This window comes from Malaya genurostris, chromosome 3 (genome assembly GCF_030247185.1).
Source record: "Malaya genurostris strain Urasoe2022 chromosome 3, Malgen_1.1, whole genome shotgun sequence".
Taxonomy (NCBI): domain Eukaryota; kingdom Metazoa; phylum Arthropoda; class Insecta; order Diptera; family Culicidae; genus Malaya; species Malaya genurostris.
Window position 1 is genome coordinate 256,034,941 of NC_080572.1, and position 70,231 is coordinate 256,105,171.

The 70,231-nt window shown below is 34.6% G+C and overlaps 2 protein-coding genes across 5 annotated transcripts; one reads left to right on the forward strand and one right to left on the reverse strand.

Annotated features, from left to right (window-relative positions):
- Positions 1-10,692: 10,692 nt before the first annotated feature.
- LOC131438076 (probable cytochrome P450 301a1, mitochondrial) lies at positions 10,693-52,948 on the forward strand. 4 transcript variants are annotated; one of them, XM_058607873.1, is made up of 7 exons: positions 10,693-10,743; positions 33,138-33,540; positions 39,444-39,594; positions 45,692-45,804; positions 51,508-51,903; positions 51,969-52,383; positions 52,453-52,948. In XM_058607873.1, the coding sequence occupies exons 2-7, from the start codon at positions 33,206-33,208 to the stop codon at positions 52,774-52,776; spliced, it is 1,734 nt and encodes a 577-aa protein (XP_058463856.1). In that variant the 5' UTR covers positions 10,693-10,743; positions 33,138-33,205; the 3' UTR covers positions 52,777-52,948. The 4 variants fall into 4 exon arrangements, with proteins under 4 accessions (XP_058463856.1, XP_058463858.1, XP_058463859.1 ...); XM_058607875.1 differs by lacking the exon at positions 10,693-10,743 and adding an exon at positions 10,769-10,971; XM_058607876.1 differs by lacking the exon at positions 10,693-10,743 and adding an exon at positions 10,996-11,478.
- On the reverse strand, positions 52,909-60,738 carry LOC131438077 (uncharacterized). Its single transcript, XM_058607877.1, has 3 exons — positions 60,627-60,738; positions 60,302-60,556; positions 52,909-53,045 (listed from the first exon to the last, which is right to left on the reverse strand). The coding sequence occupies exons 1-3, from the start codon at positions 60,720-60,722 to the stop codon at positions 52,962-52,964; spliced, it is 435 nt and encodes a 144-aa protein (XP_058463860.1). The 5' UTR covers positions 60,723-60,738; the 3' UTR covers positions 52,909-52,961.
- Between the last annotated feature and the right edge of the window lie 9,493 nt (positions 60,739-70,231).

Here is a 70,231-nt window from a genome sequence, read left to right on the forward strand (position 1 = left end):
TTTCTACAGATAAAAAACCAGACCCCAACGTTTTCCTTTTCGTTGTTTGTTACTTTGGGGAGGTTTAACAGCTACAAAATGTAGGATTTTTTCGTGAAAAATCGTAGTTTTCACTTTAAACAACCACCAAAAATTTAAAATTAAATAAAAATCAAACAGAAACGTTGGGGTCCAGAGAAACTTCTACTCTAACTATTCTGCGTTCATTTGTTCGCTTCTGATTAGTCTGCGCTCAGATACAGTGGACACCGCAAATCATGATTTTTAAGAAGCGTTCTCAAAAATACCTCTTCACCTCTCATTTCTCATTTTTTTCCACGAAATAATTACAAAATGTTGTTTGAATGATGTTTTTTATCATGCAAAATATTTGAATTTATTTTGTTGAATGATAATTCTGGAAAAAAAATCGCAAAAATGATGATTTTTTTCATCGTTTAGACCCTACCCCCCTCTAAGGGGTTACACCACTGCAGAATTTTTTAAAAAATCATATTTTTTTCGTTGCAAAAGGTCATGTATGATCTTAAAAATAATATTCCAAAAGATGAAAAGCGACAAAAATTTCTAGACGTCTTAATTTCGAGATTTACCGCGAGACCGCCTTTTGTGTTAAGAACCACGTTTTTTGAGATGGCCGGAAACATAAATCAAGTAAATCTTGACCAATCGATTCAAAAATTTTACAGAATATTCTCGATCTCCACAGAGATACGAAGTGGTTTTTGAAAATTATGAATTTTTTTTTATGACCAATTTTGTGATGAAAATATGCGGTTTTATTTTCAAAGGGCTGCCATTTTACAGAAAATCAAGCTGCCATTTTACGGAAAATCAATTTTTTGTGCTTAAATATACATATTAAAATGCGCTTTATACAAAATTCGGATTTACTCCATTACTCCATTTTTTTATCAAAAATAATTTCCCAAAGAAGTCCCTCTCTTTTTTCTACAGAGGTGAAATCCCTTAACTCAAGCAGCTAATGCAAAATACATGGATAAGTCGAAACAGTTCGAAAGCAAGCGAATGAATCACTATAGGAAGGTCGTTAACATTGATAATTTTCTTAGTAACTGGAACACATGTTAACTGACTAAAAGTACAAAAAATAAAAATTTTAGCAGTGTTTTCAAAGGTAATTTAATTCAACATGAAGGTACTGTAAAGGCTATAGCCGAGTAAGTCCGGAACGTTGAAAAATTTTTTAATATTATTTGAAGATGTATTTTTCGCTTCAAAAAGTACTAAAAAAATGAACACTTCTAATTCTGGTACAACTCTCTAGTTTGTTAGTAATAAATAAATGATTTTTGGAAACGTTTAATGCTTGGGTTTTTTTTTTCAATTTTGGAAACAACAATTTTTGAGTTCAAAAAAATAGCATACAACCATGCGCCTCCATTAAAGCTATTGCAAGGAAACGCTCGGTGCATAACTGTTAGAATTAAGTACCATGCGTTTCCTTCGAATAGAGCTTCAATGAAAAGTATGGTTGATTGCATTTTTTTTAAATCAATAATTTTGATAGTCCACATTGAAACCGAAACACCTAAGCATGAAAAAAAACTATTTATCCATTCCCAAAAATTCCAGACGGGTAACAAAATCGGAAGAGCAAAAAAAATACATTCTCAAATTTTCAAGTATTTTCTAAAGCAAGATTTATAGCTGTTGTAAATATTTCCGATATTACCCAAGACTCAAAAGTAAAACTGATGCAAGCCAACGAGAGTTTTCAAATAAAACAGGAACCTTCAAGATCACGAGCATGTTAATACAAACAATTTAAAACAAAGTTTATGAAACACTCCCATATGCTCTTTATAGACAATAATGATTCATCCAATTGCCTTTTCATAGAACTGATTTTAAATATTCTCACAAAAACGACATAACAGCAGTTCTATTTAGTGTATCATTCGTCACGGTCATAAAATACCCACGGTCGGGATATATAAACACAAAGGCAGAATTAAATGGAGATAACGATAGGAGAATCCAAAGATGAACGAACCCAATAATAACTTCCACGATAAAGGTTAATCAACATCAACGTTAAACATTGCTAAAGAGATATGACTATAATCGAATGCCGTGGCGCCAGAGCACAGCGAAGCATGCTCGGTTCTTCTAATCGGTTAGGCTTTTTCTTCATGTGTTCTACATGCAGGGTAGTTTAATTGACAATACGATTTCCCCGAATGTAGGAGCTAGCTACGGGTTCGAGTATCTGCAATAGTTTTTTCGCGGGTTTCTGATCAAATTTGAAGCTAGCTCAAGGTTCTACGTCTAAACAAGACCGGAACAAATCATTGACGAGTAGGAACCTCAGTAATTTAAATTGAAGCTGGAGTAGATATGATTGCGTAGTAATAGACGACCATAGTATGGCAAACAATTTGAAGCAGTGGTAGAAAAGTCGAAGTTGTGCTATGAACAAAGGGTTTTTTTTTAAGACGAGTCTATTGCGATTTTTAAAGTCTCACAATTTTTCGCCGCTGTCTAGACATTCTATAACTACGCTGAAGATGTTTTTTTCTCGTTATGTCACTCCTATATGTAATTATATATCAAAGGAAGGCAATATTGTCTACTATTGTTGATCTAATACTAACGCTAAAAATATAGAAGATCTAGTGTAAAATAAATCAGCAAATAACAAAGCAAATTGTCCAGTGCGCTCGTACATCTCATCCAAGTCAGTCGATATAACAGAACCGCTTACGTTCGGGACAGAAGATACCAAGTACAGCATTGTATAGTGAACAATAGAACGACCTCGAAATGAGTGAACCAAACGAACAAAAGCTACCACCGACACGAAAGAATACAATTGTTGTTGACTTCAGGCAGTGCAAAATTCGACCTTCGATACGAGAACTTGAAGGTTTGCTTAAGGAGCAAATGCATCTTGACATTAAACGTGTGCATTTACTTCAATGTAATAAGACGAATACATCCAGTTTTATAAAGAGATGGATGCAATTCAATTCGCAAAAGACAATAATAATGTGCGCTATGTGGAGCACGAGAACATTAAGTACAACATTCCAGTATATATGGAAGATAGTGCTATAGAAGTGCGTGTGCATGACCTTCCATTAAGCGTCACCGATTCATATATTCGCAAAACTATGTCCCAATACGGAGAGATTCTCTCTATCGAAAAAAAAGTGGAAGAATTTTTTCCCCGGTATTCTAAATGGCGTACGTTTAACAGTTCGGCTGAAAAGTTCATATCGTTTAATAGAAACACACATTTTTTTGCCAAAATTCGTTTTTATTATTCAACATAATTGCCATCAGAGGCGATACAGCGATTATAGCGATCTTCCAACTTTTCGATACCATTTTTGTAGTACGATTTGTCCTTTGCCTCAAAATAGGCCTCAGTTTCAGCTATTACCTCTTCATTGCTTCTAAATTTTTTACCAGCGAGCATTCTCTTGAGTTCTGAGAACAGGAAAAAGTCACTGGGGGCCAAATCTAGAGAATACGGTGGATGAGGGAGCAATTCGAAGCCCAATTCGTTCAATTTCAGCTTGGTTTTCATCGACTTGTGACACGGTGCATTGTCTTGATTGTGAGCTCACGCGGCACCCATTTTGCACAAAGCTTTCTCATATCCAAATATTCGTGAATAATATGTCCAACACGTTCCTTTGATATCTTTAGGGTGTCAGCTATCTCGATCAACTTCACTTTACGGTCATTGAAAATCATTTTGTGGATTTTTTTCACGTTTTCATCGGTAACAGCCTCTTTTGGACGTCCACTGCGTTCATCGTCTTCGGTGCTCATATGACCAGTACGAAATTTTGCAAACCACTTACGAATTGTTGCTTCGCCCGGTGCAGAGTCTGGATAACACTCATCAAGCCATTTTTTGGTATCGGCGGCACTTTTTTTCATCAAAAAGTAGTGTTTCATCAACACACGAAATTCCTTTTTTTCCATTTTTTTCACAATAACAAAAGTAGTTTCACTCAAAATGCAATATCTCACAAACTAATAATCAGACACCTGTCAAATTTATACACGTATCTTTTGAAGGTTGGTACTAACTGAAAATGGTATGGATTTAATTCTAGTGGCGCCTTCTCATAGAAACGATACGAACTTTTCAGCCGATCTGTTATTACGCATACACTTGAAGAGGCCTATACCTTCTTATGTGATTTTCGGTCAAGATACAAGAATTCCATGTTAATCACTTGTTACCTATGACAATCAGATGGCCACTTGTCAATATTGCCAAAAAGCTGTTCACTACGGTAAGCCATGTGATAAACTGGACAAGGAGACAACTACACCAAAGGACAACGGTGCTTCCTTTACACCAACCCCAAGCAACCCCAGTACACCTGTAAGAGCCACCAACAACAATGAAGCATCCCCTTCAACGAAACCATCAGTATCCTTTATAGAACAAAGTACGCCAGCTGCAGTTAACAACTTACCATCCAACCAACCAGCAACTGCAACCAATGTACAATAAGGCGCATCTACAGCAACTCTCAACGAGCCCAAGACTACGATCAACAAGGAAAACGAAAATAAAACGGAAATCACACACAACACCGACGATGAAGCAATGGATGATGGGATAAGTCGCGGACGAAGTGACCCCCGATTCTCGTTGGATGGAAATGGAAACTCATCTCCCCCTAGAAAAAAGGTGACAACGAGATCCAATAGCAAAAAAAAAAATGTAAGTATCAAAAATATAAGCCAATAGACCACGTAAAGCTTTTACGCAAAAAGGCCAGAATAAAAATTTTACTATATAAAAACCTGTTTTAATCCACCTAGTGGTGTAATGATGCCTTTCTCATATCAATCATACTATCATATATAATACTGTGGTATTCTTCAAAATTATTTTTCTTCGATTCTTAAAAGAATAACCGAAATAGATTTGTTTGACCGTCTACTGATAAAAACTATCAATTGGAAAAGATTTGAGGTCGATTTAGAAAACTTTTTACGGTTTTTCGCTCTTTTCAGTGGTGGTATAAAATTTTTAACACACTTTACCCTATATTTCCGGATCCGGAAGTCGGATCCTGATGAAATTCAGGAACTACGTATGGGCCACAGGACCTTTCATTTGAATCTAAGTTTGTGAAAATCGGTCGCGCCATCTATGAGAAAAGTTAGAACACATATTTTCATTTTTTTGCACATTTTACCCCACAGCTCCGGAACCGGAAGTCCAAATAATATGTAGGAATTTTGTATGGGACCACAAGACCTTTCATTTGAAAGTTTGTGAAAATCGGTTCAGCCATCTCCGAGAAAAGTTAGTGCAAAAAAACGTTACATACATACATACGCACATACACACACAGATATTTTGCGTACTCGACGAACTGAGTCGAATGGTATATGACACTCGGCCCTCCGAGCCTCGGTTCAAAAGTCGGCATAACCTTTCTATATGAGAAAGGCAAAAAAAGCAAATTGTCGGCCCCAACATTGATGGCTCGATTTAAATAATTGATTATAAATTTTCTGTTTATGCTGATATACTAATAAGCGAAATGAAAATTTCTGTCACTAGCATGTATTACATATAACAAATATTATTATTCATGATATTCCGAAAAACGTTGTCGCTATAACAATTCAGTTTTGCCTTTCTCATATAGAAAGGTTATGCAATCGCTGTGAAAACCGACTTTTGAACCGAAGCCGAGAGGGCCGAGTGTCATATACCATTCGACTCAGTTCGTCGAGTACGCAAAATGTATGTGTGTGTTTCAATATATATTGCTATAAAATCTCAGTTCCTTTCCTTGAGAAAGGCATCATTACACCACTAGATTAAGGCGTTGAAATAGATATCAAGGGTTTTCATAACTTTTAAATTTGAGAAAGAATCATTATTGGAAGCGACAACAACGATTTCGTTCGGTACATTACTAAATACCCTAAAAGAGAAGTGCATAAATATCTAACTAATATGTATAAAATAATAGACTAATTATTTTGTTTTTAATGACAACAGTTTTTGTTGTAAATATATTGGTATATTTTAATGTATTTAAAATATATATTATTCGATCATATTAGAGCTCAACTTTGGACGATAACATGTGAAAGGAAAGTCGATTTTTTAAACCAGCCTCGAGGTATGTTCGATATGTTCATCATAATAGGTATTTTTGATTTAAAAAAATCTGTGTTTATCTTGCCATCAATCAATCTACATATGCTCCAAATTCTGTTTCTTTATTGTAAAATGAAGAAAATGAACCATTTTGTCTATGTGCCCCCTTAATAAAGGGCCTTGATCGTTCATTTTTATTTAAAAACTAATTTTTCAAAAAATTTTTCCGTTATCTTCACATCGTTGTGAAACCACTTCGCTTAAGAGAAATATTTATTTCGGGTAACATTTCTTAATCACTTGTACATATTAGCATTTTCTTCATTTTGCAATCAGAATCTAACAACGTTGAACCGATCACCCGAAACCGGTTTATTATTTCGGATGCACTGTTTCCACTATCCGCAAGTTGTCGACACCCACGGTCTAACCGATCAAAACCTCTCTCTCTCTCGCACGGAATATGTTTAGTTTATGGTTTGATTTCTCATCTCTATTGCCAATCATACGACATCGTGGTAGAACAGTATATCTAAGCCGTACACGTTTTCTCTAGGGCAGTATGCCGATGACCCTCCGGTGCCAAATGTCTAATGGGGATATCTAAAGACTGTATTCGAAAAACAATTAAACAAACTTTGGTGCGTGTGTGTGTGAAAATTCTCCGGGAGTCTTGTCAACTTTATTTTACCTTTCCCATATAGAAAAGTTATGCAATCACTGTGATTTTAAGCTGACAACGTTATACACTGAAGTCTTTTTTATGCGAGTTTACGTACCACTTAAACTTCGCATTAAAAACCGCAGAAGGGAAACCGCATAACTCTGAAAATTCGCATAAAAAAACCGCATAACTCTGAAAATTCGCAAAAAATAGGTCGTATAAAAAACCGCTTAAAAACAGATCTCATTGTATTCGATTTTCATCCCAATCGGTCGAGTTTTATAATACAGTGTAACACAATTTGATGTAATGTAATATTATACATGTAATATGTAACATAATACAATGTAATTTAAATTAAGTAATACAAACGTGGTAATTTATGAAAACTATTTATGTCTGACAAATATAACTAATTTATAAATACAAAATGATATTACAAATAAAAACAACATGTCATCATGGAATGTAACTAATTTAGAATGTTGTCTTTTTCAACGACCGATACCGCTTCATTTTCTCAATATAATCATATAATATAATGTCGGAGAAAACGTGCGCAGAATAATTCACGTTCGATTGTTTGACGGGCCTCTTGAAACCTCCAAAATTTTGAAACTGCAAAACGAATCGTAGAAAGAAATTATATGAAACCTTTTTTTTCTATTTAAAAGATATTTTTATACAGGCCTATTTGCGTACAAGCTTTACGTGCCCGATTGAGCCGATTTTTTGAATAATTTTTTTTGAGTTGGATCTCGTTGTCACCCTTTTTCTAGAGGGAGAGGAGCTTCCATTTCCCTCCTGCGAGGATTGAGGGGCACTTCGTTCGTGGTTCGTCTCGTCATCCATTGCCGCATCGATGGTATTGTTGTTGATTTCGTTGCTAGTTGCTGGAGATGTGCTTTGTTGTACATTGTTTGCAGTTGCTGGTTGGTTGGATGGTAAGTTGTTAATTGCAGCCGGTGTACTTTGTTCTATAGAGGATACGTTGGATGGTTTCGTTGAAGGGGATGCTTCACTGTTGTTGGTGACTGTCATAGGTGTACTGGGATTGCTTGGGGTTTGTGTGAAGAAAGCACCGTTGTCTTTTGGTGTAGTTGTCTCCTTGTTCAGTTTATCACATGGCTTACCGTAGTGAACAGCTTTTTGGCAATATTGACATGTGGCCATCTGATTGTCATAGGTAACTAGTGATTTGCACGGAATTCTTGTACCTGTTCTGTTCAATGAAGGGTAGATTGATTGGCAAAATTATAAGAAGTTTCAAGATTAAAGTCCTTTGGGTCAGAAAAACCCACTGACCCTATGTGCGGGACTAAATAGGTGTCTCGGGATCCTACAGAGCTAAAGAAATGGAGGAGTTATATGACCGCTGAAGTTGACGAACACAGTTTCCAAAAATGATTGGTAGTATTCTAAGAACAAATCCGTTATTTCACCGGAACTAAACCGAAGATTATAAAAATATGACTATAAATATTGCGACTATATAAAGGCAGACTGTTGATATTTTTGACTAACTGTGTTCAGCAAAACATTTATTTGATTGCTCAACAGTTTTATTTCACCTAAACTGTTTAAAGGTGCATATGATTTCCTTGGGCAATATCAGTGTTGGGAAAGAATCATAATTTCGAAAATCGCGACAGAAAATTTACACAAATGATTTTCCGTCAAAAGAATTATCAATATGAAAACTCACTGAAGAAAAGTTCTTCCTGCTGATTTTTTTACAGTTCAGTTGTGAAAAGTTCACTAGTGAATATTCTCTTCGATGATATTTAAGAAAAAACTTCACACATTGAATATATCTGTAATAATTCTCGAAGAGAAGTGGCCTCTGCAGAATACATGGTGAATAAATTTGCCGATTATCAGAATCGGAAATTTTTTGAAAATTTTCATGTGCGTAAGATGAATGAAATAAAAAAAATCTGAGTTTTCAGCTCTTGCAATTTGATATCTTGTTAGTTAGTGAATGATTAGCACTTTGAATTTAATAATATGAGATATTTTCAGTCCGAGTTTAGAGCGTAGGGTGGCTCAATATGAAAAAAAGAAACAAAATGTAGTGTTTGATTATAACAAATTAGATGCTCTGTTGATTAGTGAATATATAGCTTTTTAAACCATACATCAATATCAAAAAACTTATGCACTCATGAAGGATTGAAACAACATTCCGAAATACGTATAAGCATTGTCACGTTTAATATACACATTAGCTACATTGTGACAGTGTGTAGTAATTTTTTTATATGATTGCATTCAATGGTGATAAAAACGTTATTCTTGTGAAGTTATTCTAGCAAACCTTCAAGTGCACATTAGTACTAATAATAATAATAATAAAAATAAAAATAAAAAAAAAATAATAATAATAATAATAATAATAATAATAATAATAATAATAATAATAATAATAATAATAATAATAATAATAATAATAATAGTTATATTAATATAAAAATTTGTTGATCGAAATATTGAGCATCCGTTCGATCACCGAAAATTTCAAAAATTATCAATTTCATAGTGCTATAGTTACCAATGAACAAAGCATCGCATTCACAATAATAAAAATGTTCCATTTTTTTATATTGAGCCACCCTACGCTCACTAAATATGTCCAAAATTATCAAATTCAAAGAGCTGGTGATTTACCAATCAAAAGAGTAGCGATTTGATAGCAGCCGAAAATATATATAAATACAAAACATCACTTGTGAACTTTGTGGTTCCGAGTTTGGTGAAATGACAAAGACTGACGTTTCAGAATAAGACTGATTTATCGAGATTAGCTGAAAATGGCGGAGTTATTCAACACTTCAATAGGTCCTGTCTAGATGGCGCACTCTGTATTACATGTGATTCAAGAAACAAGTCACTTAATTGCAAAGAATATATTGTTCTTAATTTTCGACCATAAGAGGAAATCCTGGGATCTACAGTTTTTATTTCAAAACGTTTTTATTGATTCCCTGTTTGGTTTTTCAAATCATGTTTGCATGATCAAGTTGTTAAACATTGATCAAGTTATTGAATGGTATTGAATAGTTACATGCACATAAGCTCTGTTCAGGTTTGTGTTTCACATTCAGAGTACACAGAGGTCTCTTGTTACGCGTGGGCTACGCACCGCAAAAAACCGCACAAAAAAACCGCGTAACTACGGAAATCCGCGAAGCTTCGGAAATTTGCGTAAGAAAACCACGAACCTTCGGAAATCCGCGTAAAAATCCTCCCTTTGAGGCCAAAAAAACCGCGTAACTTCGGAAATCCGCGTAACTTCGGAAATCCACGTAAAAAAGACGTGTAAAAAGAGACCGATTTTCTCGGATAGACGAAGTCACGAATTCCTGGTCAGTCTCTGTGATATTTTTTTTTTCGCAAATTACCATTTCTCAAATTCTCTTCATTAGTCTTTTTCCAGTCTGTGCACGTTTTAGATACTGATAAAATGAAATAAAAATTTTTATTCACATTAACTCAACTTTTATTGACCTGTAATGAAATAATCATTTATTCGGACAATATGATCAATTGGAGAAAGAAAAACACCTTTTTGTATTGACTAATAATTTGACTTAATTCAAGCGAAGATCATTGTTGTCATTAACGACAGAAATTCTTCCGAAACCATTTTTCAAAATCTAATCAACAGTGTCAAGCCAAATTGCAGTAATTCAGATCGAATTTTGCGTGAACATTTTTGTATGTCTCATTTTTTTCGAACACAGTCTTTACCAGCAGCATCTCTTCAGGATTTCCACTTCTCGCACGCCATTCACAAGAGACCTCCAGCAAGCGGAATAAAGTCTTCGTAGAGCGAATCGATGCAAACCTCATGAAACATTAACGCTTGGCACCCGTCCAAGTCGCCATGTTCAGCTCAGCTTCGGCAGTCTTAATTCAGCGGTCGTCTTGTTGATACACGATTTGCTTACAGTTGTCGTCGCCGGTTTGTTATATTATTTACACAAATTGAAGGCCCCTCCGCACCTTCAGACCTTTAGCTTGGCAGTGTAATTCATAAAGCAGGTCTCACGGTGTTGAGCTGGCCGTGGAGCGTTGATTTGCTTTTTTTTGTTTTACATTAGTGGTATCTGCGTGATCGTACTTTCGTGGTGACTTGTTATCGCTTGATTGAAGTTCTCCGAGATCCGGTTAGGTGGACGTGTGGTGTGTGGTGAGAAACTTTTACTGTACTCGATGCCGTGGCAATATGAGTTTCATCTGACCGAGTTAGCCAGTAAGAAGAATCGATTGGCGCGCATTGAAATCTTTGTGTGATTTAACGTTGCCGTGAACAAGAAATAAGTACCACTTGTAAACCCATTCAACCAGTACCAGTGTTTGAAACCAGACAAAAACATCGCTTGGCACAAATGCTTCCTTGTTCAGTGTAGACACACATAATCGTCTAGAAGCAGTCTGTTCAGCGAAAGTGAAACTACTCAATTCTCCTAGAGACGTTAACCAAAACAAAGTGAAAAGAGAAGATGTTGTGCAAGAAAAAAAAACGTAAAATTACCAAACTGTCTAGCGTGCATAAAATACCACTAAAAGGGGCCCCGAGTCGCCCCCGGCGGTCCGTAACCCATTGAGGCAATTTCTCGCTCGTCTGGCCACCATCGACTGATCATTGATAGATCCGTTCGGACATCGGAACCGAATCGTGGAAATTCACACAAACGTAAAGTCACGTTGTCCGCACGGTTACCCGTTCAACGGCCGTGTTTCGTTTCTCGATCATTGACTGTTTCTTTGCGACTTTCGTTCGTGTCTTGTGGTTCCTACCATTCACATTTCAGTAATATCGCAGATTACGTACGCAGTATTCATTTCTGGTCACAGGAGAAATTGAAAATGTGTTATTGACATTCCTTGCAAAATGATGCGTGTTGGTTTCTCGTTTCAATATCGGTGTAGATGATGGCTTCATTTTTTTCTATTAAAGCTGGAATTTTGTACTGGAAAATAATTTTGTTACCACAGGGTAAATGTGTATTCACTAAATATTAAATACAACAAGATTTCTACGAGTTTAAAGATCAACTAGAGATTGTTTGTTACAGTTTCAAGATGCTAGCAAATAACATTATTCTTGAATTGTATTTTTTAACACCAGCAAAACCACACTTTGCTTGAACGATATGAAACCAATGTTTTTATAAGAAAATCCTGTAGCACTTGTGCAACCTAATCGTACATAATTGACAGTTTATTATATTGCAAAGCAGTAAAATTTAGCAAATTATAGTCGAACAGACAAAATGAAATTATTGAACAGTCTGTTGGAAAAGCTTATTTTGAATATAACCAAATCAAATTTTTTAGAAAGGGTTTCGCTAGCAGTAATATCGTTTTATCGTTTATTTATACCCGGCTTTAACCAAGTTGCGGTCGTTCGCCGAGCAGTAATATATGAGCTCCTATGAGATTTGATTTTCTCATAAAGAAAAGCTACGCAATCATTGTGAAAACAATCTTACTATTGATTTTTTTTGGATTCGACATCCGGTTCCGGAATTACATAGTGGTAAGTGTAAAAAACATCAATTTTAGGGGACAAACAAAAGTTTACTTAATCTGTAACAGACCATGATTTCCGATTCCGTGTACATCGAAAGTAGTTTTCGAAAGGCACTGTCATTCAAGTGATGATGCAAAATCCCAAGTAGCACTCGTTGTTACACTTCAAGGACAATAACTTACATGAAACAAACTCATCGTACATGTTGAACTTGCAACGTGCATACGTACAACGGGCAGCCACTTTTTCACATTCAAGCTTGTCGAATAATTGTAGAAAAGTTTATCATAAAAAATAGCACCATTGAAAAACTGGGTTCTTGGGCTACATTCATCAATTGAAATTCTTGGGCTACATCCATCATTGAAATTCGAGATAGTTTGGAAATTATAACTTCTACAACCAGTTTTCGGAGACACGGCATTTCCGGTGAATCGGAAAAATGTGGGGCAAGGCAGCCATCTTTTTAAATAGCCATTTTGCAGTAGAAAACTTTTCAATACATAAAATACTATGATGCTGGAGCTGCAAATTATACAAAAAAATAGAAAAAAGAGCATAAAAAATTTTGAAAAAGCGACTCTTATTTTCAAAAATTGTTCTCGATTGTTGATTAAACTGAGCCGTACCTACTATAGCTAATGCAAACCAAATATAATGTTCGGCGGGATCACAAATAAACACCAGAGTAAATAAACAATGAACTCAAGCGTTTAATCATTCGGAATGCTGTGTTCTCAGTGGATGCCTCTCTTCTCGTATACTATTTTTCGTAAAGAACTCGGGTGGGTAATATCACAGACATAACTGGAGGACGCGAATACGAAATAAAACTGAGAGTTTTTTTTCCTCACCTTCGTATGTCGATAATCGTTACTATCAGTTGATTGATTTTATGATTTTTGTGATTTTTTCTGTATCCTTAATTGTAATCGTGCATCTATACTGAAGTATAACTAATTGACAACTAACATATTTTTCCACACAAAGCTCGTTGTTTTTTTCTTTTGAATTCCTGCTCAGTTCTTAGGGAATATTTTAATTGTTCTTAAAAGAACCGATATGTGAAATTTATTCGATGTTTACCACTTTTGAGCACTTTTTGCCATCATTTATTTATTTATCCCTGGAATTAAATTCTGGACCAGGATTCAGGAATTGAAACTGAATTCAAGAACTAAATTGATAGTGATTCAGAATTCAGTAGCAAAATTCAGGTTCGGAATCAAGATCCAAAATTCAGTTAATGAATTTTGTTCTAGAATCTGGAACCGAACTTATTTTCAGAATACAGTTTCCGAATTTATTTTCAGAATACAATTCCGAATCTGAAACCCAAGTTCCGTATTTAATTTCAGCATGCATGTTCTGAAATCTGAAACTGAATTCAGGAAATTTATTCCGAAACTTAATTTAGCAAGTACATTCTGAAACAGAACCCAGGAAGTAAATTTTGGTTCAAAAGTCAATTCCAAAATTCAGAATTGGAGTTCACATTTAAATTTTTTTCCAGAATTTAGATCTAAAATTCACATCTTAATCCAAAATTCCGAAATATAAACTTTGAATACAAATTCTGGATTCGGATTTCGAACTTGAATTAAGGTATTAAATTCAGTTACAAAAAATAGTGCAGGAATCAGGTCCGAAATTCTAGTTTTAATTTGTTCCAGAGTCATAGTTTCAACTTTTGAACTTGTATTCTTTAACTGAATTCTATACTTTAAACTTGATTTTTCATACTCGTGCAGTTGAATATCGGGACTGACATGTGCCTGATTATCTCGAAACCGTCGTACGAGTGCGAAAAAAGGATGGGTTTTCCACATTGTTTCCATAAGTTCGAGCAAAAATTTAATTTTGGGTATTTATGGTTATCACACACTGTTGAAAATTCAATCATAAATTCCTGATTCTTTTTTCGATTTTAAGGAGATAGAATAATGTTGTTGCGTTTAGTACGACTCGAGACACTCACGATTAAGTTCTACCCGTTATTCCACAGGATGAGTTTTGAAAGTAAGACGTGTTCAATAATAATAAATAATAAAAAGCGAGTCGACCCAATCTAGCTGACGTCATAAATGATTTTCAATTTTATCAAACTCCTTGGATTTAAATACAAAAGGCTGTCCCGTCCCATTCTATTCTAATCCAAAAAGTGTTGAGAGGCGGAGCTTGTGCGACTTACCAAGAATTTCCAAACAAGTTTTTTGAAAAGTTGCACTATTTATTTACCATTTAATTCCACTATTTCACTGTCACGTTATTACACATTCACAAAGTCACTACACTTTAATGAAGCATAACAAACGTTACAATATAGATACGCGTATTTCGGAATGTTATTTACATCCTTCTTCAGTGTATCGGTTTTATAAGTTTTATAACTTATAAAAATAGTGCAACTATTGAATATATTCCGCTAACAGCTCCAGGTAAAAATAGTAAAGTTTTTTCAGTAACGATTATTCGATAGTGCACATCAGTCACATTGAAACAGAAAAATATATGTTAGTTTCAATTTGTTGATGATTTTCACATTTAACAGTAAAGAATAAAGATTGGCATCCTATGATCAAAACTAATATATAGAGATCCAGCTTGATTAAATTCACAAACTGGTTACCGCAACGAAATGAGACAATGAAAAAGTGACACATTACATGACAAAGTTGAGTAATGATCACATACCTTATGATCAAAAAAGAACCGGAATTTTCATTCTAAAATTTCCGCGCTTGTCCAATCGGTAAACTTTTATTCTCTCAAAGTTGGCAACACTTTTATACACATTCTGTCAAATTTTGACGCATTTCGTACGATTAGTTTTTGTTTGGCGTCTATACAAAGAAGTTGAAAAATTTTCGTGTGGCGATTTTTATAATGGATGAAAATTTAGAGCAACTCGCAGGCTCGCTTTCGAAGCGCCATTCGGTCGATTGTTGTGCGGTTTCGACGTCATATTCATAGATCCACACCTCATCAACAGTTATGATGCATTCGATGAATGTGGGGTCACTATCTGCGTTGGAAATCATCTCTTTGGTCACATCAACACGACGCTGTTTTTGAATGAAATTCAGCTTTTTTGGCACCAGCCGAGAAGCGACGCGTTCCAAATCCAAAACATCAGTTGAAATGTGTTCGGCTGATCCATAAGAGATGCCCAACAATACAGCAATCTCTCTAATCGGTACAGAACGATTTTGCAACACGGATTGCTTCGCCGATTCAATGTTTTCTTCAGTAACAGATGTTGTTGGACGGCCAGGGATCTCATCATGATCCAAGCTTGTACGACCACCTTTGAAGCGTTTATACCACTCGTATGCCTGTGTTTTTCCTAGACACGATTCACCAAAGGCCTTTTCTACCATTTTCAACGTTTCGGAACACTTAAATCCATTTGCAACATAAAATTTGATGCATGCACTTTGTTCTAGATTTTCATCCATTATAAAAATCGCCACACGAAAATTTTTCAACTTCTTTGTACAGACGCCAAACAAAAACTAATCGTACGATATGCGTCAAAATTTGACAGAATGTGTATAAAAGTGTTGCCAACTTTGAGAGAATAAAAGTTTACCGATTGGACAAGCGCGGGAAATTTAAAATGAAAATTCCGGTTCTTTTTTGATCATAAGGTATACTGGGGATATTATTGAAATATTCTAACTGATTTCAAATAAATAAAATTTGTAGATCTTGCAATTTGGTCACATCGGTTCTCGGTTTCCTGTTCAGTGAGCACCGGAAGTAGAAATAAAAATTTCCGAAATAGGAATTACAACATTATTTAGTATGGCATCATTACACAATTAGAAGGATTAACACTCAAACGCTCGGGTAGGGATTTTCATCGAATTTATTTTTTCAAAAAATCATAACTGTTGATACTGTTGACCAATTTTCATGCATCCCGTGTAAAAAAACAGATTTTCTTCTAGTCCATGCTGACTCATACGGAACCGCAGCGGTCCAAAAACACCGGAGATATTCCAGATCGCGTTGGGGTATGTCTGTTCTGCCGTTAGAAGTTTTTGATACATAAAATTTTGTATAAGTATGGGATTAATACGGAAATTTTATAAAATAGGAAGGACTTACTAGAGCTCATAAAATACAATGTCCAATTATGGTAAATCCGGATTGTGGTCCCATAGAATTGTGCTTGAAATTTGACATGGAATTTTATCTCAAGACTTTTCAAGTTGTTAAAAGACTTTCAAAACTAATTTGGGAACTCCAGTTTAGTTGATCTGCATATTCTCGAGATTTTGATTCAAAGTACTTTCGACTTAGAGCTGTTTGATGAACTACTTTTTGCCACCTTCATAACATACTTCTAACGGCAGAACAGATATACCCCAATGCGATCTGGAATAACTTCGGTGTTTTTGGACCGCTGCGGTTTCGTATGAGTCAGCATGGACTAGAAGAAAATCTGGTTTTTTGACACTGGACGCATCGAAATTGATCAACGGTATTAAGAATTATGATTTTTTGAAAAAAATAAATTCGTTGAAAATCCCTATCCGAGCGTTTGAGTGTTAATACAGTTTTAGATGATTTTGAGTGACTATAAAATAACTTTACTTGTATTTAAAATCAATTTCGAATCTTCTGCGGAGTATATTCTGATAAGCCAAGAGGGGCCTTTTATATGTCGAAATCATAACATTTCTTGTAGATTTTATTTAAAGTTGTGTGAAAGATTGTGTTTTGTAGTTATTAGAAAAAGGTTTATTGATAAAATGTAATTTATTTTTAAGAGTCGAGCACAAAAAAGAGGAAGGGGACGCGTTTACAAATTGCGGTCGTTTTCATCTTACCCAAAATATGCGCTGAGTACTAATCATTGTGGCATCTACTTTCACGAGTACCTTCACTTTCTGACCGTCTAACACAACATAATTTCAAGTTTTTTTTCTAGCATTGTCCTTTGTAATTGCATTAGAGGGTCTGTCGCTGCGGATTTCTTTGGCAATGATTGTAAAATCGGCCGCCGCAAAGCTCTCGTAACGAATATTTCACGGTTTAATTTGAAGGAGCACTAGCTCCATAATATTTATCCAACTTTTCTTTGAAGGCCTTCGTCGCTTGTTTCTCAAAAGCAATGCTATTTAAAATACACATTAACAAAAATTGGCAACACAACAAATTTGACATGTCTATCTAAATATAGATGGATAATCTCTTTTGCAATAGCAACGCATTTTGACGATCGAAAGAGATCAAGGAGGTTACTTTATCATGAGCACCTGTTTCGAAGATAGCAATTACCATCGTTCTTTGCTCGCCGCTTACGACATACGTGCAGAAACTAAGAGGATTGATTCATGATAAGAATATCATATGACAGTCGCATCTAATATGTCATGGTAATTGAGTTAACAAATTCTTCATGGACAAAAGATTCTGTTCTTATACATACATAGACGAATTAAACGCCAAATCGTATTCGGGGTTGGTTATCAGATTTGAATGAATCTTTCTGAACAAGTAGGCTTTATCACAAATGCTACTTTACATATCTATTTTAATTGGTAAAACTATTTCCCACGAAAAGAGCTAGCTACGAGTTCGAATGCCGTCTCTGCGGTAACATTTTCACGATATTCATTACATAGTTGTATTCACATGTCATTTTGCCAATCTGTTTTTCCCATTAGTTACTGATCAAATTTAATTACCTTGTTTTTCTAGAATTCATCAAGACTGTCCTTTGAAAAGGGAATTGATTTTTACCAATTTTTTTCAAATGGCAAAAAGTTAAAGAATGATTGTTAGAAAAACTTTTTCTCCTTAAAGTGTCCATTGTGCAATGTGTGAACGATTGGTAGGGAACATAATTACCTGTTTGTTGACAAAATTCCATCCAAACGGAAAAATGATGTTATTCATATAAATCGACTTTAGGTTTTTGAAATCGATTTTTTTCAATGTAGGACTCGATAGGAAATTTTTCAAACATTTTGATTAAAAAAATTGACTAATTTTGTAAAAGTTTTTTGTGAAATTGCGACATTCGAAAAATAACATCGTAAAGAGAGTTTGACCTTTTTTTAAAGACTTAGATCAGTTTTTGAAAAACTGACTTTTAATAACAAAAACACAGAAAATGTCAAAAAAGTTTCACTGTAATCTGAGAGAGTTCTGCCAACAATAGCTCAAGTCGGCGAAAATGGCGTCTATAGTTAAACAAAATACATAGGAAAATTTTGGATAACATCACTATTTTCACATGAAAACCACTACTTCATATATGATGAGATCTTTTCTGATAGCTTACAACTCATTTCTGTTGTCTTAGAAGCACTGTAAGTTATTAAAATTTAACTTATGCTAAATTCACCACGATTATGACATCGGGATGCATTACGGTTGAGCTACTCATTACATTTATGCAGAATATAAACAAATAATGATCTCACTGGCACATCAATTCAACCGTGATAAGAGCCGGCATCTGTCGTACCACATCGCGTGTTTATTAATATCATATCCAAACTTTACTGATGCAACTTTCGCTAGAGCTTGGGTGTGTTCACTATTCAAATTTGCCAGAGTTGAGGTATGATGTAGATGAGAAAAATGTTAAATGGTAGAATAGCAAAACAGATGATTTGATGGAGTCATGTACCATCAGTGCAGATTAACGAGTACGGTTTACTGGGCTATTTGTTTTGAAGGCTGACTGGTGATAGCGTGTTTCGTACCCATATATAGCTAAGCCTAATGAGCTGGGGGTATCTCAGTGGTGAAGAGTAATCGATCCAACTGTGTAACTCAATGGCCATGCCATTCCCTAAAAACATGTTTAGTATATCTTCGAAATTGCAAACTAGGTTAGTGGCGCAGTGCGATGATCTTGAAATAATAAGACAATTTAATGTTGCTATCTAAGTGATTATATTCCTTATTCAAAATCTATGCAAATTCAACCTCTAAGTCTATATTCACTAAAAAGCTTGAAAACTCTTTGATAACATTTTTGGATTGTCTTCAGTTTCTTCTAAATTACGCAAAAACGCTTATTTTTGGCCTTTCGACTAGTGAAAATTGGCACGGAGAACCAAGCGTTCGTCAAGCTAAGCCACGTAAGTGTTTGTGTATGTGTATTGCTGTGAAAAATATTTGCCATATACAGGCAAATATTTTTCACAGCAATTTGGCGATTTTTACAATTTTAGGCTCAGATGAAAGGTCTTACGATCCAATATAAATTTCCTTTTTTTTACCCAGGCCCGACTTCCAGTTTCCGAATTACGAAGAATGTTTTTTTATTTATTTTTTTTAAATAACTATTTATTAGAATATGCATTAAAATTAAATTATTAAGATTTAAATTGGGTGTTCAGCCACAAGTGATGACTTTTCAGCCCTATTATATACATGATTTGGTTATTACCATGAGGACATCATTTGCTTCCTCAATTCTGAGATTTTTGTGTAGGGAAAATTCTAAACCTACTTGTATTGTGTAATGGGGAAAAGGAACATTTCATGTTCAAGGCGGTATACTCAATTTTTGCTTATACAACAAAAAAAAAGAATTCAAAAGATTCAAAACATCCAAAAATGTAACAAAATGAGTCTTATAATATATACTTTTTATTTTCTGTGAACAATGTGTTGTTTCATCGCGTTGCTTCTCCGATGAGGACAGATTCTTGATGTGTTGCACAGATTTTGAAAAAAAAAACACATATTTTCATAACACAGACTTCTCAAAGTTCATTTACAAAATTCAACTCAACAGATTTGCACAGATTCATTTTAGAGCGAAGACAGATTTTTTTAAAAATGACCTGACATCCTTGGATGTGTAATTACATTTATTGCTAGCGAAATAGCAGCTTACAGAAAAAATATGTTTGTTCGGGTCGGGTCGGGTACGAGTGCCGATTTTTTCATTTTCAATGGATACGAGTCAGAGCTTAAAATTGTCACGCATTCTCGATGAAAGAGTCCAATCCAACAACCTCATATTCGTTTTTTGCTGTCTCATTCGTAAATGACCGTATCCAAAACTAACGAAGAGAGACGACGCATTTTCGTCTCTCATTGCAAAAAAGAGAGTAAGTTAACTGTTAAGTCAATCGTTCCTCTATGACAAGACGATACCAAACTAACGTCTTCAGGGAGAATCAGTAGAACTTCAATTCAGTATAAAATGTTCAAAACGACGAATGTAACAATGAGAGATTTTGTTTACTTTCTCTTTCGATTATTGCGAAACATTTCTGCTTTTTTCGGTAATTTCTTCAGTGCAGATTCAAAGATGATAGTTTTAGTTATTATTATCGGTAAATGAAGGATTGCTAAGAGTACCGTAATAATCGAAAGAGAAAGCAAACAAAGAGAATCTCTCATTGTTACATTCGTCGTTTTGAACATTTCATACAGAATTCTCATTTTTTCATCGATATATTGAGAATTTGTGACGTTTGGCTATAAAGAGTGCCTAAAATCGAAGTAATTACACCTCATTATTGATTGATGATGTCATTATTGATTCTCAAAGCTTCGGTTAATTATCAACACTGCATACTATGAGATTTTCACTGAAATCCAGAAATGGTTGAGAGGGCAAATGAAAGAAAGAACACAATTTTGAAACAACTGTTCCGTTTATGTCGCTGACTAGACATGGGTCTCATTCTCTAAATTTGCAAGCGCAGCTGAGAGTGACATTTATTTTTCGTCATTTCCGTATATTTTGAGTTCATGAAAATGACCTTTTTTATCTCTAGAACGGGTAAAAATGCTTATACAAGTTTCTGTTTTTTTTCGGGTTTCGGGATTTTTTTCGGGTTAAAATTGAAGACGGTTTACGCAGTTTTAACTTATTGAACTAAACTCTCGCTGCTGCGCTGTGCTTTTTTGTTTTTTGTGAAGTTCTTGAAAATTTGACATCATAAACTGACAAAAAATATGGAAAATGCTAAAGCAGTATTAGTATCAGAACTTTCGATAAAACGCTGCGATTTCTATATTCTCTCGTCGATATGCTTTCAAGAAAGCAATACTATGTCATCAATAAAAACTATTCTTTAAAGTTTTTTTTTACTTATAAGTATCATACTCATCATCATACGCTGAAGTTATTGACTATCGAACATTATAAATAATAAGGTGAAACGAAACAGTTGCTGGTTTCAAACGTTCACCTAGCGTTGGTATTTCTTGTTCTAATGTTTACACATATTTTTAATACGATTGATCTAATTACAACAGCAGTTATGAAGCACTAGCATCGTTTATTAGGACCGTAGGACCGAATTTTTCATTGTGTAATTCGAGCAGAGAAGCAACGTTCTCGTTGATCACGTCCAGTTCCTGTTGTCGACGTGATAGGAATGTAAATAATATTTTTTTACCTCACATCGGTTTTCGTCCATTCGTTTGTTAGTGTGTTATTATGCTTAACAATGAATCCATCAGCGAAGCGCGACTCAATAATATAACATATTCTACATATAGCTTTATTCGTCCGTTAGTAACTGTACACCATTCCGTGGTAATTGCTAAAACCGACGAAAGAACGATTAATTCTCAATGCCACCCAATCAATTAATACACTGCCTATTTTTTATAAATTAACAGAGAGTGTGCATTATGTTCAATGAATTTTTCTAATAATTTATGTCATGTACTTACAGAAGTTTATTTTGAGACATAAACGATACCTTCGTGCGAAAAACTATACATTCTTTCATCCGATATGACCTTTAAGGGGGCACTCTATGAAACGGTGAAAAATGGTTCGTTTGAGGAAAAGAAAAACAATTTTTATGCATCAAAATCATTTAAAAAGACGAACATATCGACTTCTCGCTCACACAATATTGTCCGATTTTGAGATTTTATACAACAAAATTTTACATCAAATTGATCAAGAGACTTGACTCAAGTAAGTGAACCTCAGATATTATATGAATGAGCATACACAGAAAAAAAAAATTAAATTTACACGACATGTAAATTGGAGTAGGCATCAATTGAATAAAAAAATTGATTGAAAATCAGCACCGATGTAGCATGCCTTGATTTTTCAATGAATTATACAACATATTTTAATTTACGCTTAGTTTTGTTCTTAAAGTATTTGGAAAAATACTCATGAAACTACATCAAATAACATGTGAATTGAATTTTGTGTCTATTCCCGGGTAGAAGTGATTGGCAATAGCAAATTTTTTATTAAAACTAAACATCTCGATGGTAGAAATTAAAATTATTAAGTTTGAAATAAAAGGTAAAATCTCAAAAACAATAACAAAGCATTTCTCTTATCTGGTTCTGATCCAGTTTATGCAACTGTATTCTATTTGAAGATAGAACTACGGTATCAACTGTACTTAATTAAATTGGAATATCACATCAATAACTAAATAAGATATAATAACTTATTTTGATGCGTGATTTGATGATATGTGTAATATTGTACTATTTCTTGATTCCTTTGATGAAATATCAAGAAAATATCAAGTATCGCTATGACAGCACAGAAACATCAAGACAAGATATGATGGTAAAATTTGTCAATATTTTGCTATTTACATCTACCTGGGATTGGGGTGACAAATTCAGCTAAAGAAGCTGTGGAGTGAACTACATGACATACTTTACATCTTTGGGCTTGTAAATTTAGGTTCATTGTGACGCATTTGTATAAACTCACACAAATCAGAACGATATAAATCCATCATATCTTTCAACTAGCACTCACATAGCAAAGAATAAACCTTTTAAACTCTATGTAAACCGAAGCCAAGTTACCCCTTCGCATTATAACTAAACAACCAGCTTAAAAATTAGGGTAAAAAATTGATGAAATGCAACAGAGTTTTGATTATTTTAATAATGCTGTTATAAAGCTGAAAACAGTGATTATTAGACTCTTCTAGGATCCGACATGTGAAGCAAGAATTGTGCCTCATTAATGAAGATTTAATTCTAATATCTACTTTTTCGATGGTAACAATTTATACTGTAAATTATAAGTGTCATGATGCAATAAGAGTGCTTGAATAATGCTTTATAAATAAAATTCAAATATTTTGAAAGATAACTAATAATCAAAATAAATACATGAATATCACTATCAGTGTTGATAATTCACAATCGATTCTTTTACTTCAGCACTACCGATAGAACCAATCTACTTTTTATCAACACTAAGGCATAGATTCAATGTAGCAATTTAATTCCATTTCACTTTTATCATCAAAGTTTCGTTGCTTCAAAATTTAGCATCGAATGCCGACATATAGTACAGCAAAAAGTTATTATAATGCACATTGCTTTAAAGTATGTACCATCAAATATAATGCGTATGGTTATTTGAGGAGTTCTACTATTTTTACCTTTTTCATTACCGTCTCTGCAATCACTTTGAAAACTGACTGTGACGGGACAACGAATTTCTAATTCTACAATCTCCGAATCTCAACTGGATAGGAAATTTAGAGAGGGATTATGAAATTCCCACTCATGAGAAAACCAGTACTCGATTTAAGCAATTGTCGCGCATAATTTAAGAAATTTTGCGCCAACTGTCTCTTCACTAAGTTAAAAGATTTGTTTACTTCGGTCTTCGCCGATTGTCGTGTAACTATCCCCATCAAGTACCGAGTTATGACAGTCACGAGTTACTAATCAGTCTCAACACACTACAAGTGCGACCGGAATTATTACGCCCTTTAATAATAACTGATATCTTCAACAATTGGGTTTACTGTTCGGATTGGATCAATAGAGTTGATGTTAAGGTGCAATCCGGAGCTCTCTTTAACAGTGCTTTTTTCGAATTCAAATGAATAAATTATAGTATATTTATATCAAAGAATTGTATTATAGAGTATGTTTACTGACCTTCCGATTCAATGTCATTGCTTCAAATTACACCTTGAAACATCGAAAGGTATCACTCGTGAATCCGAACATTGAAATCCGCTATTCAGTTCCACAATATCTGCCCATATAAGTCAGACCATTTGCTTCGTTGAACCAACATCAGTGAACACTGGAGAGAATGTTGATTTCCCTTCTTGACATACTTATTGCAGCGTGGCGAGAAATAATGCGAAACGCAGTCGTGTTTGAAATGTGACGAGACATACACTTGAGTTTTTACGCTGCACGCATGGAGCCGGTGGCTGTTCATTGACATACCTACGTACACTAGTTTGAAAGAGTGGATGCATAGTCGTACCACCGCAAACCAGTAGGCCTGAATTTTTTGCTTGCAATGCACTTTCCGTACTGCAGCCACCGCATGCTGCGCAAATTGGGGCAAGGCAGGTACATATCATGAAAACTTTATCTCGATACATTGTAGCAGTAGGGTAACAGAGGTATTTTGGCCCACTTTAGGATTGATTTTATTTTGGCCCACTTTATGAAAATATCCATCAAATATTGTAATATCTTTAAAAAACCCTTCCGCAATAGGTAATTTAATGTGATTAGCTTCAAATTGATGCAAAATGAGTTACTTATCATCGATAAAATCCGATGAAATCGATAAAGTTTGTTAGGTGGGCCAAAATATATGAAGTGGCCAAAAACCTCTGTTACCCTAGTAGGCAATCAGCTGTAGTCGTCTTTTTTCACTTGCACATACAATCACTATTAGAGCTATTGGCGTATTGACGTCGGTATCTTATGCAGTGTTCATGAACTGAAAAGTACAACCGTTGATGTTCGAAGAAACAATTCACTTAAACCATTTGTCACTTTTTGTGTTTATCATTTATTTACTGATTAAATGGTTACGATAAACTTTTGTTGAAAGGGACAATAAACTTTAACAAATACATGCGACGTGAACATTTCAATGAATGTTGCAATACTCAGTTCGATCGTTTGCAGTCATTGGTGTTGCCATCTCCTGAAAACATCTTCTTGAATGGGACTGGTCAAGCTCATGCCAAGCATATGGTAAGTGTCATGCAGCTCAAAGCTGTTCGATAGGACGCGTGACCTTGACTTTACAAGTTTAAATACCTGTTCGCGTTCACAGTTATACTGCGTTCCATAGTACAACTCGTTCGGTTAATTGTATGAATTTGAAATGGCACCACTATTTTTTTTGTGCTGGTTGTTCTGGCAAGCAGATCTACCAGCGGTAGACCTTGAAGTAACTCTGTCAAATTGGGCAATTCACGTTCGGAAGTTTCGGAGCACGCCAATAGGGGGGAAACCAGTTTTCGGTAGTGATTCAGCTGTTGTGCTATTGATTGAAAATTTATTGGCCAAACGGTAATTTCATGCAGGTTTGTTCGAAGGCTGCTCTTTCAACATGCTGAAGTTTGCATTGGCCTTGAAGGATACTGCACAGTGACGGGGGTCGATTTGATGCATGTTAAATTGGCAAAATTATCGTCGAACGGTGAATGTGATTGTGTTTTTGCAGCAGATAGTGTCCTGACAGCTTATTCAAATTATTATACTTTCGAAAACTGGATTTGAGCTACGACCATGTTTTGAAATACAAGGCAGAAGGTGACTGACTGCACACTCTTATTTCTTTAGTATCTACATTTTACAGTAAAGTATTACTACACTGTGGGAGAATAAATTTTGATCTGAAGTCTAGTAGCTTAACCCTTATGCACTCGAATGGGTACCCGGGTACCTTTTCGAATTTCAAAATAAGAAATTTCTGAGTTAGGTTTAAACTAAGATTCTGCAATTCGGTCAATTCCAAGAACTAGTTGGACCATAACTTCTCATGCTTTGACTTTTCATTTTACAGTAAGGGGGGTCGAATGGGGGGGCTCAAATTTTTTTTATTACGTAAACACCCGAATGGGTACCCGGGTACCCACAAATAAAAATGCTTGTAACTAAGGCAAATTCCATCCGATTTGAATTTTTTCAGTACGGGTAAATTCAGAAATTTATCCACTTTTCGATGGCCGTGTATATTGCTGTAGTAGGTTCTTCTGGTTCCCGTTAATCCGGATTTCCGTAGAATGTTCCGACACTTGTGTTTTCCACCATAAATGTCATTTACTAATTTGAAACTTTTCCAAACCAGCTATTTGAGAAAGGCCGTACCAAAATGAAACATATGTAGAATACACAACGCTGCCAACTGTTGCAGGACATCTCACTTATACATATTTACATCGCCTGAGGCCGAGGGGCACGCAGACCGAATTGATTACATGTTCAATTTCAAAATTTATTGTTTTTGTTACATTTTCATTACACTCCTTATATTTTTATTACCTGAAATTTACTACTGCTTTCACTAATTTTGATTGCATTTAATTACATTGCATACATAACACAAAATTTGGTATTGCGTGCTCCTCGCAATAGGCCTGAAGTACATAATAATTTTCAAACTGAAGATAAGAAAGTGAAGTATATAAGGGAACATACATAAAGTACGTCACGCGTTTAGGGGGGAGAGGTTTCAAAAATACGTGACAATACATGGTGAAAAGATTGAGAAATGCTCGACAAAGGGGGAAAGGAGTGGTAGAAAAATTCAAAATTTTATGTTACGTACATAACGGATGCCCCCTGAAATATATAAACATAACAACTCAGCATAGCACTTGATTTCATATAGCAATTCTTAGATAAGATTACAAAAATACGTGAAATCCGTGTATAAATGCCTCGATGTCGGAACTCATTTAGGATATCCGGGTTCCTGGGAACCAGGAGCACCATGTCCATCTTTATGGGTACCAATCCCAAAGAGCTTAAGTTCCTGAATCCAACAGTGCTAAAATTACTTCAATCGGTTGAAAAATGCTCAACTTACAGCGATTTAAAAAAATGGGTACCCGGGTACCCATTCGGGTGGTTAAAGGTGTTTTTTTTTTCGAGTGCACAACGGTTAAAAGTAAATTTAATCCAAATAATTAAAAAAAAAACACAATAAAGATAAACTTTCAAGAACTGTTCTTACGACGTATTAAAAAATTAGGCCATAATTGTATTAGGAAATGGCAGTTACATAAGCATTTTTGTTTATTGATTAATTTTCGTGGCTGAAGAAATATATTCGTTGGAGCTTTCTCCTTAGGTGCAAAATACCCGATCTGCATATCATAACTAAAATATTATCTATATTATATCTTGTGTTTCGTTTTTATGTTACTTATGGGAAAATTGTGTTATTTTAACTACTAACAAGACCAGTTTTATTTCAGCTTCTATAACGGAAATTCCTTTGTGTTTCAAACTTCTTGATACTTTCTGATCGGGTACCTTCACAAAAGTTACCTATCAAGAAACAGTTGCTTCACAAATTGCAGCTGCACCTTAGTCGTTGCAGTTCTGTTTTTATTGTCGGATGTGTCGATTTTTTATATTTCTATCGTCTGTTATTAACACTGATTAATTGCCGTTTTTATTTTATTGATGCAATTTTATATGACAGAATAAGTACGTTCGACAACTTTTTAAAGTTTTGGCATAATGTGGAAATTGTTACTAGAAATCCGATGATTGACTGCATTTACATGACAACTTGATCATGTATTACATGTCATTGTATGAAGAACCAAAATAGAAGTAAGGTGGTCGGTAAACAATCAATTCCGCTTACACATACCACGGAAACGATCAAAAATCTCTTTCCAAAGATAATATCAAGATCATGAAAAGTAGAAATCAGAACGTATTGGTTCAATTGGTATTCAGGTTTCCCTGGTAATTGAGAGATTTGTGCCTTTCATGTAAAGAAAGCTTTTACGATATGCAAACAGAAACCCAGCGTATCAATCCTTGACTGAAAACAATCTATAAATCTATATTTTCAGAAAAAATTGCTCCCAAGTTCACAAGTCTGAACAAACATTCGAAAACGATCGAAAGTTGTAACTTTTGAGTAAACGCTAGTTTAAATTCTCTGTATATCAAGAACGGTAGCATTTTGTAAAATGTTGTTTAACATAGTTTCGACTGACAATTTGGCATTCCTTTTCAAAGTAACCCGAATTTTAAAAAAAGTATTTGAACAATTTCAGTTAGAGATGAATAGAGAAACATGAAAAAATTGACAAAATTGATTTAAGGTTATATATTCCAAACAAAATTAAAACACAACCTTTTTTCACAGTGTATACTTTCTCCATAGAGTCCCAATAATAATAATAATAAAATACTAAATCAATCAAACAAACTGGTTCTCAATTATAGCTTTTTGAAAACTCTCACTAGAATTTACTGCTTCTTACAGTCACCTTTGAAATCACACTTTTCAAACTAAAATTATTTCACTTATCATTCTTTGTCTCTTAAATCGGTAATCGAATCCGGATAAAATGTCATATAATTCTATGAAATCCTGAGGCCTTCCATATTGAATCCAGGTTTATGAGAATCGGATAAGCCGTCTATGTGGATATTGAGTACATTTTTATTATTTTTTATTTACACCCGGTTTTAACCTAATTCTGATTGTTTGCCGGACATTGAGTACATATTTTGATCACAGTTTGCTCGAAATACAGAAATCAGAAGTCGGACCCGGTGAAATGAGTATAGTCGAATGGTATTTGATTACGAACCTCGGTTCCAAAATTCAACACATAGCTTTTGTGCATAAGACAGTCAATCTGCATCTACTTGAGAATAAAGTTATTGCTGGAAAATGCAAATGCAGTTTTCTCTGTTGCCTAGATATTCAAAAATGAAAATTTCTGTTAAATTTTCTAGACTATGACATTCTTGGGGTTTTTTCAAGCTACTTTTGGTTCATCGATTAGGTTCAAAGATTATATCGCTAACACTTTCGGTTTCAGAAATATAATCGTATAAGTGACTTAACTGCAATTTCAGCTCAATTTTTTCGACGATGGCTCATTCAATTTCGCAGTACTTGGACATGTTTGAAAGCTGTAACGCGAGGTCAATGACCAAGTTCGTAAGTACGGATGATACTTTCAAGTCCCTGGAATGTTACCGAATAATGTGTCGAGGTACATTTTTGTCCAAGGATGGCTTTTATCGTATCGAAGAACGCTCTCTAGCAACTTTTCACAGGATTCAATCAGTGCTATCAAAGAGAGACGGATATCACCGCAGCAACAGAAAACCGGCATGGTTCATTTAACATAGAATGGATACCAGTACGAGAGCGAATTTCTATCGATGCCCTGTCTGAGCATCACGAGTTAGCACGCTGCTGTGGGGATTTTCTCTGAAGCAACAAACGGTCGCTTATTCTCGCTTCGCGATCCGATTTTATACGGGCAGTTGATAATTGCGATAGAATCATTTTACTATTGCCGCTTGTTCTAACTATGTGCATATAACTTTTGTATAAGTTATGTCTATGAAAATGTATGTGAATGCTCCACACAAGGGTTTTGAAATATTGCAACCTAGTATGAGAATCATCAAGTTGAATCATCGATTCGATTTTCTGCGATAATTGTCAACTTGGGAAATTCTACACAGCCCCGTTCATTATCAGACTGTACATTTTTTAAGGGCCGTGAAATACTTAGAGTATGAAATGGAGTGAAGAAATGTAGAAAAATTCTCTCACATTTCATGCATTGAGAGACACGAGTTCTTGTAGCATCTTCTACTGGATTGAAAATATTGTATACAATATAGAAAAATATCAAACAGCTTCCGTCAAATTATCGCCAATCACCAACACTGCTTTTGTCAATCACCAAAACCAATTTATAAATTATTAGACCTACCCAAATTTGCTTTAAAAATTAGCTCAATGATTTTTTATATTATTTTTCTGACAAGAAAAAGCAATCTCATACCACTAGAGAACACTGCTTTTCCTAAAATTAAATGTTTCATCTCAAGCATTGTCAATTTTTTCAATAAATCATTTGCACAGTATGAATTGTCAAATTACGAACAACACATCGATCATAAAGTTTTCGATGTGACAAAGAAAATAACACTATTCCAGAATTTCTCTTTAATTTATTAATGTTTTCTTCTTGAAGAGCAAACGTTCGAACATTCTACACAACTTTTATACCACGATTTCTCCTTAGCATCAAAAAACGCTTCATTCTCAGATATGATCCCATCATTTGACACAAATCTCTTTCCAGCAAGCTTCTTTTTTAGATCTGTTCGCGAAAATAGTCGCTGGGGACTAAATCTGGCGAATATGGTGCAAGCGGTCGCAATTTGATTTTCAATTTATGAAATTTAGTCATCGTGACGGTGCATTTGGTCAGTTGAGACAAAACTCCTACACCTCCTTTTAAAATCTTTGCGATATCAGCTATTTTCTGCAACTTTATTTTGCGATTTTTTACAATGATGGAATGATATTTTGAGACGATTTCAGAAAAAAGCGATGTTTTCACTATCACGGTAACTTTCCGCATCAATAATAGTTGAATTGCTTGAAGCAAAGCTCGGATAATGCTTATCAATGCATTTCTTCACTTGAACAGTATATTTATCTCTGAAAACAGTGTTTTATCTACTAACGAAATTCTTTTTTTCCTTGTTTCGAATTTTCCAAAAGTAGTGTCACTCTGAAAGCACAATAACTAACACACTAGTGAACCGAATGTAATGAAATTTTGACAGATTACATCCGAAGGATGTCCCTATTGATCGATAGAGGGATTTTTTATTTGTGACGCCATTTGTTTGTCAGACCGTGTAATGAGTTATCAAAGTTTGAATAGTATAGCGATAATGATAAACACTAATCAGATAAAATCCACAAATTATTTCACTAGATTAAACTTAAACTTGTTACCACTTTTACTAAGAATTATTGCCAGCCGTCCGTCAATACTAACTAAATCCAAACATGAAAAAAAAATTCGTTGAAATCATTGGAAAGAAGCTCAAAATTACTCAAAATAGAGTATTGTTAAAGGAAAATATTTCTGAATTCATCAGTAGGGAATGGGTAAAATGTGATGGGTTAATCGATGACTCTCATGCAGCCCATCTGGAATCAATTTCCAAACACGCACAAAGGGTCAGAAAGTTTTTCCGGCACGAAGAGGTTAACGAACTTAGGGCCATTGTCCAAGTACCTTGCGCGCGGGTTTTTGAATAATTTTCCAAAACCAAAACCATTCAGACCTTTGGAAAACTTTTATCTATCTGCAGGGCAAAACTGGCTGAAAAAAATCGGAGGACTTTCCGAGTGTTATCAAAAATAGCTCTGGACAATGAGTGTTATTTTGATCTTTCACAATTATTACACACATTCAAACTGTAGCGGATTTTCTTCAAATTATTGCAAAATTGATCTTATTCTGTTTAAAACTTAGAAAACTTCTCAAAACTCACTTTATTCCGTTTATGAATTGAATTAGAATCATTGCGAAATAATTTGTATTTCATTTGGTACTTTCAAATCGTCAAAATACAACGAAATCGGTTATATGAAATCCGTTGATTTTCCATGACAAGCGTGGAAAACTTTTCCAAAAATGTTTCTGAATGTATTACTTGTAGCCAGAAAAAGGTTCATTCGTGTAAAAATGATCATGTCATCGAGAGATCACAAAAACTCTTTTTTTCAGAGCTGTTTTTGATTACACTCGGAAAATACTCCGAATTTTTTAGCTAGTTTTGCCCTTCAGATAGATAAATTTTTTTCAAGGTCTATATATTTTTTGTTTTAGCAAATTTTCAAAGATTTCCATCGAAAATTTGATAAAACCACCGCGCGCATGGTACTTGGGAGATGGCCTTAAAACCTCTATAATCTAAAAAATTCATCCCAAGTTTTTACCGAAATTAATAATTAATATTGGTTGAAAGCATTCAGTATGTTGTTGATTCAACTAAAATTTAAAAAAAAAATTGGTTGAACGCATTCAGTAAATCGACAAAACCAACTAAAATAAAAAAAAATAAACAGTATTGTAGTAGTATTTAGTAGAATTAAGGACAACAAATAAAAATTAGCAAACGTAAGAATTATTCAGTTGTCCTGAAAAATAGTTAATCAAAATCAGGAAATCATGTTTTCGCCAAAGAGCTGATTTAGGTCTTTCCGTGCAGCAAAGTATAATATCCAAAGCACTTTTGGCTAAATATTCAACTTGCTCGTTTATTTCATATTCGAACTTCGATGAATGAAAAACAAAAATCAGCAATTAGATTTCGGCGGACGTTGCTCCCTGGATAACGATAGTAAATAATTTGTTAGTCATAACAAACACAATTGCTGCCATTTTTTGTTGAGCATTTTATTAAATTATACTTGATTGGGTAAAATTCTACATTCAATCGGTGGATGTGTATTCGAGCCAAATTATTAAGTTATTTGACATGATTTGCCGTTTACATTTCAGACTCGGATTTATCGAAATATCAAAATTTACAATATTAGATCTTCAGTATTAATTTCCTCAATCTTCTTCAATAATGTGCTTCAGTGTGTTGATAACACAAAATTAGAATTTAGAAGTTCTTAAGCAGTGTGTGGAATCTATTTTTGATTTCAAACATTTGCATAAATCAATCGTTTTCAACGAAACGACAATCAATTGTTGTAATTCATATGATGACACATAAAAGTATCGAATAACGAACATTTCAAGTGGTCATCCATGGCGAGCCCTGTCCGTATCAACTCACATACATTGCCGTTCCATATGTTTATTGATCTTAATTAGCGATTAGCTGCAAATTCGCTATTTTCACGCTACACAGTTTCGAAGCTACACACTTCTTACCTTGTTATACATGCGCCATACAAAACGTTACGCCCACCGATTCCCTCCCGCGATCTTCTGTACAGACTGTGATAGCATAGTCAACCAGACGGCGGTGAACCGAAATACCCAAATTGATTCCGTCATACTTCTATTTTGTAGTCCGAAGCATACCGTCGGTTGCTATCATATCATAGCGAGTTACCGAGTGCAAAAGTGATCCGATAAAAATGAACAGCACACGGCACCGGTTGATACGCAGTTTGAATAGATTAGTGTCTACTTCGGCCTCGTCTTCCGTGTCCCCAACGGCTTCGGCCACTGCAGCCACCGGCAACAGCAACTCAGCCGGCAAACCACAGGGCAATAAAATACCTAGCTCCAGCTATGCAACGTCAACGTGTCCCCACATGGTGGAAGTGGCGGAGGCTACAGCGTCCATCAATACTCGGCTGCACGGTTATCCGGTGCAGCAAACCCCTCCGACCATCAAGCTGGAGAATGCCCGACCGTACTCGGAAGTTCCGGGTCCGAAACCACTGCCAATCCTCGGAAATACCTGGCGGTAAGTTATCTGATTACTTTATACTAGTTCTATTATTAGATCAGACGGGATTCAGCAGAGGAATTTTAACATCAACAGAAAGGATTTCAAACTTTGAATTTACGTCACACTAACCCGCGGTGAATCCGATTTGCGTCAATATCATTGACTTCTTTTCGAAAATAACCTGTTTTTGTTTGGCATGGAATTCGCTCCTTCTGCAGAATGTCACTTTGAATTTTCGTTTCTTTTTTTTTCATTCATATAAAAAATTTAAATACATATAGTGCAAAGCAAATCGTTCACACGCGATGAAAATCAAAATGAGAACCATTCCACTGTGGGCTGATTGGAGAAGATTTGTATATTAAATATGAATGCTAGCTAATTATTCTGTCGAATTCTCATTAAGTTATGGCATCAAAGTTTGCTGAAAAATTCGCTCCAGTTGGTTGGCGAGTCAATAGAAAACTATTCATAAAATTAAAAACATATTGGTATTTTGGCAATGATTTCCTCACACGCACTTAATATTTTCCGACTTTGAAATACTTTGTTAACTGGCAATGATAATGGTAGCAATAATTATGTAATAACAAATCACTTTCCGAATACCAAACCTCTAATAGATGTCGAAGCTGTTTAAGTTTTTTTTTGCGAATCAAAATTTCACATTCAACATATTTATCTCAGTTTAATTACCTTTAGGAGGACAGCGTATCTGTTTGCCAATTTTAATAAACTTTTTTCTCGATGACTACTGAACCCAGAAAAGATACAAGAGCGATTTAATGCAACAACAACAATCCAAAGCTCCATTTACGAAATCCTTTTTTTGACAAAGTATTCGATTTACGTAACTCTTTTTTCGATGTAATGAAGCCTTGGTATTACATTCCTTCTCTGTAATTAGGCCTTCAGTTTCAACAGATATTGCAGCCGATTCATAGCGTACACTCTTAGAAAAAAATATATTTACGTTTGACGTAAATTCAAGCTTACCGTAATTTATTCGGTGATGACAAAATATTACATCTTCTAATATGAAAATACAAATTTTGCGTCTCTTACGAAGTAAGTTTCAGCTAAATTAACTGTGATGTTAATGATATGACTAATCTTTACATACTTTGAATTATGAATGTAAGTGAATCACGACGCTCCTTTTATGTGCATCTATAAAGATGTAAATTTTTCTAAGTGTGTAAATCGTGTAAATTTACATCTTTATATGCGCATAACAGTAGCGTCTTAATTCACTTAAATTTACAATTCAAAATATGTAAAGCTAAGTCATATCTTTAATTTTACAGTTAATTTTGCTGAATTCGATATCAGACTAAAAAATTATTATTAATGTAAATTTAATAGATGTAACATAGTGTCATTACCGAAGAAATTACAGCAAATTTAAATTAACATCAAGCGTAAATTTCATTTATTTCTAAGAGTTTACATAGTTGCAACTACGATCCTACTGACACTATGAATCCTTACAGGTCGAAACTCGAACATACACTCTTATGTCGTTTTCGCTTCATGCCCAACCTAACCCTAACTGCTGTCAATCCTTTTGTATGAAGTTAGTTTCGAACCTAGTTTCAACGTTGTAGAACTGAAAATCGGGTCAGTTTCGAGCCGGTTTCGGTTTATATTTCAGGTTTGCTCAAATCCCCGTTGCTAAGTGCAAAACCAACACAGTTTCGTGAAAAGTGTTCGTTTGATGAAACTACCCTGGGTCAGTTTCAGTTTTCTCAAGCGAAAAAGACATTAAAGAAAATGGAACTTACACATGACATAAATACAAGCATGCCATATATTCTTGAATATCGCATTTGTTAACATGTAACAGTAAATTTCGTGTCTATCTTAATGCAACAAAGTGAAATCAGCTACATTTGTTGAATTTGCTGCAGTTGTTGAAATAAATAATTTTCACATGCTTTGGAATGTAAAGTTATGTGAATTGCGACGCTCCTTTTATGTGACGAAGCTACCGAGACGTGAATTTACATGATTTTTTCGTTGTGTTTACGACAACTGGCTCGTGAGACTTACGCCGCCAACTCTTTTTACGAATCAAATCCCAAATAATGTTTTTTTTACGAATTATTTCGGTTGATCAATATTGAAACCCCTTACAATAAGGGTATTTTCGGAACGAATTTTATAACAAGGAGCTAGAAAACGTTGCACAGTAGGGAAAAACCGATCAAAAACGCGACTTTGCTCAATAATTTTATAAAAACCTAAGCAAATATTTTCAAAGTTAGTATTTCTTATGCAAATTTTTCCGTAAAATCGATTTATGATGGTTAGAAGATCCGAAAAATTCACTATCATGCCCGTTTTGCTCCAATTCCTCTTTTTTCTGACTTTATTTCGAAAACTATCTGTGAAACTCTGGAAAAACTGAATTCGACCAATTGGAAGGTACTCCTGACATGTTCTTAAGTAAGATAAAAGGATTGTTTTTGATAAGGTTGATCGCAAATAACTGTATTCTGTTTTACCCCCAGTCATCTTCTTCCATGAATTCACAGAAAAAAAAGTTCTACTGATCGGTGTTCGGACAATTATGGTTAAGCAAGACAGTTCTATGTTTCGCATATAACCGCAAAAAATAATTAACAGATAGTCTCCATGATCGCATGTTTCCATCTACATCTCGTTGATCCAATATGACCTACCAATATTGGTTCATATTACGTAGAAAACTTTAGTGATCCAAGTACACATAAGGGGAATGACAGTACTAGTCCGTTTAACCCACTTTACCCCAATGTATGTCATAAGTTGTATCTATGGGTGAACTTTCTTTCATATTTCGAAAGCAGGCTGATTTCGGTTGATGAAAATCGATTGATATTTCGAATAAAGACCTAGAAATAAGAGTACAAATGGAATAAATGACCGCATGAATTCTGTTATACCGTTTTACCCTATTTTTTTAATTGAGCCTTAATATTTTTTAATTTAGCCTTTTGATCTACCATTCGTAAGCAGATCCAATACAAACTATCAATATTGGTCCATATTAAGTAAAAAACTTCAACGATTCAAATACATTTTATGGTTTATAACTGTCACTGAAGGTTTTATAGCAATTTTGAGGTAAAATTTTCCTGAATCCTGAAAGGAGTCTGGTCGAATCGATTATTGATAAAACAAATTGGTTATATTATACTAACATTTTGTTGAAAACACGCATTGGCTTAGGCAGCTCTTTGAACATTTTCGCAGTAACATGATCAATGTACGTTGATTTGAAAAATTAAAAAAAATTTAAGTGAAAAATATGTGTTTTCATTCTTTCGTTTTTTTGCACAGATAATTATTTCTCTATTTTCTCATCACCACTCATCAGTATCGTCAGGGTCTTCTGCTGACAGTGTTTCGTTTACGACAGATTGATACGACTTATGAAATAAATTGGTGTAAATCGGTATAGCAAGATTCGTGCGGTCATTGAATCCATTTGTAATCTTATTTTTAGGTCTTTCATCGTAATATCAATCGATTTTCATCAACCGTAATCAGCCTGCTTTAGGTATGCGAAAGAAAGTTTAACCAGAAATACGACTTTTAATGTAAATTGGGGTAAAACGAGTTACACAGGCTAGTACTGTCATTCCCATTGTGTTTGATTGGATCACTGATGTTTGTACGTAATATGAACCAATATTGATTGATCTTATTGGATCTGCTTTTGGATTGTAAATCTCATTTCAACTGAATATTATAACTAGAAACGAGATGGTGCAAACGGTAAAAAGAGTTTGCTGCTGTCATTAAAACTGTATGCAATCGATTTGTTAGACTTTTTTACATCAGAAAGATTCTATTCGCTCTTCTACAAGTTCTTCGGTTGTATGTTATACAGTTAAGCATGAATACAAAGCAATATAAAAAGGGAACTAGGGGTGAAATGAACATGATAGCGTTTCGTGCAGTCCTTCTAAATACATGGAATCGATTTTACTAATCATTTTACACCAAAAGAGTGCTTTGTGGTCAGCTGTATCATACCTCCAAAAAATCGTCGCGGTTTTGGTCCATTTTCCCCACTGTGCGTCGTTTGAGGTCGTTAGACAAAATTGAATATATTTCAATTCTAATTACTTTGAAATAAATACGAAATTAATAATTTTGAAAAATAAATACGTTTTTCGGATGAGTTAGCATTATATACTTACATTAATTCCAGCTTATATAAATTCAGTGCGACTCTTTATAAATGCAATAAAACTTTAAGAACGGTCTCTCCATCTGTGCTTTGCTATACTGAAAACGTGTGCAAAGCTGTTTATTAATTGGAGTATGATAAATCAGATGACTTGTTATCAATATCGGAAATTGCTCTATTGCAAACGATTTCACACGCCTTTGAATTGTCATTTTATACAAGCTCGAATGCAAATAAGTGTCTTTAAGAAAATGTTAGCCAATTAAACTACAATGAAAGTGAAACATAAATCAGAAAGTAACCCAACTGAATGTTCAGTCTTGTACGGTGTTCAGATTTTGCACGGACAATTCTTAGTCTCATCCTTTTTTTTTTTATTCAATAGTATAATATATATTTTTAGACACACTGCTTAAGCTCTAAGATGCCAAGGGTATTTCCTAATCTTAATTAACGACTAACTTAAAACTAGAATAGTATCATTAGATTATGTCGTCTAGAATTTTTGGAAAAAGCTTTTAGCTGGCGTTCGGCAGTGGTCGGTGAATTGAATATTGCATGACTTCCAGTTGGTGCTATCTATGGCCGCTTCATTTCAGTTCGTGTGGGTCCGCGGGAAACTAGTCTCATCCTTGTTTAACTCCAAGTGATAAATAAGTTGAAAAAATCTCCCGTATTCTTTAAGTTCATAAGGAAGAAATAATCTACATAGTAAAACTTCATGTGTAGAGTTATACTTTTGAAATTGTACCAATAGTCATCTTACCTTCTTTATGTTCCACAGTTCTGTTAAAGTAACGTGGAAATTTGAAACTAATGCTCTCATCTTCTAACTAAATAACCATGTGAAACTATTTCGATCGAATTAATCAAGACATATAAAGGGGACCGAATAGCTTTTATTAGAGGAAATGAGTTTACTGAAACACCCAAAAACTTTGCTTTTCTTTCTACCTAATTCCAAATACATTTGTTAAATAGTTACTTGGCAACCACCTCGATTTTCGACGATGGCAATCAATAATCGTCTTAGGAAGAGGTAAGGTGTTACTTCTTCAGAGTCAGAGTCACGTTAATTTATTAAGTCATTGAAAGCTTTATAACTTCGACTTTCAGTCCGATGTATGATTTCATCGTCATCTCAAAATGATGTGTCACGATATCAACATCACCAGTGAATCCGAAAAGCTGAGCAGACTTTCGGAAGATCGTATCATATTTTAATCAACCCGCCATGGGGTTGTTGATCGACAGTTGTGTTTAACTCGTTATTCGACTAAATAGGAATTTTAAGCTTTAATAATGAAGAAACGATGCTGCAATTCCGCTACTCGACAGCAGTACTAACTTCGAGCGAGACAATAGTGTTTAAAGGCTACTTTGAGTTAAGCCGTTTCAACGTTTCACGATTGATGCAAATAAGTTCTATTACACAGGCCGTTTGAAGGCAAAAAATATTTCTGCAATATAGCGACCTAATTTTTCTCACAGAATAAATTTCTAATTTAAACACAAAGTTAAAGTTCAAATAGCTGAAACATCCCATGCTACTCCAATGTGTTGCTGAACGAGTGGCGATAAAGTTTGTAATGCACTTTTCTGTTAGAAGAGCTTTTATGGAATCATTATCATAACGGTCTTCTTTGTTATTCAAACTTTTCCCCTGACCCCTAACCACTAACAATGCTATTACTATGTTAACATGTTTGATTCAAAACAATTTTTCTTTTCATTTCAGAGTATTTCCCATCATCGGCCAGTACAAAATTTCCGATGTCGCGATGATATCTTTCCTGCTATATGAGCACTTCGGTCGAATAGTTCGACTGGGCGGTCTCATCGGTCGGCCAGATCTACTGTTCGTTTACGATGCTGACGAAATCGAAAAGGTATGCACCTACTTCTTCACCTTCATCGGTGTTCGATTACTTAACCCTTTGGTACACAGGCGTTCACAGGAAGGTAGATGGCAAGAGACGAATGCGGTCATGAATTATAGAAAAGTAATATTTAAATAAACATAGGAAGAGCGAAAGGTTTGAAACCACCTTTGAAACCTGCTGGAAGCTCATTTTGGAGAACGATCATATTTTTATTTGTTCAATAATTTAAATAACCGCATAAGTAACGGTTAAACACACATAAAAAGTGATTCCACCTACTCGGTGAAATCTAGTGAATGCAGGTATTGTGGATTCGGCAAAATTGCCACAGAAATGTTGCGCTACCTACCTGCTAAATTAACTGACCATCGGTAATCAGGTGACACAATATTCAAATTTTTCGGGAGCGCTGAATACGAACGCGTGTGGAGATATGAACGATAAGTTTATATTGATCTTATAGTGTGGTAGCAAAGTGCTTAATTTGTTAACGACCGCGTTCCACATAGTCGTTCGCACCACAGTGGCAGTGAAACAATTTGCAAAGTTCAATATAAAATCATTAATAATATATAGCATTTGTATCACTCCCGGAATCGAATTCTTTTGCCACTTGAATCTTATTATCAACACCATAGTGACTGTAAGAAAAATGACGATATCTTATTCATAATGGTGGGAAGAACTGAAAATATTATCCTCAGATTAGATGGCAATTTCATATGGCTTAAATAGAATTGCACAGATCGTGTACTCGTTCGAAAAGGCCGCGACCAAAAATATTTCTTCCAAAAGATTAGCTATCATCATTCTCCTGGCAGTCACTCTAATGTACATTTATTCGTTATTATTATTATAATTGGATATCCTTGGATATCTCTTATAATCTATAGTTACGATACATAAATCATAATTAATTTTTTTTCATCAAATTGTCCAAACTTAGTTTACCTATGTAACATTTTTCCAACGAATGTCCAATAGGAAAGAAATTTCAAAATTAATCAGAAGGCATATCAAAGAGAAGAATGCCCCTTGCTCAGAGTCAGTGTGGTTCTATATTTAGCCTTACCTACTTGATTTTATATCGCTAGCAAGCATTTAACAGAAGAATCGCTTAACGCCGATTCATTTTCTTGCCTATCGTTCGTTCACTAAAGACCTTTGAGATTCAACTGTTTTACTGTTCGTTTAATAAATAAGAGTTCATGTTAACGATTGAAGGTATCCAGATTGTCATTACTTGAAAACAAAACGACAAAATATTATAATTCTTTGTGCTTAAATTATTATTATTAAGTAGCTAATTAAATGACGTGACGCTTTTTGTTTTTCAAAACAACTATCAATGAAACACTTACTATAGACAAGGCTCTGTTCCCACTATTCAGTTGTCGTTTTTTCCATTCCTAGCCTATAAGGATTCTCAGTAAAGACTATCTTAAAGTAAATTAGTACGCACAAAAAGACCTTTAATTCGGGATTATAAAAAGTCCATCAATAATTGATTTACTTTACTCTTAATAAAACTTTAAAATTACTGCTTTCTCATTTGGCTACATTTCCTCAGTTTTAACGAAATCTCGAAACTTGATCGAACCTAACAGTGCCCCCATAGTGGTAACGACCACGGAATCCGCACATTTCTTCCATTTTCCCGCATTTGCTGAATATTCGACGCTTCTTCGAAGTCGCTGCTTTGAAATTGGCTAGTATTGTTCGATTGCTCGAAATTCTGGGCAGTTCGTTGTCAGCACACCACTTCAGAACCACTTTGAAGTAGTGGCAGCTGGCCAAATCTTATCAAAAAATGACTTCACCTCTGAGCTTGCGGTTGAACAGCAATACACACCTTTTCAGGCTTTCTCCGATGAGAACTTGAGATGTCACCGACGAGTATGTGACGAATGGTTTCACGCTCTGACCATAACTGCAAATCGCTTGTCAAATCATACCCTTCTTCATAAACTTGTCAGAAAGCACAAACTTAAATCTTCCCGGTTTTTTTTCATCGATCAAAGTGCAGCCCTGGTGTTTCTTTAAAACACTATCGTACAAGAGCCTTCAACACTTTTTAGCCACGGAATTCCGCTTCATGTGTTGACTGACTTAGTATAACTTATATCCTTTCATGGCTTGAATGTTCCGCACCGTTTGAAAGTTAGCGTTTTACCTTAGGGCCACATCTTGAATCGAAAGAACGGGGTTGGCTTTAGCGCATCTCAATACCTTACTACTGCTGCGGGTGACGATTTTTTCATTTTTAACTGGTACGCGTTGGGTTCGGGTAAAAAAATTTTTGAGTCCGAATTCTCGATTTTTTTCGGGTCCGGGTCGAGTACGAGTAAAGATTTTTATTTTTCATCGGGTAGTGAATAATTAGTTAAAAGTATCGGATTGTAATTAGAATCAGTGCGATTGCTTATAAAAAAATCAGAGTGCATATTCCGGTTTCTGTTATCCTTATGCAGAGATCAAAGGCTTATTGGCTGTGTATATTTTGCGGTGTAAGAAAAAAGTCATCATGAACTCATCGCTCGATATTGCTACTGCAAAAGCTTAGGCTGCTGTCAAATCGAACTCTAACTTTTAAAAACACACTTTTGGTGTTTTCATCTCATATCATCTTCAGTTCATATGTTGATGTTAAAAGTTTCATTGCGATATCCGCCAAATAAACTTTTGCTCTGAAAAAAAAACGACCAAGCTTTTTGCGAGGGATGCTGGATAAGTTTCGATGCAAACAATTAATGAGTTGTTATCTGCTTTATTGTTCATCAAATTAATCGATAAAGCGGTATTTATTCGTCAAGTTAAGCGGTATCCAACGAGAACAAATGTAATAAACCACGATGAAATGTTTTCTTTCCGAGACGTAGCAAAAATGCGATTGAAAATTTCAAAATTACAATTTTTTCGATAGATATCAAGAGATATCAAGAGAACTTCGCTTTGCCCTTGTCCCCGCTTTGCCCCCCTTTCCCCAATACACAATACAATTTTTGCGCTGAAAAGTCTATGTCATGTGCAACAATAAAAGAGTTTTCGAAAGTAATGTGTATTAACCGGTTTTATGCCTTCATTCATTCAGATATCGGTTAAAATATTATAAATTTCTGCAAAACGAATTCCGGTCAACGATATTTAATGACCTCCACATTTCATAATAGGTATAAACAGGATTGATATTTGCTCATAAATCTAAATTCAACTCACCTACTATCAAATCATCGAAACATAAATATGAATATCAAACTGTCAAAAACCATTGTGCTTCCGGGAAGGATAATTTATTAGAAGAGACCGGGCTAAAACGGACACTTTATAGAAATAGAAAAAAAATCCATTACAACTTGTTTTACCCAAGTTATCTACACCATTACGTAGCTTCAATCTTCAGCTACAATATCCCATGTGTGATTAGGAAATGCATTAGTTTTCGTACAGAGTCACAATGAAGTAACCAACTAAATATTTCAGTAACCACAGAGACTATTAACGTTACACACAAAAATTAAGAACGAATACAGTACAGAGCGTCAAATCCTAAGATACCATTATGAGCGCGAAAAAAATAAAACCATGCTAATTTATGCTAAAACTGAATTTAGAGTTTTTATTGAAGGCTATTTGATTGTTTCACTACATATAATGAACGATTTGGTTAAATTTTTAGAAATTTTAGTATAAACAAGTGATAAAAAATGGAATAGAAATATAGATATCAATTTTTAGCATTGTTTCAAAAACCCTTTAAGGCCAGGTTTCTCAAAAAAAAAACCACTTGTAGTTTAAACAATATTTCAAAATTATACTTTTTGCAGATAAAAGTACATATATTAAGCTTCATAAAAAGTATTTATTCTTTTTATTTGTTCAATATGGCGGTTCTGAAAAAACAGCTGCTCAAACCCGTTATATTTGTTGGTGGGTGTCATCAATTCTTGAAAACCAATCATCGGAACACAAAAAGCGAAGCGTTTATAAATAACAATTAATATTTTTGGTTATTGTTTTGACTATAGAAAGAAATCTAACGAGTAAAATGCCGTTTGATCCATGTTAATACGTGCAGTAGTTTTTGAATACGAGTGGAACCCAGTTGAAAATTTTCGAAGAAAATCAATCAAAGATTTTATTCGCGACTAATCGTGTCTGGACGCGCACCGTCCTCCTTTTTTATCAACATCTCGGTCGCGCGTACCTTCGGGACTTATTCTAAATCATTTTTAGTAGTATTTTTTTACAAATCACGGAAAATTTTTTTCTCGATATTTTGAAAATTGTTTGGAGCAACCTGATGTTAAGAATTTCAAGTCGAAAATTACGTGTCCGGCTTAAACACACTGTTTCTGTCCGGTGTAGTCCCGCACGAATAATTTCGAAACGCAATAGTAATTTCATTTTCCACGGAAACGAAAACACTCAATGTTCACTGGATTCAGAACAAAATGAGCTTTTAAATGCACTGACCAGACCGTCGTTACGATGCACAAAAATCACACATACCCAAAAAATGAGAAAATTTAAACAAAAATTCAGTAAAAACGTACTCGTTTTGACATGCACACGATTAACTCCAAACTGAATTGACTCAACGTCATCCAGCTAACTGACGTCTTTATGACTTGTAAGACATTTAAGCTATCCAGTTTAACACTTAGTTCGGTTTTCCCTACAACAGTAAAAATAACTACTTTACTGTCAGTTTTTCTGTACAGTCAAGTTTTTCTGTAGACGGCATTGATTCGTTTCAAATTATAAAAAAGGAACACAGAAAGAAAAGATGAAACTTACACGACATGTAAACCAATAGTACTATTAAACAGACGTCGGTTGAAACGAAAATCTGATTTAAAACCATGATTGATGTAAAATTACATTGAAATGCATTTACTTTTTCATTGAACAAGGCTGTATATTTACAAATCGCTTAGTTTTGTAATGTAACTTTCCATTCAATTACCTGCTCCAAATATGTGCATGAAAATAAATGTAAATTTACAAAATATTTTTATCTGTGAAAACTATAATACGTAGCGAATAATGTGTCTTCTTTGAAAAAGTCAGCTTGATATTTCTCCGATTGTTTTGTTTTTCCGATAGTCCATTGCAGAAATTAATTTTTTGGACGTCAACATGTGAAATGTAAAAATGAATCTTATCATTAACTTCACAGCTAATTAAGCTCGAGTTGACATCAAGACAGACACAAAATATAATTTTACATATTAAAAGATGTAATATTCTGTCATTACCAAAGAAATTACGACATGCTTAAACTTACGTCAAGTGTAAGTTCATTTTTTTACCAACTGGTTTTTGTCTTGTGCCCTGAGTCAACAATCAAAGTTAATAGCGATGGATAACGCGCAGTCATGAAAATCACTCCACGCTCAATGTCATCTTGATCGTGTTTTATACATTATTTCCTCGTTATGTTAAGACACACTTCCAATTTCTATACACACTTAGAAAAAATTCTGTAAATTTACGTCATCTGAGACCGATATTTTCGACCATCAAAAATAAAATATTTCTACAGTTGGTTGAACACATGATTCATGTATTCTGAAACATTGTGTTGAAACGTGTCGTTTTATATACCTGTGTGAAAAGCTGTCCGTGTTTGCTACAGATTTAAGTCATTCCTATAAACTACTGTCATTGACGAGTTACTTGTTTGTGAACTGCGTCACATATAAATTTGCGTCACATGTAAATTTTGTATTTTTTCTTCGATCATTGTCCGGAGTGCACATATATTCATACCTATACTACTGAAGTGATGGACTAAATCAAGTCATATTGTCACGAAATCAGAAAATTCAAGAAACACCGCGATCAAAATCCGGTCGCATCAAATCAACAGCTCAGCGATCATGAAATTGTCAAGGTTCGTCGCCTGCACTTTGCACCAGTAGACTTGCGGCGCATTAAATCACTCGATGTAGTGCAACCTTTTGTAGCTTTGAACTTGATACCACGAATAGCTTTAGCTCACGCATTGACGATTTTCTTTTATTTCTTGTTTCCATTGTCATGGTTGCTGTTTTTGTCATTGTTTTTATTTTGTTTTGTTTTGTTTTGTTCTGTTTTACAGGTGTACCGCAACGAGGGTCCCACGCCATTCCGACCGTCTATGCCGAGCTTGGTCAAGTACAAAAGTGAGCTTCGGAAGGATTTCTTTGGAGATTTGCCAGGTGTCGTCGGAGTGTAAGTTGACCTTTAAAAACAGAAATCAATGTGAACCAAAAAAAATAGTTTATCAAATACGTCATTTTCTTGTGTTTTAAAGCAATTTTTGAGCTACCCTAATATTACTTGCCTGCGACGAACGGAAAAACGGTGTTGCCTATAAACGCGATAAAGGTGAAGGTACTGCCGCACGATTCAACCGGGTCGCCTGAGCTGTCAATGGTGCTGCACCGGTACAGACACAGGCCCATTCGTTTGTTGTCAATTTGTATATTTTTGCTTATACGCACGTTCACGTTCGTAGTTTCACTTTTCGATGCGGTTTTATCTAGTGGTATTTCATTTGTTTTCTTTACTCATTACTTCTGGTAGATAATTATGTTCGGTGAAAGCCTGCATACTACGGTGTCACGTAATGTGAAAATATTATCAATGAAATGGTATTGCTTCAACAGATCAATCACGTGCTTCGGGCTTGGTATGGAATAGTATTTATATGATTTTTGTGAAACCGATTTCAGCGATGTGATTTGATTTTACTTCGCGACTATAAACTAATCAAGATTGACTCTTAATGAAGAGGTCGTAATGCAAAAATCCTTCACAGGCTTCTATGAAAATAGAGAAGCTAACATAAACCCGAAATAACCGATACAACCGATCGTAAATTGGCCTTTTAGAACAAATTGGATCTGGTGGTACGTTCGCTCATTGTAAATCAAGCTATGTAGCGCTTGTATTAGGGTATATAAGTCCTCACAAATTATTAAAAGATTTGACTGATGTCCAGTTCTCTTTTTCACGTGAATACTTTCTTAATTATGGGACGCCATTCCAAAACTTATCTTCTGGAGGAAAAAATTCTAAAATATGATCAGCATGCAATTTTCAGCTGTATGACATAACCACAAATACATCTAAATTAAAGTTTTCTGAAATGTATGGTATCAAGGAGTATCAAAGAGAAAAACTCATAAGGCCTGTTTGTCTTTTTTTCGTACCTTTTACACCTGCATTAGTTACTTATTCCTGAATATAGTTACTGGTTCATAGTCTAGTTCCAGAATCAAGCATTTAGTTCCAAATAGAGGAAGAATATTCTGCTTATATACTCGAACGAAATGACATCAATTTTGTATATAAATCAAACTGTCTCTTAGTTAACCTGTTAAAAAGAAATTTAATCAAAAATTATTAACTAGAAAATTACCGTAAATTAAAAGATGAAAAGTATCATTACTACATCACTTAACATGTAGCATCATACAGAAAGTAACCAAAGAGAAACAATAAACATTTAATGTTAAACAAAATGTTAACATCAGTTTTGTGGAGCATTATAAGTGACTTTGGCAATATATTCCTTTCAGTGTCTCCATTATTTAGTCGTGAATACGCCTTACTTCACTATTAGGCGTTTTCTGAACGTTTTCTAAAATGCTTGATAAGTAAAGAAAGTAAAAATTTGATGCTTTCTTCATTCTAGCCTGCGTCGTTGACTCGTTCAGCTCAGACCGAAATCCAGGTCCAGAATCCAATTCTAGGGTTCGGTTCTGAAATGCATTTTCATAATTCAAGGTCTGTTTTTTTTCATTTCCAGAAGCCAGATTCAGTTCCTTGTCCAGAAGCCAAGGCCAGATTTGAGTACCAGAGTTCTGAAACTGAAATCGAATTTCAGAACATGATTCTAAGCCGAGATTTTGGAACCGTATCATGGATTTGAGATCAATATCTTGATTCTAGACTTGGACTTTGGATCTGAATTTTGAAAATGAATTCTGGAACTGAAATCGAGGCTCAGACCAAAACTTTAGTTCCAAAATACCTGTCCGAAATTCAGAAATAAAATACAGTTTCAGAGTTCTGAACCTGATGCTCTGGAACTTCAGATCGAAATTCAGAAACAGTGCGCACATCCAATATTGTGTTATATTTCCAGAGTTCAGTTCTAAATTGCATTCCAGAATTCAGGTTCAGAATTCTAGACCAGAATGCAAGTCTAGAATTTAGTTTAAAAATTCAGTTCAACAATTCTATAAGAGGAACTGAATTTAGAAATTAGATTCGGAGGATTTTTGAACTAAATTCCGGATCTGGAATTTAGAACCGGATTTTTGAGCTAAGTTCTGGAATTCAGGACAGAATTTTTGGGCTGAATTCTGGAATTTAGAACAGAATTTCTGGTTGTAAACGGAATCCTGGACCGAAATCCTGTAACTAAAATTCAGCTGCGGATCAGAATCCAGGTTCAGAGTTCAGTGCTAGGATTCAGGTTTATAATTCAGTGTCGAACCGGGATCCGTCCCTCGAATTCAGTTCCAAAACACAGTTCAGTTTATCAGTTACACAATTCAGTATTCAGTTCTAGAATTCAGTTTCGGAATCCAGCTACCGAGTTCAGATTCAGAATTCAATTCCAAAATCTAGAATCAAAATTGAGTTTCAGAATTCAGTTCAATAATTCGGTTCTTGAATTCCAGTTCCAGAATCTAGATTAACTTTAAAGATACTGATCGGTCCATTTTGTTCGTATTCATGGCATCTGGTTATGTCTCTGATATTACCCACCCGCTTTTTCGTTTCGTTTTCGACACATTTATTCTGAGTTTCTAATGTCACCCCGCGGCAACAAACAACATGAATCACTAAGAAGACGTAAATTAAATTTCAGTAGATAGTAGTCATTTAGTGGATTTCAGTTTCACAACCGGTTTGTGTTTAGTGTTCATGACTATTTTACTTTTATACGTTATGTGCCCTAGGCACAAACATAGATTAACACCTACATGATTGTGCTTCGATGCCCAACAAGCGTTTTGCAAATAGCATTGACTGTCCGCTAAGCGATTTATGTTAAATTGCGAGGTTTCATTAGAAGAACGTAGTAAAACGTTCACAAAATGTACTATTCTGTAGAATCGTAAATAACTATTATGGAATAACTGGTTTTAGAATGAATGAATTTCTACACCTAAAATATCAAAGGCAAACAATTTATTAGATTTAGTAGTAAAGCCTGATCCATTTAGCAATTGGAATAACATAATTGGTAAATATTTCAAATCGAAATAAACATATTGAATGTTCATTTTGTTATATATAAAAAAATTCACCTTATACATGAATACGATGATAACTTTACGTCAGAGATGTCCATCTCCTGTGACGAAGCGAGTGTTTATTATCTTTCAACTCTAGCACTGAATCACACCAAATTTCTAGAGCAGAGCTCTGCAATTCTCTGAGGTGGGGTAAGATATTTTCTCCAAAGTGTGCACGCCGGTGAGAACTCTGGTGTACGGTTCGCAAAAGAGAAGCTTGGGGCACGCATATTTAGCAAAAGCGTAATTTATCGTTAAAATTTAGTTTTTTCTTGCTGCGAAAAAGATTGTCAAAGCAAGGCCATCATCACCTCCTGGAAATTTGAAAATTAAATCACAAAAGTGTTCGCTCACTAGCACGCACCAGTGGTCACTTGGGTGTATTTAGGCCAGAACGCGTGAGAGAATGTGTTCCACTCACGCCAGCTGCTTCAACCACAAGCACACAAGGGGACAGGTGTAGCGTGATGGGATAGTCGATGCCTTTCACGCAGCCCACCTGGGTTCGATTCCCAACCCCGCAAATAGGGTCAGAAAGATTTTCTGGTCCGAAGAGGCGAATGACCTAAGATGTTAAAGCCTCTATAATGGAAACAAAAAAAAAACCACAAGCACACACTCAAATTCTGTCTATTCGACACTGAGAAGAAGTGCGCTTTCCTTTTTGTGTGATGTTCGTTTCTTGCATCCCCTGTGTAGACAAGAATATTACACCAGCGTGTATCACTCTGGTGAAATGCCATCACTGCTTTACGTAATAATTTATTACTAATATTGATGTTAAATTTACTGTCGGTTTGTGGTTATGACTACTGCAAATCACCTTAACTTAGATCCAGTGGTCAAAATAAATCCTTCCAACTAGAATACATACGAGTTGTATCATTATTGTAAAGTATACCCGACTAATTTTGACCAAACATACCTACAAACGTTAATCCATTTAGTGATTGTACCGACGACCCTTTCATACGAATTGTACAGAATCATACACTGATAACTGATCAACCAAACGTTGCTCGTGAAATAATTAAGAAAGCATTGAAATACCAATCATTTTTTCTAGGTTGTCAGAATTGGCTGGATAGGGGGGACCTATTAAAATGTCAAGTTCTCGGGTTGGTGATTCAATGCATAGGGCGCTGGTCTTTAAATCCAGTTGTCGTCGTATGTTCGAGCCCTGACCTGGATGGATTCGTAGTGTCAGTAGGATCGTAATACTAGCCATACAATGATTCTGTACGCTATGAATCGGGTGCGAAGTCTGTTGAAACAGAATGGCAAAATTCCACAAAAAGAAGTGTAATGCCAAGACTTTGTTAAGATGCCAAGTTGACTAAAAAATATTTCGTGGAGAATATTTTATCTGTTCCTGTGGTTTGACGAACGACATTCAAATCGTAGCCGGGACCTTCAACCAGAAAATGTATATGCGAGAGCTTCAGTAAAAACGTTTGTTTCCTTTCTTTTAGGAACACATTTATTCCGTTCTCTTCTGGACGGATTTGGTAGTATGAAAAAAAAAAAACACGGAGCTGTATGTCGCGAACAAAGTCCAGATGACGATTAATGACATGAGCTCCCTCATCAAACCAGACCTTCGCTTAATGTCAGCGTGATGTTCCAGGTTAACTGGCGTTCTGCGGCGAGGAAAGTAACCATGTAGCCTGTACAAAGTTTGATGAATGAAGTCAAATGAAAGGCTCGGAATTTTGCATTCACTAATAAATGAGAAACTAGAGTGAATATTTGTTCTCAGTTTTGTATAAATTGGTCACGTAAAAGAAATGCGTTGGTTCTTGTTTAATAAAAAGCTTGACCGATTTGCATTCTTCCTTGTCTAATAATTTTATCAATGTAACGCCCTTTGAGTGTAACAAATTGATCAATTACTTTCAAAGCAGTTGTAATTTGAAGATTGAAGGAGAACAGCAAAAAAAACATTTCGTCGTTGTTGTTTATAAATTTGACACCTCTTCAGAAATATGATAGTTACATTTACTAATTGTAACATCGAAACTAGAATTAAAATCTTGAGAATTTGAGGAATTCATTTTAGTTATATGATAAGGTTTTCGATCTGTAAACTAATAGACATTGAGAACGAAATCACACTTTCGCTTATTACAATAATAACTGGGAAATCATATTCTTGTGTACTGCTCGTAACACTTCTGACGTATATTTTATATACAATTGCGTATCCGTGCCCGAAGTCATGGCTTACATTTAGCAGCTTCGGAAAAAAAGATACGCAGACAAAATGAATCTTGAATCTTTATGCCCAGTCAACTACTGTAAAATGTTGTGTACGTTGCTTGCGACATGTCCCTATTATATTTTTCTGTTCATTTTCTTTTATGGGGCGTAGAGTCGCCTTGAACTTAGTGTAACTTTTATCAGCACCCAAGATGAAAGTAGTTTGGAAAAGAAACGATGTGACGAATAGCAGAAATGAAAATTATGTGACTCGAACCCGTAGCATTTCCTATCCGGGGAAGTCGTTTTGCCAGATCGTTTTCCAATCTCGTCTCCTCCTATTATTTTCGTCATTTTCCTTATAACGTAGAACTGATAATTCCTTGAATTGATAATTATTAATTTTTAATATTTTTTCTAGTCACGGAGAACCATGGCGAGAATTCCGTTCACGTGTGCAGAAGCCAGTTTTGCAGCTTTCCACCGTTCGCCGATATGTAACTCCGCTGGAACAGGTAACCGAGGAATTTATCGATCGTTGCAACCAAATGCTTGACAGCAACCAGGAGCTACCCGATGATTTTGATAATGAGATTCACAAATGGTCCCTAGAATGTATTGGGCTGGTAGCTTTGGATGCTCGTTTGGGGTGCTTGGAACCCAATTTGGATCCGAATTCGGAACCCCAGCAGATTATCAATGCGGCCAAATATGCACTACGAAACGTTGCTACGTTAGAGTTGAAAGCACCCTACTGGAGGTATTTCCCAACCCCACTATGGACAAAATACGTAAACAATATGGATTACTTCGTGAAGTGAGTATACACGAGAATTAACAGGCACCATGACATGAAAACTGATAACACTTTCCCCTGTCTAGAGTTTGTATGAAATATATTAAAAATGCCACCAGTCGAATGAAGCTGAACGAAGGTCGGGCCTTGGATGGTGAGCCATCGCTGTTGGAACGCGTAATCAAAAGTGGAAATAACGAAAAATTGGCAGTAATTATGGCACTCGACTTGATCTTGGTCGGCATCGATACCATATCGATGGCAGTTTGTTCAATCTTGTACCAGCTGGCAACACGACCTGTGGAACAGCAAAAACTGTACGAAGAGCTGAAACGAATTATGCCGGATCCTAAGACTCCCTTAACGTTTCAATTGCTGGACCAGGCTCACTACCTAAAAGCATTTATTAAGGAAGTTTTACGAGTATATAGCACCGTTATTGGCAATGGCCGAACCTTGCAGGAAGATACGGTCATCTGCGGATATCGAATTCCAAAAGGGGTTAGTGACATCTTACCATAAATCCAATACGAGTACAATTAAACAACACTTTTTTACGTCCATCTCTAGGTCCAGTGCGTCTTCCCCAATCTTGTCACTGGAACGATGGAAGAATACGTAACTGACGCTCAAAGTTTCAAACCGGAACGCTGGTTGAAGCCCAGCCAGGGTGGAACTGGAGATAATCTGCACCCTTTTTCGACATTACCGTACGGATACGGAGCGCGGATGTGTCTCGGGCGTCGCTTTGCCGATTTGGAAATGCAAATTCTGCTAGCTAAGCTGCTCCGTTCGTACAAGCTTGAGTACCATCACGATCCATTGAAATATGTCGTTACCTTCATGTACGCCCCCGAAGGTGCCCTCAAGTTCAAGATGACACCACGTGAATGACTATCCGATGCACAGGTTCAGGTGAAAACGTACGGGTGCCCATAATGTTCACTAAAGTAACTCACCGGGGTTCGAGTTTAACCAGGTTTATTTTGTAAATATGCACTTAGCCTAATTTTATACTTCAAACATGTGTAATTTCAAGAACTTTCTAATAAATACCTTCGTAAAATTATGTTGTTTCGTTACGTAGGCACTGAGCAGGAATGTACATAATTTCGCAGAGCGTTGCAACTATGGGTATTGGTCCAATAGTCATCTAAGCATATCTGAAAACGATAGTTACTATTAGGGGACTAAAATACATGCAAATCGGAATTAAATTATTCTGGCTACTGACGTACTGAGCACTAACTTTAAACTTTGGGGCTTAGAAATACGCACCACGTGAGAAATCAATATAACAATTTTTGAAATACAAATGACATAATTTTATAGATTTGTTTGTTATGACGTATATGTCACCTCGAACGTAGCTCAACATTTATCAGTATCCAACGATATACTGTCTGGAAATGGAATGATGAAATAAATATCTGAAGCAGAGCTACCAAAAAAAATCAATCAGTTCTTGTTTTCTTTGAAACATTCTTAAAATATTGTTTTTTAATTTTTTTTTCTTTATCATAGCTCTTCCTAACAGAGTCTCGAGTATCCACGAATAAAAGGGTGTCTGGTCATTTGGTTTCAAATGAACGGAATAACTGGAATCATGGCAGCAGTGGAGCTCCTCTTGTTTATATCTGTTCCTTCTGTAATAACTTCAACAAATTTCCAAAGATCTTTGAAAAGTGTCCAAAAAGATTTGAAATATAACAATTATTTTGTTTCAATGATTAAAAAGCATAAATAGGCCTAATAAACGGTCGTCACACAAATGTTTTCAAATCGTACGGCATCAGAGTGTATTTTGCTTGAATCTCATTGAATTCTAAAAAAAATGTATGAGTTAGCGTAATTCATTCGTTCGTTGATGCAAGACCGAATGAATAAGAATCGGCCTATTCTGCTTTGCAATACTACACTCAAAAAAATCCACACGTTAAGCTTATGTGAAAAAACACGTAGATTCCCAAAATTGCTTTGTCATCGGAGTTTACGTGATCTTCTTAACAACCATCGGATCATGATTGAATATGAAATGAATCATATGTCAGCATTATTGCTGTTGTCACATATATTTTATGTGTCACGTACATACTTGAATTCATTTTGTCATGTTCATTTGGTGCTCGCAATATGGCGTCTATTGAAAAACTTCGATCAACATAGGCCAAATCCTTTTTGGCCCTTCTACGGTATGTATCACAATGATTTCAGGGTAAACAATTGCTCATTGATTTTATCGACAGCTAATTTCTATTATACTTTCAGATCTAATATTAGTACCGAGCAGAAGAATAATTTATAAGCAAATGTACCATTTTTTGAGTTTACTGAATGGCTCGACGAAACCAACCTTCAACAATTTATATGCATGACCCATTGGTATTACGCGAACTCTGTGCATCAAAAATACGAGACTGAAACACAATTCAATTTTGTTTTTTTTTCTACAGTGGAGTCCAAAAGGCAAAACCTCTAAATTGTTTTCCAGCACATCAATCTTCTGAAAGTGGATCAATAAAATCACATCCTGAACTATTAGTTCCAGCTGAATGCATTCCTTAAAGGAAACAACGTTTGCTTCAGTTTAGCTGCTTAGAAGGGATTTTCACCAGTAATTCAACAGAAACGAAATTTTATGTCATTTAAAAGTAAAATTTTCAGAATGTCTGCGTGCAAACAAAATTTATCGCAATGTTTTGTCCAATAGACTATGTAATTTATTAGTTTTTAGTACCAACATACACAATTAGGATTTAATATAGACTATTAAGTAAAATTCTGGTAAAAAGTAAGTTCAGATGAAATTAATTTTACAGTACAATTTAAATGAGCTTCGTATAAATTTCACAAAACCATTATATAGAATCAACGAAAATAGTCACATAGATATTACGTGCTACAAAGGTGAACTAAGAGTTCATGAGTTCATTCTGTGCTATCTATACATCACAAAATTATTACAAGAAAAGTTCTGTGGATAAAAATCACATACGTTTTTACGTAGCATTAACGTGAAGATTTTTCTGAGTGTATTTTATGATTAGCATCATTAAATCGATAACTGCATTTTGGTTTCAAACTGGAGCAAGCGGTAATCTCAAATAAAACTAAAACTTTTTTCTTTAGCAGATGCAAGGGAAGAGATCATTAAGAATTGCTTGGAGACAACATTAAAAAGATCACACTTTTAATTAAAAATGATGAATGGAACTAAATCACTCTTTGAATACCTCGAAAAAAAAGTCCACGGGTATATCGTTATGGGTGTGTCATTCTCTATTACGCAGCCTGTCTTGGTTCGATTCCCAACCCTTCACATACACTATCGTTCGAAAGTATAAAGATATCATTGAAAAAATCATATTTTTGAGATTGTGATTGTTTTTTGTTGAGTTCAACACCATGTTATAATTCAATCTTATATATGAAATAGAGAGCAAATTGTTTTGTGATAATTTTTGTTTATAAATTGCATACAAACATGTAAAAATACTGAAAATATCAGTTTTTTCATCAATGTGCTCACCACGTGCTTTGAAGAATGTATGGCAATGGCATACTTTTCACCAGCCGGTCGAGCTAGTCCTATAATAATTCGATCGGGTTTATTGCGGGGGGATTGCGGCGGCCAATCCATGATTTTAAGCACACCTTGGACCGTAGATAGTTCATGTACAGGTGGAAGGTATGCTTGGGATCATTATCTTGTTGTAATGATATTGTGGCGGTGTTCTTTGCTCACTATTCCTACGATTTTGACCAATTATTCAACACCATCGTAGATGAAACACCCTCACACCATCACCGATCAATTGCCAGGTTTAAGTGAGTCAATACTTTGTGGGTTATATTGCTCTTATTTATTTCGCCACCTGGATCCAAAAATTTTGAACTGACGCCGCGTGGAAATGTTCATAAAGTTTGATTTATCGATCCTTAACACAGATTTCCACTGATCTACTGACCAATATTTACTTTCTCAAGCAAACAATAATTTTTTTCGTTTGTTATGTTTGACGACCACCTGTTTTTTTCCACAGCAACGCGACCAAAACAACCATTCTCTCGCAAACGTTATTTGACTGTATCCATCAAAATTGAATTTGTCAGACTTTTGTTGATTCCAGCACATATGATTGCTGTTATTTCAAACCAATTTTGCTAGCTCATCAATGAAATTGTTGATCATAGGTCAGAGCGTTCTGAGTTGGTTTCGACAAACTGCTAAATGTGGTTTAAACTCCACACTTTGAAACACAAATAATATTTGCCATTTCATGAATCGATTTACCCACTTTTCTCAAATAAAAAGTTTTATGTACGTTTTTCACGTTTTTCGGATTTTTTTAGGCAGGGAATACGTACCACGTAACTTCAGAAATCTGCGTATAAAAACTACGTAACTTCGGAAATCCGCGTAGAAAAAATCCCGAAACTGATTTTTTTATGCCAAATGTTAAAGAAATGCATGAAACGTCCAGATCTGGTGTAATCTAAAAACAATTTTTTTTAACAAAAATAGACTTTGGGACTTTCTGAAATCGAACATTTTTTTTATGCCAAATGTCTTAGTCAAGATATGGTCTAATTAAAAAGAAAAGTTAAAATAAACGATACGCGGGTATCCGCGTAGAAAAAAAAAACTGCAAAACTGAAGAAATTTTTTTATACCAAAAGTCTTAGAAATGTTTGAAAAATCCAGATCTTGTGAAATCTCAAAAAAAGTCCAATAGAATAGAAAATGTATACAGGATTTTGTCAGAAAAGGCTATTGAACCCAATAAAAAGACTATTCGAAGCTAAAAAAATTCATATTGACAAAGTCCTTATACCTTTACACGATAGTGTAGGGTTAGAAAATGTTTCCAAACCAAGGAGCAGAAAAACACCAGATTAAAACATCTTTAGCAAAGAAACAAAAGAAACAATGCCGGGAAAACCCAAAGCGTTGATAAAATTCTTCGTTCTTTCAATCAATTGTCGTTGTTGCCCTGGAAAAAATTTGTACACGAAGAAAAATCCATTGCTGGTACCATGATTAAAAATCATGGAATCATAAATAATGTCTATCATGAATAGAAGTTCATTGATATCATGAACAACATCTTCCATGAAACTTTGCGTGATATCAATAACTTTGCTTATGAAATTCCATGAGAAGACATGGTTCATGATTTCATGATTAAAAAATCATGGTACCCGCAATAGGTATGTTTTCATTCGCATTTACAGCAGTTAAATCCCACACAATAGTTGGAAGTTTAACACCAGTTTGCACTATTAGTAAGGAAAGTTTGTATCTGTTTCCTTGTCTACAATAAAATTCATATTTTGAAACTTAATCAGAAGCAAGAACTCCCAACCCCAATATTAGCTACCAAAAGGTTTAAGAGCATTTTATCTAAGTTAGTTTTGATATTTTTACATGGTAAGTTAAAGGGGCAAAGGGTTACCCCCTAATTAGGCTAGGTGCACATAACCACTTTTACTTAAGTTTACGTTTCGTCTTATATCAAAGAAGTGTGTTGCAAAAAGCATTTACTTTACGTCTGCCTAACGGTTCATGTTGAATCATCAGATCAGAGGTAGCAGTTCAACATAAACTGCTACGCACTGATAAGTGTAATACAAAACGTAGACTTAAGTATTTTGACATGTTTTGAAGCTAACGACTCGACCTGATGGATTCGTATACGTGTTTGCACTTTTTACATAAGGAAAAATTAAGAACGCAAAGACTTCAAAAGAATTTGGGGGTTCCGTTCAATAACCTAGTTTTAGGTAAAGTAGCTCGAAATAGTTTCCGTGAGGCACATGCAAAAAATACTTAAAGATGAGTTTTATCTACTCAATGGTAAGTTTTATTTACTCCACAGTTGAGTCGTATTGACCCAATTTTAGGTTAATACGGCTTACCTAATTTTAGCTTATTGAACGAAACTCTCGTGTTGGGTGGTTTTGTTTTTTTTTTATATTTTGACACAAATGGAAGGAGTGAATGAAAGAAATGATTCAAAAGAACTTAAAATTAAGTAAAAAGAAGTCAAATAATAGATAGTTTTTATTTTCCGTATAGTATCAGCAAAGCAGCGGTTGGGAAAATTGTTCTGAAAGTAAAATCGCTGGGATTCGTGATCGCCCTGGCAAAGATACACACTTTAAAAAAAACCTGTGATTTTACATCTTATTAGATGCACATAAATGGAGCGTCGCAGTTCACGCAAATTTACGTGTCTAAAACTCCATGACATGAAATTCATTGAAATAAAAAAAAATACTGATAGCAACCGCCGCGGCTTGAACCGAGAATCATTGGATCGCAAAAGTACGTCTGTTAATCGACTGAGCCACAGATGCATGCATCTGCTTGACTGGAAAAAAGGTGCATTTAAATTCATACAGTCGCACCTGCTAGCAAAACGCAAGTTGCAGTCGAAACCAGTAAAATTCAAGCTCATCTAACATTAAGTCATCACAAACAAAATTTTCCGTCACTTGACAAATTAGGTCTTTATAAATTACATTGTATGAGGGATAAAGTCACCTGTGAAATTCAAATTTTTTTGGAGTGTAGGAAGCGCAAAACTGAGCAGAGAAATTGAACATGTTTAAAATAAGAAAACAGTTAGTAAATTTTCGAATTTGATTTACCATGATTTCTAGCAAGAATATGATTGCTCTAAACTAATTTCTCCGTTCAACATCATCAATGATCTTTATTTGATTTGATCAAAATTTTGGTCTAGTCAAATTAAAATATATTAGTTCAGACTGATTTTATTGCTAAAATAAACGAACTCTTTATTACATGTCAACCAAAGTTGAGTTGATGTTATCAGCAATGTCAATGTTGATTCAATCCTGATATCAAGACAAAATATTGGTTTAATTTACTTATGGTTTTATCTGTGTTATGATTCAACTAAGTTTAGTGTTGAAATGAACCGTATAAGTTTTATTTTTTATATGGCAGAGCAATTCTTTTCCACGCGAATAAACCAGAGTATTTCTCACTTCCGCGGATAAAGTTTGTACGCGTTTTATAAGGAAAATTTTATCTGCCTCTTTCATTGCTTAGATGGTTTTCCACAATTCAATGTATGTATTGATAATTATTATTGTGAAAATGGCATAACATTACATAACACTTGTTCTCTACAAAAAATACTTGATGCAGAGATCTTGAAACACCGAATCTTTGGACACTAATTTAAAAAAACAGGGCTTGACTGTGGTATGTGAATAATTCGATCATCAAGAATTTGAAAACGAATGTAACTCGAAATAAAAGTAGTATCTAAAATTTCCTTTCAAGTTAATTTGAAAAAAAAACAACCAAAATATATCATTTTACAAACAAAAGCGTGAGTTGAATATGCTAAATTTAGGTGCATTTATTAACTTTATCTATTTACTTTGAAATTATTTATCAAGAAAATGACAGGAACGCTCAAGTAAAATATTTGTTTTTTTATAAAAATGTTGATTGAAATAAACTAATCTTCTGAGAAAAAATTGTTACTATGTTATGGTCTGGTAGTTTTTTTTAATGGAGTGTAATGGGAGCCTAGTGAGCATCATAGTCTTATATCAACATCATACAGGATAATGTTTATGTTTCGTTGATCCCGACGAGCCTTAAAGAGAGGTTCGTATTTTAGCAGGGAAAGGCTAGAACCTGAACCCCATCGAGAGTTAGATAGAGGTTCTCAATGCTATGGTTGACAACACTGATTTCGTTAGCAGAAAAAGAACTATTTCAAAGCTCTGCACTGTTTACATCACAGCACTTGATTGGTTTGAGAAGACGAAATTAGATCGGATCAGTGGATGGAAGAAGGATTGCTGCCTCTACCGTGTGCTCACTTTGCTGAACGTCGGCTGAAAGGTACTCTCCCAAATCCCATACCGTCGATTTTCATCGATTGCGAACGAATTCGTGGGTAAATGTTAGACAGCACTCTTTGAGGAAATATGCCACCACAGACCGTCAAATCAGTCTAAGACACAATCGATCGAGACAATCTTTGAAAGATCATGCACGACTACGGATTTCCAGAAAAATTGATACTTGGTTACGATAGACCGAGTGATGTGCGTTGTTAGAGAACCGAAGATAAACTCTAGTCTCTTTTAAATCTCGCAGAAGATTGCGGCAAGGCCTTTCGAGTCTGTTATTCAACCTTACATTGGAGGATGTACTAAGAAAAGCGGAAATAATGGACAAGAGTCTCATCGATTTGGTTTCGCTGTTGACGTTGATAATATAGCACGTAACTTTGAGACGATGGAGGAAGCATACATCGGACTAAAAACTGTAGCCATATGAATCGGACTTGCGTCTTTGACGCAATTGTCAGCGGAGTCTGATACATTAAGGGTTTTCTAGTGGTATGAAAAAATTCTCTCTACATACCTTAAATATCTCCATATTCACACAACCTATGAAGTTAGCCGCTGTACTGCCACAGTGTTTCACGTTGTTATTGTTCGGCAATATTCTGTGTATTGAAGCACTTTGGAAACATGCGACAGAGGCCGACCTGAACACTTGTGCTAACTCGTAATTGCTGCCAGCTCGACTGATACTAATGAGCTGTAAAATTTTCGTCTGATCCAAAACTCCGTTTACCAAGGTCCCTGTAGCATTCATTGCACACTCCATGAAGCACTAAGGTAAAAACAATCCATCAATTAACGCCATCAGCCATCTACTAATTTGTCCACACACTTTTACGTACATTGCCTTTTTCGTGGATCACTCCCCGTTTTAATTCCTCGCCTCCATGAATTTCTCTACAGCCGTGCAACAGCGCTTCGTCGACCAGAGGTGGCATCCGACAGCAGTCTTTGGGGTGCTGATGCACGTTTTTTTTCGAAAAAAAATCATTAAATGTAAATAGGTTCGGACTATTGCAAGTTTTGCATTTCGCACATGATTTATTCTCTTTTTTTCCGTGCCGTCTTCGATCAATAAGAGAACAGCTTTTTAAATAGAACTGCTAGAGCAACTTAGTAGTTCAAATTGGAACGTTAAGCACCTTCCACATTTTACTACACTTAAGTGCTGTAATTTTAACAATTACTTCAAAGCGCAATGTCTTTTCTCAATTCTCAGACTAAACAAAATGCTCCAGTGCTATTGTTAATATTGTGAGTCTGACGATTAATTTAAGTGGAAGACGAAACAAAAAACAAACAGAATTCATATGTTTTATTAACTTCAAAACACAAAACGAATGTGCTTCAGAGCGGAAAACGAATGTGCTTTTGAATAATGTGCGACATCACTCACCACGTTCAGAGGCGGTCGCGAACAATCAACGATTCCGTTTGCCATAGCCTTGACACTGGGGTCATTGTGTAGTGCGAAAAGTAACCAAAATAGTGTGAAATTCCGTAAGACACTTATCTGCGGTATCTCGAGAAGACGAGGAATCACTCGATGCGGCAAAATATAACCGAACATGTTTCTCGTTGTTATCCAACTGCAGTGACAACAATAACTCAATTGTGAAGCAGTGATTTGGACCGGGTCAGAACTTTAATAGAGCTGATATTTTTATCTTTCAATTGGTCATTTGTAAACTGTCAGACACTTTTTCAAAAAGTCGGAGGAAACATTATCCATTGAATAACCTATATTGATGAGTATATATCACACATCACATCGGTTCATTTTCATTTTGTGATTGCGGTCTTTTGAATTATTACCTGATAACGAATGTTTTTGTCGACATTTGAATGAGGAGAATAATTTTGATTTGACTATCAAAGCGTGAATGTTTTTCCCATAATTGTTATTGCGAAAAAAAAAACAGATAGAAACATGGAAATGCTACTAGGCGACTGAGTTGGTAGGGTCTGTTTCATTTTTTAATGTTGTTTCGCTTAATGTTGGACTGAAGAGTAAATAGAGTGTTTAGTAGGTCAATGGTATATTCGTTCAATTTAATCGTTCTACATTCTTCGTACACACAGGCAAACATACAGCCAAATTGATGTAGTTTGGATCATTATGCATGAAAAAATGAAACAAAAACATGACTTAAATGACAGAACATGTAAATTTAATTTTATGTCTGTTCCGATGTAAAATTCATATAAATTAGTGGGTAAATTCGTACATATAATATCGCATTTATGTCAATGATCCTCCGTAAAAAGAACTAAGAAATCAATCCAAACACATCGAGCTCCCTGAGAGGATTCACCACTTCTCATAATAACAATGCTATTAAAAGATCATCTTAAGCTTATGAAACGCTATCACTATCCTATCATAATCATGATAAGTGGATCGCCATTTAGGATTTAATCGGCAATTTCTAGTCTGTCACCCTCAACGACCAGTAGCTCTGGAATCGAAACTCGTGTACGGAAATTATTGAGCGATTTACGAAGCACATAACAGTTGGATAAACTACAAAAAAACTGACGCAAAAGTTTCCAAAAAAATACTCACGTTCATTTTGTTGACCACAATTATAATATTATGCTATAGGTTTACTCAATAAAAAACAACAACAGTAAATAAAATGGCTTCCTTTCCTACGTGTTTGAAATTCTAGCATGGTAAAAAAGTAAGCTCGAGTATATGATTTAAAAAATTCATTCAAGAAAGTTCAAGTTTCTGATCTCCAGTAAAAAATACTTTTGTGTTGTTTCTCTTTATAAATTTTGAGTCAATGACAGTTTTAGTAATTATTAACTGCAAATAGTTAGAGAGAAAGATTGCTAAGAGCACCGTAATAAAAAGAGAAGTAAACAAAGAGAATCAGTTATTTGCATTTAAGTCGTAATGAAAATTTCATACAGAATTATTACACTGCATACTAAATTTTAGTGATTTAATTTATTAAAATCGTAACAAAAGAAAATTAGTTTTAATATAGTAAATACTTTTACAAAACTAGATATTGGATTTTCCTCAGTAGATTGATTTGTTTCAATAAAAATAGCAAATATTATAGTTTATTTGTTATTTGTTTCAATAAAAATAGCAAATAAAATACTTGTGCGTTCTTATCAATTTCTTGGTGATCAATTTCATAGTGAATTCAACCTGTAAAATCAGTTCAAATTAAACTAATTTCAGACAGAGGTAATGTTTACAGTACTTTGAATTTATCAATTTGCCAGTTGCAATAAATGATAAGATGTTAACTCAAAATGGTTTCCCAAGTAGCAAATGTAACTTATTGAACTTTCAAGAGGTTTTACAATTGATTTAGAAATGTTATTTATGTTTGATATGTGCAGAAAGATTTTTAAATATTTTAAAATTGGTCGTGCAACTTATCATTGTTAAGTTTCACAATACTACCGAAAAAATCACTGTAGAACAACTTTAAGTACATCAAAAACAATTGTGCAGAAAACCACCAACTTGTTTATGTTTCACTAAAATTCTGCAAAAAAATCACATCGTCATGTGAAACGGGAGTAACTATAACAATTGTGCAACTTATCAAAAACTTTCCAAACGGCTGTCATAATTGTTGCGGACACAATATACGACGAAATTGCTTTAAATCTCTTGTGGAAGAAAAATTAGTGAAATGATTGATGCACTCCGCAAGGCAAAAATGATTAGCCGAATTGATAACCTTGCTGTAAAAAATATATTTCTGCTGAGTCCGCATAGTTTTAGCTACCTCATGAATTTTTAGCTCAGTGTGTGCAGTTTTCTTCAGTTTTAGAAAAATACAATGATATAAAATTCAAAACTTGCAAAAAAGTTGTGCAAGATTTATCTGTTTGAATTGAACGCAAAACTTGCAGACATGACATTATTATCATAAAAGTTGCAGGAATACAGCATTACATACGCAATGAAAACAAACATCAATCAGATAAATTGTATTCGGTTTTCATCTCGCGAAAAAAATAAGCAGACCTGACATCACTTTTCAAAGATATTGAACGAAAAATTAATGTCATCATAGTTACTCCCATAGTTATATATTACCGCTTGTGCAACATGTTTTTGCAACTCCAGCACACGGACTTACCAAAATAATACCTACAGTGCTTATCACAAATCACTGATAAAAAAAACAAAACGTGGAGCATTTCTTTTCGAAATATTAACATGTTAATGTTTCCTGTTATTTAGATAATATATGTCATTACGTTGGGTGAACCATTTTCTATTCAACTCACTGTTACCATCGATGCCATATTGGAAAATATTCAAGCAAAATTCATGTCGAGATTTTTCAGGTTTAATTACACATTTGTTTGGTCAAAATCGTCTGAAAATTTTAAGAATGTTTGAATACACATATTTTAAAAACCATTCCGATGATTCTCATTCAAAATAATAGACTGTTATTTTCACAGAAATTGGTGCACAATCATCAAAACACGTTAATTCAAAGGCGCTTGAAAATTTCGGCCGTACGAATACATGTTTCATCATAAAAATGCAGTTCGTTGTCGATTTTTCAATTACAAAAAAAAAACAAAAGATCAATTCTACAATATGTTGCATTCTAATTTTTCATGAACAGATTACGCCGTTGTATTGAAAATCAAATGTGAAACTTATTCATTAGAAATTAAGTTTGCATGTTTTTGTAAACGTCATTCCATTTCTTGTTTACATTACGTAGTTGTTCTCACGAGTTTAACAATTGTTTTTTCACTGATTTTATTTATTGCCTTTGTGATGGGATCGAGGCATGAGTTTTTGTATCAGTTATATGTTGCACAACACAGAAAAATTTTCGCTTTTTCCATAACACAACAGTTATCAGAATAGTAATATAAACTAGCTTGATAAATTGCACAATCGGTAGAAAAATATAGGACAGCAACTTAACATGCTACTTGGGATTGTATTTCAACTTACGCTTATGTTTGTTAAAATCATACATTTTGTTTTGTTTTTAAGAGTGAAGTGATTTCTTTCAAAATAATTTGGAGGGTTGTTTTTGATACATTTTTTCTTCGTTATATACGTTTCTGTAGCAATTCCAATTAGTCACATTAACGAAATTCTAATCATTTGCATACCATAATCAAGACCTGGTACATTACTTTTTATTTTATTCAATGATTCAGCGCCCTTTTCAGTTCGGTCAAGATGAAAATATACTGCATCGAATGTTTTTTTTGTAAAGAGAATGTGTTACATGGTGCTATACTGTTTATAATATTATTAATTATAAAAACTTACACTTCATTTATGAAACGCGTGTACACTTTCTTGCTCATTAACAGGCGAAAAATTTCTCTGGTTTATAAAAAATGAACTGATACGATTCATTTGAACAACAAACTTTGTTTCATTACACAAATAAAGTCATAGATCAAAATTTCCAATAACATAAAGGTAAAGCAGGATTGAATCAACATGGATATTGACAATAAAATCAACTCTACCTTTGTTGATATGCAGTAAATAGGAGATTTATTTCAACAATAAAATCAGCTGGAACAAATATTTTTTTCATTTGGCTAGACCAAAATTTTTTATTGACATCTAACAGAGATAATTTTTGATGTTGAAGGGAGAAATTTGTTTGAAACAATCTAAGCTCAAAATAACCAAAAATTTAATTTAAAAATCTACTAACTGTTTTGTTGTTTTAAACAAGCTCAATTTTGCTGCGTGTACTTTTCATTTTATTTTCAGTGCAAACAATATCTAAATAACTCTCTATCGGTAAAATTTTAAATACATCCACTCATTTGCGAAATGGTTCGTAGCCTTAATGTTAACTAATCTGGTTGATTCCAGTACAAAGCAATTACAGACCCTAGTAATAATGAATGAGACCATTTCAATGGAATGTTGCAATGCACTTTCGCTCCCATATTCCGTATTATTATGATAGATCAGAGAGCGTTAAACATGCCGATAAATTATTTAATTTAATCTTATTGATATGTTTATATATATATATATATATATATATATATATATATATATATATATATATATATATATATATATATATATATATATATATATATATATATATATATATATATATATATATATATATATATATATATTTTTTTTTTTTTTTTTTTTTTTTTAAACTGTAACATTGTAACATTGAACAACTGTTTGGTTGGTTTCCCCTGACTCCGACAACAGTTTCTATGCGAACTTGTGTTTAAGATGTGCACTTTGTTGCATAACTTTCGGCGTTTCGTTGCATCTAATAACTGTGTATATCTCTATAAATCATGATTACAAGAGAATTTTGTTAACCCTTATGCACTCGAATGGGTACCCGGGTACCTTTTCGAATTTCAAAATAAGAAATTTCTGAGTTAGGTTTAAACTAAGATTCTGCAATTCGGTCAATTCCAAGAACTAGTTGGACCATAACTTCTCATGCTTTGACTTTTCATTTTACAGTAAGGGGGGTCGAATGGGGGGGCTCAAATTTTTTTTATTACGTAAACACCCGAATGGGTACCCGGGTACCCACAAATAAAAATGCTTGTAACTAAGGCAAATTCCATCCGATTTGAATTTTTTCAGTACGGGTAAATTCAGAAATTTATCCACTTTTCGATGGCCGTGTATATTGCTGTAGTAGGTTCTTCTGGTTCCCGTTAATCCGGATTTCCGTAGAATGTTCCGACACTTGTGTTTTCCACCATAAATGTCATTTACTAATTTGAAACTTTTCCAAACCAGCTATTTGAGAAAGGCCGTACCAAAATGAACCTTTTGTAGAAAAATGACGTCATCTAAAGGGTAGTTGGCCTATTCTGGACTTACTCTCATAGAACGAAAAAAAGGAAATATAAATGAGAACGAAACTGTTTGGGAAGTAACTTCGTGATGTTTCGAAATGTTTGTTGCCAGAATTAAAAATTGTATTGCGTGCTCCTCGCAATAGGCCTGAAGTACATAATAATTTTCAAACTGAAGATAAGAAAGTGAAGTATATAAGGGAACATACATAAAGTACGTCACGCGTTTAGGGGGGAGAGGTTTCAAAAATACGTGACAATACATGGTGAAAAGATTGAGAAATGCTCGACAAAGGGGGAAAGGAGTGGTAGAAAAATTCAAAATTTTATGTTACGTACATAACGGATGCCCCCTGAAATATATAAACATAACAACTCAGCATAGCACTTGATTTCATATAGCAATTCTTAGATAAGATTACAAAAATACGTGAAATCCGTGTATAAATGCCTCGATGTCGGAACTCATTTAGGATATCCGGGTTCCTGGGAACCAGGAGCACCATGTCCATCTTTATGGGTACCAATCCCAAAGAGCTTAAGTTCCTGAATCCAACAGTGCTAAAATTACTTCAATCGGTTGAAAAATGCTCAACTTACAGCGATTTAAAAAAATGGGTACCCGGGTACCCATTCGGGTGGTTAAAGGTGTTTTTTTTTTCGAGTGCACAACGGTTAATAGTATAACGAAATGAACATGACTGTTCACTGGTCTTACATTAACACATCATGGTCTGTTTGAACACAATTTAAATGTGAATCCGTTACTTCTGATGCTAACGAATATATTGGGTTCCAATATGATTAAATCGAATATTGTGGTTCATGACACTTGCAAGAACCTTTCGCATTATGTACTCTCTGTCACACGAACCTTGATAATAATATTAGGGAATTGTATTATTGTAAAATTAGAAAGTAGTATTCAAATTTCAGATGTCGGAAATGTGCTGCGTTTTGAACGCCGTAATGTAGCCTGGTTTGTGTGTTAGTTTCTTCCAGGGTTGCCAATTATGCAATATTATATTTTAATCAGGCAAAGCACATTTTACCCCTCCAAAAGATTTATTGAAGTGTTTATGCCCTCCCAATATTTTAGCAACAGGAATAAATATTTAAAAATTTAATAGAAATTTCTTATGATATAACACTTCTTTTCTGTTATCCCTGTAGTTCGTCTCCTAATCGTTCGTATTTCTTAACTAAGTTACACAATTTTTAAACTAATTTACAACAATGTGAAATGTGCTATACTTTATCACTTTCAAATGCGGGTTATTACTGGAATAGTAAGGAAAATGTTCGTGATCGTGTTAAAACGTTCGGAAAAGAAACTAAACTTGCTTACTTGGTTGCTTGTTATTTGCTCTTATCTCTCCGTTCTCTTTATAAAAATGTTTTATACATTGATGAGTTCAATGATCTGTAATAATAATTATTTTCTTTGCCCCCTTCAATATTTCATGGAACTTGCCGCCCCTGACAGATGGTTTATTAGTCATTATCCGAAAAATTTGTTACGAAAAAAATACAGACACTTTGTTGTCTCTAATGCTTTACATAGCTTTATTAGTAGTAGCAAAATATGATCAATGTGAAAGCAATAATTTTGTCTAAAATTACAGCAACTTTGATTTTACAGTAGACTATTGTATAATCAATGTATTCCTTTTGCTTTTTCGAATTTTCGATGCAAATGATTGATGAAAAATTATTCAATCGACCCGACAAATATATATTCAGGATTTTACTCTTCATAGTTAAAAACAAAGGGTACAGTATTATTAGTCTATTATTTACAGACTTCTCTGTTGCACAAAGAAATTTATTGTGCCAATAAAGGATTTTTGAAAGTTTTTGAAAAAATAATCCTTTTTTCTGAACTGAATTTACGACCAAGGTAAAACATAAAAAGCGAGAAGTCACTCGGCTGAATTTAGTTGTTTTCTTACATATAATGCGTTCGAGTGGGGTGCCCTTTATAGCACAAAATAATGCATTAATTCAACTAAAAGTGAAACGATGCCTTCCTTATTATCGTTAATTTTCAAAATAAAGGCAAGTTTCATTTCAAAATGTTTTACCGCTACCTCCAGTATTTTTAAGATTAGAACCTAGTAGCGATTCAGAAAAATATGTACAACAATCAATTATGAGATTCAAAGATGTTTTATGCTTGCGAAAATAGATTCAGCAATCTCTAAAAACTAAAGTTTGTTCCATATTGTGCTCTTGATCACTATTTTCGGTACTTCCAGAAACCGTGAACCGGTACAACTGAAATGAGTTTATTTGGTCATCAACTGACAAGATCTGCACACAAGAGAAATTTTGTTATCACTACATTATTTCTTTTGAGAAAACATTGTTAAAACAGAAATTGAGACACGGATACGGATGAAATTGGACAGTAGTTCAAATTTCACAAAGATTGCATTGCACTTCTGTATAAACTTCATAACTTATAACGATAAGTTGTTTTGCAAACATGATTTTAATATCCAGATAATCATGCAAAATTGTGAATTTCTTTTGATATCTTCACGATGCAGCCATCTCATGCAACTTCACTTTTTGATTTTCTATGACGATGCAATGAACAGTTAGGACAATTTCCGGAACATTTGAACGACAATATTTAAATTCAGCCTACCAGTTAATCATGGTTAATATGCTTGAAGTAAGTAGAGCCCAATCCATTTCATTGCTTGCACAGTATTATTTTAATCAGAAAACAATGTTTTATCAACACACGATATTCTTAACAATCGCTCCATGCAAGAGAGATTTTTAATTTGTGACACCATCATTCTGTCAGACCGAGAAGTTTGAAAAAAGAATTCTTTCAAAATATTATTTACAAAATCGATTTTCAGAAATTGTAATGTTCTTCACGACTGATCAGTGACAAAACGTTAGGAAAATTAATATCGGATTTGTGTCCTAAACACAAAAATGGGCTGACCTTTAGAAGACCCTTTTCAAATTGTCCCTTTTCGATCTACTTTGACTAACAGACAGGACAATCAAATTAGACAATCAAATTAGATTTTAACGGTCATTTCGAATATTCCTTTAGTTTGGACAGTACTCGCATATGGCATGATGGCGCCATGTTACCCTATCAAAAACATCCTGTCTGTCATCTAGACTGTGTTTATTTTTTTCATTTACCAACAGAGTTGGCATTCATACAGAATTGCCTGTAATGTATTGATTTGTATACGTCCATGCGAATTTCATGCAGGATACAGATTTAATACATGTTGCCAAAACTATATACAGAATTGTGCCTACTTCTCATCCTTCAACGCAATACAAAACCGAAACCCGTTTTGTTACGATATTTACTTACTTCTGGTCTGCCGCCACTTAATTTTTCATTTTCAAATATTATGATGAAATCAGGCATCCCTGAAAGCAGCTGATCGATAATGACAAACGAGGGGGAACCAACTAGTAAAAAAACTTTTACATAACACAAGGGCTGTACCGATAGTAAATAGTTCGCGCAGTACAATATAGGTGGAACTAGTGCATCACGAAAAATTATTTTTATAAGAATTTCATACTGTCTCATACTGTCATATATGTTAGTCTGTGGTGTTACTTTAAGTTTGATAAT

Coding starts and splice junctions, on each gene's coding strand:
- LOC131438076 (XM_058607873.1), top strand. CDS start 33,206: ATGAACAGCACACGGCACCGGTTGATACGCAGTTTGAATAGATTAGTG. Junction 33,541..39,443: donor ATCCTCGGAAATACCTGGCG/GTAAGTTATCTG, acceptor TTTTCATTTCAG/AGTATTTCCCATCATCGGCC. Junction 45,805..51,507: donor TTGCCAGGTGTCGTCGGAGT/GTAAGTTGACCT, acceptor TATTTTTTCTAG/TCACGGAGAACCATGGCGAG.
- LOC131438077 (XM_058607877.1), bottom strand. CDS start 60,722: ATGCCACCTCTGGTCGACGAAGCGCTGTTGCACGGCTGTAGAGAAATT. Junction 60,557..60,626: donor TGATCCACGAAAAAGGCAAT/GTACGTAAAAGT, acceptor TTTTTACCTTAG/TGCTTCATGGAGTGTGCAAT. Junction 53,046..60,301: donor TGAATATGGAGATATTTAAG/GTATGTAGAGAG, acceptor TATCGTTTTCAG/ATATGCTTAGATGACTATTG.